Here is a 72,089-nt window from a genome sequence, read left to right on the forward strand (position 1 = left end):
TCTAACAAATGAAAAAGCCAATATTTCTGCTTTTTATATGATCTTAGAAGAAATGAGTGTATTCATTAGTAGGGGCACGTCTCTAGCCCAATGTGTTTGTGGGAGAAGGACCTTTAAATAAAAAGTGGCATTTGCCTACCATTTTCAATTTAATCTCCAAAGATGTTTAAAAACTAATTATAAAATATCATTATGGGTAATTGAGTCCATCCATTTCTAAAATTAGGAAAATAAATAATTTAGATTATCCAAATGAATATGAAATGCATTGGCATAAAAAATCACAATATAAAGAATTCATTATGAAACAAATCTAACACCATTCTGAATAATTTGCATCAAAATGCACTGTGAATCTATCACAATAATTGTTACTGTCAAGATATATTTTTTCTAACAATTAACTTATCTAAATGTAATGCCATAAAGTATGAAAATGTTGTAGGTTAAAATTACTCTCATTTGTACCTATGAGATGCACATACACATACCTAGGTTATTAAAGGGAAGTAATAATAAGAGTTAACAGAGGCAGTATTTATGTGTTTTGCACGCACTGCACTTTTTTTTTTTTACAAATAATTTCTTATCAATTCAAGGAAGTGGATGTTATTACTATCCAATTTTTAAAGATAGAGAAGCCAAGGCACAGAGAAGTAAAATGCTCAGTTCTACAGCCAGTACATAGGACTGATTCGAACCTAGATAATTTAAAGAACTTGTGCTTGGGGACAACTGGGTGGCTCAGTCAGTTAAGCGTCTGCCTTCGGCTCAGGTCATGATCCCAGGGTCCTGGGATAGAGTTCGCATCAGGCTCCTTGTTCACTGGGGAGCCTGCTTCTCCCTCTTCCTGCCCTTCTCTCTTTCTCTGACAAATAAATAAATTAAACGAAAAAAAAAAATAACTTGTGCTCTTAACTGCAAACAGGATTTGCAATCAGGCAGACCCTGTATTGCCATCTCAGTAGTACCATGCTCTTGGTCAAGGTGTTCAACTTCTTTATGTCTCAAAATGTGAAAAAGAAGGACAGTAATGTATATCTCACTGAGCTATTGTGAAAGTACCGCGAGATCATGAATACGCGCGAGCTCAGCCTGGTGCCTGCCATGCCTGCTGCACCTGGCCTAAACCCACGTGGTTTCAAATGGCAGGTTCTTTCCGTAAACGGGTGTAACCTCATGCCGTGGGAGCCAGGTTGGACGAAGGCTATTTTCCTCATCCCAATCTCAATATTTGATGCTGTGCCACTAGCGAAGCAAGTCTTAGACAAATTCTGCTAAATGTCTAAGCATTCATTAGCAAGCAGTTACAAAAACAGTTCTGCACTGTCCCGAGACACTGCAATCGTTCACTTGTATGAGAGGCTCGCCCAACACCCGTTCTCAAGTTGGGATCCTTCTTCAGGTGAGGGCAGGGGACTGCGGCCTCTGTAAGGGAATGTGCTTGGCTCTTTCTCTTCTGCCTGCTTCATGCAACGGCAGGAGGGCATGTTCAATCTTCCTACACACCATCCATTTAGAACAATGTTCATTTTGCCAATGGAAATTGTTAACATCCTTATCCTAATTAACGAACTCTCCGGTGTCAGTTTTCGTAACTGTACGTGAAGTGCTGCGAGCACCTTTGGAGTGTGGATTCCTGATCAGTGTCCTTCCGTGCTAACTAATGGTCCCTAGGATATGGATTAGAGTTAACTTGTACACACCCGCATCCATGCAACTGGCTTATACCAAGTTATTATTGTGTGAGGTATTATCACACAGACGATATAACCCGTCGTGTTTGTGTTAGGTTCATAAATATTATAGTCCTTCCCCCTTTCTGGACCCTTTCCCTTTGTCCATCCACACCCACCCCATCCTCAGTGTAGTAGGTGACTAGAGCCTCTTGAAACCGAAATAGTTACAGAATCTAATTAGGGACATATAGGGATATAGGGAATTCTACACTATTTCTCCCCAAGAAATAAGAAAGTTCATCATGGATCTAAAAAGAAAAAAAGTGTCAAGAACACCACAGCAAGGGTGAGATCTTTCCCATAATATATACAGTTATCTCCAGCTATCCAAACTGTTGTGTTTTTTTAGAAGGTACCTGAGTAAAGCATGCTGGGATAGAGAGCCCTACCTCATCATTCACTGACAAGCCTTTCGTCTTTTATCTATGCATGGGTTTATCAGCAGTGTGCACGTGGTAATTTGTGTATGATTATAAAGACCCCGTGGTTCTCCAAAGTAAAAATGTTTTAGTTTCTCTTTCTGATTAAAAAAGATATTATATGCTCACTGTAAAAACATTTCCACAATACAGAAAAGAATAAGGAAAAAAATCTAAACTGCCACCATTCAGAGATAAACACTGAAAAATCTCTTTTTAACATACATACATACTTTTCAAGGAGACCATGGAAAAGACCCAGTAAAGACAGGAAAGACAGCAAAGTTGTAAGCCTTCTTGAAAAGAAGTGGAGGCTTGTATTTGCTCCTAACTCAAGTTCCTGTTCTGAGTAAACCACTTCTGTGGGCTTTTGCTGTGGAAATGTTTTTGTTGTGAAAATTAGGAACTTTGAAAGGTTTAGCTCCGAGGAGCTAATCTACTCTGCATAATAATGTAAAAATAGTCTCAGTAATGGCAGACTTTCCCTTTTGCTTGTTATTTTCAAGAAATTAGAGAAAAAATTGATTGAATTAGTTCATTACAATACCAAGATAATATGGCTTACTCTTGGAAGTTGTACGTATACAATGGAGATTGTACGGCAATCATAAAATGTCTCTGAATTTCCTTGTTTGCAAAGTTTTATTTTTCTAGTTCTGGTGCTCAAAATTCAGACAATCCAGCTCACAGACTCACAAGAAGGTGGGAAGCAGCACCAGGCCTGCCTCCCACCTCAAGCTGCAGGAAGGTCTCACTGTTGACTATCAATCACTACCTTGATCAAAAGATTGCCTCTGAGCCCTAGACTGGGGGTCTTAGGTCAATAGAATGGAAAGGAATGCTAGTACAAATTAGGCAGCCTGGACACTACTGAGATTTTATAGTACTTTGTGGGGTTATGGGGTGGGGGTGGGGCAATAATTCCACGTTAGAGTTCTGTAATGTTTCCTTTTAAGAATTTCCTTTAAAGGGATGCCTGGGTGGCTCAGTCGGTTAAGCGTCAGCCTTTGGCTACCTCATAATCCCAGCCTCCTGGGATGGAGTCCCACATCGGGCTCGTTGCTCATTGAAGAGCCTGCCTCTCCCTCTGCCTGCTGCTCCCCCTGCTTGTGCTCTCTCTTTCTCACCCTGACAAATAAATAAATAAAATCTTAGAAAAGAAAAAAAAAAGGAAAAGAAAAAGAAAAAAATAATTTCCATTGAAAGTAATCCCCCCCAAGCCTAGTGCATTCACCGTATCTCTTGATTTTCTAAAACACTGGTGTGTTCTAAAACCAGATCACACCCCAACTACAGCTAAAAAACCCTTCTATAACTTTCCATTCAGTTTGTGATAAAACCCAAATCACTGCCAGAATCCAGAAGTTCTCCCCAATCTGACTCTTACCTCTCTCCCTGTCATGAAAATCCCACTTGGATTCTAAATTCCATGAGATGGGGTACCATGTTTCCTACCAGCCATTCTTGAAGACCATCTCTATAGAAAGAGACAACGTGCAGTGGCTCTTTCTCTATTCTAGACATGACTTCATGTTTTCAACTTCACAGCTGGATATGAAACAGGGAAACTGAAGGGATCCCATGGTGTGGCTGGGGGGGGGGCTGTTTTTTTCCAGCTTCTATTGTTGCTAGGACCAGACCCCCTCCCCACTCTACACATGCTTTGTAATGCAAATAACATATGTCCTCCTTAATTATTATTATTTTTTAAGTAGGTTCCATGCTCAATGTGGGGCTTGAACTCACAATCTCGAGATCAAGAGTTGGCATATGCTGAGCCAGCCCGTCCTCTACATATGTCCTTGTAAGGGACAAAGAGATGGGGCACTTATATATATATATATATATCTTCAATAAACTCTACTTTCACCTCCTGCTGGCTCATGTCTGATTTCCATCCTTCTTTAAGCCAAGGACCTCTTGGCTGGTCCTCTGAAACCCTCTCTAGGTACCTGGACCTGGCCTGCTTGCATTAGATATGTGATCCCTGTCCCCCCCAGTTCTCTTCACCTCCTTACCTTTTTTTCACTTGATCAACACCAGTCTGATTCCAGCTCAGCAAAGGCCCCACTGCTGTTGCTGGAAGCCATTTCGACCCTTCCAAGAATGGATTAAGCATCCTCTGTGCATCCTTAGCCCTGAGTGCCGCCTTCTACCTAAACCTTCAATTGTCCCTGTCCTTGTCACCACCATCTCACAGCTCCTACTTCTCTGAACTCCTGGAGGGCGGTGTTTATCTCATATTACGAAACTGAATACCCGCGGCAGAAATTTAATATGTGTTAATATAGCAGCTAGTTCATTGGATTCTCCCAAATCCTCTCTGATTAAGGGGCTAGAAAAAGGTTGATTTGCCTCATTCAGGAAACAGGCAGCTGAGGATGACAGCTTGGTAACTTGTCCAAGGTCTTACAGCCAGGGAGGACCAGAACTTAAACTAAAATGTGAAATGGAGGTGAGTGGTCTCTCTCCCATTTCTCTCTCTCTGCCCTCTGTTTCCCTTGGTCACACACACACACACACACACACACACACACCATCCTGAAAGAATTCTGTCAAGTTAAGATGTTAGCCAGATATTCCAACTGATACGACTCTTAAAAAGCTTTTGAAAAGCATTTTGCAAGACGCTTAGGGAAGTAAGAAATACGTTACTGAGAACCACTGCAAAGACGGGGTTAAAAGCCCCAAAGTGGCGGCAAACCATATATGGAGAAACCCATTTCTTTAAACTTGTGATGAACTCATGGTCTGCTTTTCTTTTTTTTTTTTTCTCTCGAGACTGAAGTCAGGAAAACAGAGCGGCACACACGTCAGGAGCAGCGGTGGCTCTGGCGTCCAGCCCCCCGGGGCTCCATGCCAGGCACACCCAGCATGCGAGTCACACTTGCTATGACAGCTTGGATCATTTCTGTAGTTCCCAGTCAGGAATATAGAGCAAACAGTTTGCCAGATGTCGAAAATGAAGATTTCATCAAAGACTGTGTTCGAATTCATAACAAGTTCCGGTCAGAGGTGACTCCAACGGCCAGTGCTATGCTGTACATGGTAAGGAAAAGGGCAGTATTCATGGCATAAGTAAGTAAAAAACAACGAATGTGTACTGACCTGGGCGGTAAGTCCTTGCTAATCCGGAACGCTCTTTTTTCATCGTGAGTAACGTGTGCAGTAAATTCGTGATCTGTGATGAAAGCAAATCCGGTGTATCTGTTGACTCATCTCTAGCAAGGAAGCTTGGCAAGTACCTTTTACTTTTCTTTTTAGATACTTCTTCTCCTCTGGTCATAGATAGATTTTACATTGTTTTTGTCACTTTCTTCCCTGCTAATTTTTGAAGGTTTTTTTTGTTTATTTTGTCTCTAAGTTGTTGGGTTTTGTTTTGGTTTTGGGGGGGGGTGGTCTTTTGTTTTGTTTTTTTGTTTTTGTTTTTGGTTTTCTTTTTTGGCTGCTGGCAAAGTATTGGCTTTCTCGAGGAAGGCAGCACGGCATCTCAGGAAAGGATACGATTTTGAATCAGTCAGGCTTGGGTTGGAGTCCCAGCTTGGCTGTGAGCTGGATTTTAACATTCCTGGGCTCCTTAGGGTGGGGCCTATTGTGTTTATTAAATTATATAAAGTACATGAAACAAAGCATACAATATTCTGCACGTAATCGGCCCACAGTGAAATGTTGATCTGTGTCCCTCATGTAGTTGCCGAATTCCACAAGTTTCCCACCGGCCCTCTGCTGTAGCGAAGACCCCACTTAGCTGAGGACCCCCGTGCAGTGGTTCCTTCTCTAGTTCCCTCATCACCCTCATCACGCCTCATGCCCCTTTCAAATTCTCACTCTGCTCACTCCAGTGACATTGTTTGGTAACAGTTTTCATTCCTCTTGAATGGGAAGGAATAGGAGCTTTATTCAGGAGGCTGGCCAACTGGGGAGGAGGCAGACTGTGGTCCAAAATCCAGCCCCACGCTCTCTGCCCCGCCAGGAGAGTTTTAAAGGGCCAGGGTGCGGTTCATCAGTGAGGGGGGTGCAGTGGCCTGCAACATTTCCTGATTCTCTGCAGATTTGGTGATGCCGACTTACAGCCTTCAGGGCTTGAGAGTTGTGCAAGAGGTATAATTCGTACTCTACGACGTGCGAGGGCTTTCTGTTCTCTCGTTAACTGTAGGAGGCTGAGGAACCCTCTGATCACCAGCTTTCTCATCTTCCAGTGTCTACGCGGATCCCTCTTCAACTCTCTTTCCTCGCTGTCGTTGGAAGATCTTTCCAAAATCCAATTTTCATTCCTGACCCTCTTATTGTATAATGTTTCTTTTGGCAGACTTGGGACCCCGCACTAGCCCGAATTGCAAAAGCATGGGCAAAAAACTGTCGGTTTGCCCACAATGGACAGCTGGGGTCGAACAAGCTGCACCCAAATTTCACTTCAGTGGGAGAAAACATCTGGACTGGATCTTTATCCATATTCTCTGTGTCTTCAGCCATCACAAACTGGCACAGTGAAATTCAGTACTACGACTTCGAGACTCAGAGATGCAGCAAGGTCTGTGGCCATTACACTCAGGTAAGTGTCTTCCCTATATTCTCGTGAAACCCTCTTTTCAAGGGTAAAAAAGAAAACTGGAATCTGGTGTTAAGAAAGTATATAGTAAGCCGGTGCACCTGTAAATATGAAAGAGTAGGGGTTGCAAGCTTCCTTTAAAAATAAATAAATGGAGCAAACTTCCATAGCAGGGGAGGTAGTGCCTGAAGAGGTCAGTTATGTGAGTCAACCTAAAAGTGAGGCTCAGCGATCTGGACAGACTTCGGATGTTCGACAACAGCAACCCCCCTGGGGGACTTTACTCCATGTGAGAGCCATCAGAGGATGTGATGAGTGAATGGATTTTCAGGGATGAGTCCTCTAGGGAATTGGAGGCCCTTGATTTGGGGCTCTAAAATTGGGAGAAATCAGCATCTCCAACAGAAGCTTCAATTCCATATCCTCCCATTCCTCCAAGCGCGGGTGGAGAGCCTACGATGTGTCCCACGAGGACGACAAGAGAAACAACAGAGGAGAGGCCAGCATGTAAGCTTGTATAAATTCCCCTCTCCCCCAAAGTACCATATTTAGTCCCAGTGGCCACATTCAGAGGGTCCCACTGAGATTTGTTTTTTTAAACATGTTTGCAACATGTGGAAACAAACCCCTCGGGAAGCATCATCTATGGTCTACTTATCTGCTGCCTCCCTGCCCCGGCCACATTTCATTTATTTACTTTTGTTTCCTGGCAGTTTTTGTCAAGCCAATAACTAAAGGTGCTGACCCCATGTCTGACTGGTTCTAATGTACAAAAATGTGTTGAAATGAGGGATGAGGGCAAAAACATTTCTAACAAGGTAGTTAATGTGGACTACTAGGTGTTTTTAAAGAGCAAAATGTTGGGAAAACTCTGTGCCGTTCAGCCTTATAGAGCCTCTGGTCTCACTGGTGTGGGTACAGGTAAAACAAGGCCGACATCGCTATGTATTATTATGATGTGACAGGAAGGGCAGATTTCAGTGACATTTTCACCTCAGGATTATTATCAACAAGGAGGAGTTATGAAACCACCAGTAGCATTGGTCTCTTTCTTGAAAATATAAATAAGGTTTCCCCTAGACTTATCCCATAAACCATTCATCTTGGCTTATGTTCACAAAAAATTGTAACCAGAAAATCGATTCCACCAGAATCCCACAAGTCCTCAAGGGCCAGAAAGCTAACTTCAGGTTGTCTACAAGTGGTAGCTGGAACCATTAAACGTTACACTGTTTAAATGTCCAAAAATAATGGTCAGTTTGAGGGGACGGACTCCCATTCAGTCTGTGCGTAAGCTTCTACGCTGCACGAAGCACTATTGTAAGGCACTCCCTGGTCCTATATCTTCGTACAGATTCCTGCCAAACAGAGCCTGGGCCAACAGCTTATGTCCTACCATATTATCTAGGAGTACAATCGCCAAGAAGTTAAAATGAGGGGCGCCTGGGTAGCACAGTCGTTAAGCGTCTGCCTTCGGCTCAGGCTGTGATCCTGGCGTTCTGGGATCGAGCCCCACATCGGGCTTCTCTGCTGGGAGCCTGCTTCTTCCTCTCCCACTCCCCTGCTATGTTCCCTCTCTCGCTGGCTGTCTCTCTGTCACATAAATAAATAAAATCTTAAAAAAAAAAGAAAGGTAAAAAGAGGAGAAATGCTGCATGGGGTAGGGAATGAGGGACACAGATGGCAATGGCCCCTGACCCTTAGGAGGTGACCTTTTTGGGGAGAGACATGTGTGTAAGCAGATGTAATACAGCGCATGGTTGGTGAAATGTGGAGAAACTGACGAGGTGCCACGTGGGTAAAGAAGACACAGCAACGTATCTGGCCAAGGGGAGGTACGGAGAAATAGGAGTTGTCCACGCAGCAGGAGGCTTATCAGTTGGTTCTTGGAAACTAAGTGAGAGTTTATCAAATGGAAAGGAAAAGGAAGAGAACTCCAGGCAAAATTAACGAGGTGTCCAGTGGATACAAATGAGCTTTGTACTTCGGAAGAATGGCTAGTAGCTCACCACTCGCCACACCAGGGATCTGAAGATCAAAGGACTGTTAAATTGACCACAGACTCCTAAATCATGGAAGTCAACACACTCCATGTCCGCCATTCCGGGGACTAAAAACACGAGGAGGAAAGTTGATTTTAAGTCTTCTAGACCTGAGATTTCAGAGATAGCCCTCCCCAAATTAGCTGAGCTTACTTGTACATTTTCCCCTTACAGCTAGGACAAAAAAAGCAGGGCTCACATTTTGGACAGGAGAAAACACATTGCTTTGCATCCAGGTGTCCCAGCTCACGCGGAGTGATCCTAGCCTGTTCTCTCTGAGACCACTACATGCTACCCCCAATTCTGAAGAGCAAGCCTTATCCTGGAGAGGAAGTCCAGGGACCCCCTGGGTGCGATATCGCGGCAGCAGCAACCACTTCTAAGTGAGCCTGGCACCTCTCTGTCGTTGAAGATCTCACTGGAATCTCACCACAAAGCCGTCAGAGCCGCAGTCATCCACAGATGAGTCAACGGGCCTCAGGGAGACGAAGAAGCGGTTTTCCTAGATTTGCGTCCTCGCCCGTGTGCACCCAGTCTCAGCGGGTGTGCGGGAGAGCCCCCGAGCGCCAGCCCCAGTCCCGCCGCAGGGTCCCGTTGCGGCTCCAGCGAGAGGAAAGAAAATAGCGCGAACCAGGAGAAGCGCACGCGCCCTGCTGGGGAGGGAGCTGCCCACCGAAAGAAGGGGGCGCAGGGAACGGCTGCCGCAGAGGATCATGAACTTCGGGTCTCCTTGAAGTTAGGGGCAAACAATATCTCCGGCTTGAAGAAGTGACTATGTTCACAAACCAAGGAGCCGTGATCCACTTTCACACCCCAAAGGTTCGGGCATCCCTGGCAGCGAACACTTTCGCCCTCACGCGCCGAGCGGAGACAGAGCCGGGGACAGCAATGCTCCCCAGCGGCTTCAACCCACCTGGTGCCCACAGGCCGCCTGTTCCGGAAGACTGGCTGACGCTCTGCCCGCACCGTCTAGGAGCAGGAGGAGGAAGTTCCAGATCTTGTGGATTTTTGTTTTAAGATTTGATTTATTCATCTGACAGAGAAAGAGAGAGCAGGAGCAGGGGGAGAGGGAGAGGGAGAAGCAGACTCCGCACTGAGCTGGAGCCCAGTGGGGGGCTCGATCCCAGCACCCTGCAGATCATGACCGGAGTGGAAGGCAGACGCTTAACCATGGGCCACCCAGGCGCCCCTGGGTCTTGTGGAATTTTGATGAAGTTTCCAAGAATGAAGCAAACTGACCTGAGTCATCTTCTGAAGAAGATAAAACTTAAAGTTACTGGGAGCTGCTGTTGTATGACTGTTTTTTAAAAATTTGTTCATGGACCTGATGAAATATTTTTTCATCATTTCATCCTTTTTTCATGGCTCTGTAATATTTTTTAAGCCCAAGCCTCTTGGACACTGCAGCTCTTTTCAGTTTTTGCTTAGATTCAATTCATTCTTTGCAGCTAATTAAGGGGAAGAAGCCTCAGAATTAAGTTTGAAAGAAGGTGAATAAAGTTCTTTGCCTACTAAAAAAAAAAAAAAAAAAAAAAAAAAAAGCTGTTTTCCCAGTGTCACATAGCTAGTAAGAAGAAGAGCTGGGATCCTGATTATCAGGTATGTGGTGAGGATTAAATAATAGGATTTATATAAATTATCTAGTAAAGTGCTGGTACTTAGTAGGCATTAAACAAAGGTTAGATCTCCTTCATGAGCTGGGATTTTTTTGTTTTTGTTTTTGTTTTTTTTACCAATTATATTGAAAGAAGATTTTGACAGCCTGGTTAAAGATGACTTTACTTTAAAATACAATGTTTTCATCTTGTAAGAAATCTCACCTGGAGATTCAAGACTACTCAGTTGCCATTTTAAGTTCTTGCTGGAAATTACCTCAAGTGGATATTATAACCTCCCACTTATCCTCATCTTCTATTAATAAAAAGCAAGTTATTTTCAGATTTTGGCTGGTGAAACAGTGGTTGTACAGAGTAAAGACAATAGATTTAGATCCAATTACTAACTCATAAAGATGTGGTATTTCTTGACACATTAGGTCAACACTTTAGCTCGGTCTTCACTAGAGAGAGATTTGCACTAAGAATTGTGGTATATTAATATGGGAGATTAGATATTTTGTTGCCGGCAGTTCGCCTTTATAAAACTTGGGAATAGTTTGACTTTAATATATACGCGGGGCAGCGGCTTAGGTTTGGTAGTGCTGAGAATGCCCACTAGATGGCACCATACATCTCAGTTTTGGTTTTAATCCCTGCCGGACTGCCACCCTCCCCAAATCGTTGTTTTTACACTTCTACTGAACCAATGAAAGTGGGACATGTTTCACAGTTTCTCTACGTGGTTTTATATATGTTGCTGTATTACCATACTCTTGATAATAGTGCCTGATAATGAGTCAGAAGGACTCATACTGAGACTGGAAAGAAGATGGTGGGAAGGGGGCAGAAGCTCCAAAGGAGAGACGTGCGTGCCCCCAGTAGGTTCCCCGGATGCAGTGTTTTTTTAGAAAGGTATAGAGAACGTTATCCTCACCAAATAGTGAAGGAAGCTAAGGCCATGGCCACAGAGTGAGTAGCTGAGCTGGAGTATGAACTCCGTCTTTGTAGTCCCAGAGCCCACATGTTGAACCCAGAACCTGAATGCCCATAAAGCTTTTAGAAGAGACCAGCTTGAATGGAGACTAAACTGTGGGACGTCCGTGCAGTAAAGAAGTGAGCCCAACAGTACAAATGGGTCTCAAATGCTTAGGCTTCGTGCAAGAAGCCAGAGTGGAAAAACTATATTTAAACTGATCCCATTTATATAACATTCTGGAAAAAGCAAAATGATAGGGACAAAAAACAGACTAGTGATTGTCAGGGGCCAGGGGATGGGGGGAAGAGCCAACCACAAAAGAGCACAAGGGAACTTTTGGGGGCAATGGAAATGTTCTAGGTCGTGAATATGGTGGTAACTACACAATTGTGTTTGTCAGAATTCATGGGACTGTCCACCTAAAAAGGATGGGTTTCACTGTGTGTTAATTACAACCTGACTTTAAAAAAGAGAGAGAGACCAATTAAAACAAAGTGAACGGTAATTAACATTGCACACCCTTGGAAACAAAGAGACCAGAAAAGTAAAAGACAGTAGAACAAAAGAAAGAGCATAAAGCATTAAAGATGTGTGGGAAGCCCAAAGATGAAGAATACCTGAGATGAAACAACACCTGAAGAAAGTGCTCAGAGACCAAAGAATAAAAAATATAAAACGATTTTACTAAGGTGATAGTAAAAGGAGAACACAGACAACGTCGCACCCAGTTAGCGTGCATAATAATCACCTGAGGAACTTGGTAACATATACGTTTGATTCTTTTTTCTTTTTTATGGCTGAATAATATTCCTATATCTGTAACACATTTTCCTGAAGAAGAAATTCTGCCATTTGCAACAACATGGATGGACCTGGAGGGTACTATGCTAAGTGAACGAAGTCAGGCCCTAAAAAGACAAATACCTTCTTAAATGTGGAATCTACACAAAAACAATCTCTTAGAAACAGAGAATAGACTGGTGGTTGCTAGGGTGGGGGTGGGGGCCAAAATGGGTGAATGTGGTCGAAGGCTCAAACTTACAGTTATAAAAATAACTAAGCCCAGGGATGGAATGGACAGCACGCTGACTGGCCACAGTTAACAATACTGCAGTATTTATTTGAAAGGTGCTGAGAGAGTAAATCTTAAAAGTTCTCATCACAAGAAAAAAAAATTGTAACTACATGGTGATGGATGTGTTAAATAACAAAAATTCATCTAAGTAATGTGTTAAAGATCTAATTGGCTTTATTAACTAATTCACGAATCAGGCAGCATCCCAGCCAGCAGGTAGAGGGGAGCTCCAAAGGGCTACAGAAAGGGAAAGGTTTTTAAAGGCAGAACAAAAAGTCAGAAACAGAAAAAAGGATTATTTCGAATGATGTCATCTTCCTTTGGGGAGAAGGGGGTCTTATTAGACAGTTTACCTCATCTTCCTTCGGGGCTTGGAGAGGTCCCTGTGACAGATTAGCTTATTGGTACTGACCAGAAAGTCCCTGACTGCATTTCGGGGACAGGTTGAAAGTGCAATTAGGTGAGGCCTTAGGCCCCAGTTCGGTGACAATGGCCTAGCATAAGTGATGCCATTTCAGGCCTGTGATTTTCTTTCTGACACATGTTAACTAGATTTATTATGGTGATCATTTCACAGTGTATAAAAATATTGAATCATTATGTCATATACCTGAAACTCGTGTAATGTTATGTATCAATGATAGCTCAATTTAAAAAATACAGATTTCAAGGACAATCCCAGTGACTCACATTCAGCAGGACTGAGAGGGGCCCAGAAACCTGCATTTTAATGTAAGCTTCCCAGGTGAAATCGCCTTGAGATACGGTGAAGAGAAATGTAAAACTTTGTAAATGCATGCAAAAATGATGGAAAATGCAAGTACAAGGGTCAAACCTGAGGATTCACGGCCATAAAGCCAGGCTCTCTCTCCCTGAGCTAAAGGTCTCAGTTCCCTGCAGGGGATTCCTGTGTGATGAGAAAGGGAAACCCCCCTACGTTGATCAGGGCGAGAACCCGGTCCCTTGCTGAAGGAGAGCGCTCCTCCCCTGGGGGAGCAGTAGCTGCCTTCCCACAGTTGCCAAACCGGAGGACAGAATGCAGAGAGCTGCAGCCCTCCCCCGCTTGTTTTGACCCCGTCCCTCCTGCCCCATCAGCCTCCCTAGCCACTCCCCCACACACAAGCCCACCTTTAAGCCTTGGAGAAGCACAGACTCTGATCCACATCTCCCCTCCCTCTATACTCTCTCCCCAAGGAGTGGTTTTCATTGATTTTGTTTTTTATTTATGTGACAGAGAGACAGCCAGCGAGAGAGGGAACACAGCAGGGGGAGTGGGAGAGGAAGAAGCAGGCTCCTAGCGGAGGAGCCTGATGTGGGACTCGATCCCAGAACGCCGGGATCACGCCCTGAGCCGAATGCAGACGCTTAACGACTGTGCCACCCAGGCGCCCCTGATTTTTTTTTTTAAAGCAAACTTGAACTTTTTCTGATGTTCATAATGATTCTGACCCAAGACACCAGCCGTGTCTCAGTTCTGTGAGCCTTTCCCATCTTGGGTTAGCTGCTCTCTCTGGAAGAATTCTGACGCTACGACAGCTCACTGGGCTTCGGCTAACCTCACTAGGTCAGAGCAGGCTCCCACCGGACACTCGGTAGCCCCCTCTGCTCCCCCCGCACCACAGTCACACCCCTGCGTAAAGGCCCCATGGCAGCTTTTCTCTACGTTTTGTAAAGGCGCCCACCGGCTCCCGCTCATTCCCTCTGTATCCTCCGTATTTGGCACAGGTCTTGTCACAAAATTGCTTTCGAAAAAAATGAGTAAGTAATTTAACATGCAGTTTGGTCTCACCGTAAAAACAGTGCATTTAACTGCTGGCTTATCTCCAGACACTAGCTCTTAAAAATATTTTTTTTCTTTAGGCTTCTGTGACATCAAACACTCTTGGTTAAGATGAGCTCTACAATTTGTGGAGCTTCATGAAAAATGAAACGTCCCTTGTTCAAAAATCGGGGAAAATGCCACTAAATGTGGGAAAATACGTGACAGTGTTGAACTAAACCAAGTACGGAACTCTTCCGACCGTGGGGTCCGGTGCCACAGCACAGGACCCTCTCCCTGACCTGCCTCTGTCCTTGGTTTCCCTCCTATGCCACTCAGCACTCCTTTTTAATCTGCTTTGCTGGTTGATTTTCTTTTCCTCTTTACCCCATGCTCTCATTTACTTGTTGATCTATCATCTTTGCCTATGATCTAGTCCCGTGTCTTCCAGATTTCTATCTCTAGATGGTCATTTTCAGCAGCAAAGTCACTCTGCACTTGGATGTCTCATAGGCATCTCAAAGGTTACTGGGCCTGAACAGAACCCCTGTCCATGCTCCCACCCACCCTCTTCCTTCCCTGGTTTTCCTCATCTTGGAAGTGTTGCTCAGGCCCCAAATTCCCACTTCCGCCACACTCAAAGCAAAAGCAAATCCTTTCGGCTTTAGCTGAAGCTGATGGATTCCCAGGAACATGCCACCACCACCCAAGTGTGGGCCACCATCTTGTCCATATTGTACCACTGAACCAGCCTCCCAGATGCCCTCCCTCTTTCTTCCTTTGCTCTTCTCAGTCCATTGACTTCATAGCAACCAAAGAGATCTTTCTGAGATGGGAAAAAGAGTCTATGCTCACTCGCCTACCAGATTCCCTGTGACCTGCCCCTCTGCCTCTTACCTCAGTGCGAACGATTCTCCCTGTTACCTGGATCCCAGCTCTGCTGGCCTGCTCTCTGCCACTCCAGCAGCCAAGCTGGTTCCACCGTGGGGCCTCTGGGCCTCTGCTCCCTGGGCACAGAAGGCTCTCCCTCCCACGTTTAAGTCTCCTGCGCACTCATCCCCAGTGCTGCCTCCGCCTCCACGGCCCCTTCTCTGGACACCCAGGCTCAGCCCCTCCTCCCCAGCACTATTTTATTTCAAGTGCCAAAAATTATCTTAATATCGTGTATATGTTTATTTCACAGGCTCCCACCCCGATAATAACAATTCCAAGTCTTGTTTGCAACTGAATTCTGAGCACCTGCGTGCTCCCTGGTAGCAATGGCTCTACCTACTAGGGTGAATACACCTCACTGTGTTTATGAATCACACTCGAATGTTCGCTTTATTGTCTCCCTCCCGCTACAAACCCTTATTTTCTTTCAGGTGGTCTGGGCAGACAGTTACAAAGTTGGCTGTGCAGTGCAGCATTGTTCCACAGTGGCTGGCCTGGAACATTTTACCGACGTAGCCCATTTCATATGCAACTATGGACCAGGGTAAGTACCAAATCAGCCTCTTTCTACATTTTTTTTTTTTAAAGATTTTATTTATTTATTTGACAGAGATAGAGACAGCCAGTGAGAGAGGGAACACAAGCAGGGGGAGTGGGAGAGGAAGAAGCAGGCTCACAGCGGAGGAGCCTGATGTGGGGCTCGATCCCAGAACTCCGGGATCACGCCCTGAGCCGAAGGCAGACGCTTAACCGCTGTGCCACCCAGGCGCCCCTCTTTCTACATTTTTTAAAACGCTCCTTAGAAGTATTTATCTTCATTATAGAAAATTGGGATAATAAAGAAAGCGTAAAAAAGAAAATTAATATTACCATTAATTCCTCTACCCAGAGATCTACTCCATTAACACGTGGTACTTTTTTTTTTTAAATATATGTGTGTGTCTGTGTGCAGACCTGTTTTGCACAATTTTTAAAACAGAAATAACTCGGAATTAAATTTCTCAATTTATGTAATTTATTTCATTTACTTTTGAACATTTTGGTTTTGAAATGGATACAATTTTTCTTCCTTTGGAAAACAAGGTAGACCCATGACATGCCCCCCACCTTTCTTTAAACATATATGTGTGTTTATGCATCATACACATTATTGAGAAAATGGAGATCATACCGGAAATGCAGGTTATTTTTCACGTAAAATTATACCATGAACATTTTCTGTGTCATTAAATTTTTAAATATGATACGAATAATTAGAAAAATAATGAAAGTACCCTTTCACAAAGATGGTGTTGAATTTCACCTAGGAAGCCTCTGCCCCTCTCAAAGCCAAAGCCAAGGCTTTGAAGGCCAAGAAGGCGGTGCTGAAAGGTGTCCACAGTCACCAAAAAAAAAAAAAAAAAAAAGATCCACACATCACTTACTTTCCAATGGTCCAAGACACTGTGTCTCCCAAGGCAGCGCAAATATCTTCAAAAGAGCACCCCCAGGGGAAACAAGCTTGACCACTATGACACATCAAGTTCCCCCTGACTTAGCAAGTCAGCCATGAAGAAAGCAGAAGACAACAACACACTTGTGTTCACTGTGGTTGTCAAGGCCAACAAACACCGGATCAAACAGGCTGTGAATAAGCTCTACGACATGGATGTGGCCAAGGTCAACATCCTGATCACACTCGATGGAGAGAAGAAGGCACGTGTTTCAGTGGCTCCTGACTATGATGCTTTGGATGTCGCCAACAAAATTGGGTACATCTAGGGTACCTGGGTGGCTCAGTCGGTTAAGCGTCTGCCTTCAGCACAGGTCATGATCCCGGGACCCTGAGATGGAGCCTTGCTTGGGGCTCCCTGCTCAGCAGGGAGTCTGCTTCTCCCTCTGTCACTCCTCTCTGTTTGTGCTCTCTGGCACGTGTGCTCTCTCTCAAATAAATAAAATCTTTAAAAAAAAAAAATTGGTATCATCTAACTGAGCCCAGCTGGTTAAATCAAAACATACCTTTTTTCACCATAAAAAAATAGAGTAATACTTATAAAATGCTTACTATATGCTAAGCACTTTTTTAAAGATTTTATTTATTTATTTGAGAGAGAGAGAGAGAGTTTGCTTGAGCTGGGTGGGCGGGGCAGAGGGAGAGAATCTCAAGCAGACTCCACGCTGAGCACAGAGCCCCACGTGGGGCTCCGTTCTGCGACCCATGAGATCAAGACCTGAGTTGAAACCAGACTCAGACACTTAACTTTCTGAGCCACCCAGGCGTCCCACTAAGCACTTTTTGAAGTGCTTCACACATATTAACTTATTTAATTTTCATGAAAGGTCTTGAGATGGGTCCTCTTACTATCCCTGTTTAGCAGATACGAAAACTGAGGTACTGATGGGGTGAGTAGCCTGCCCAGGGTTTCACCATTGGTGACACTATTTCTTACGTCACTGTGTCACAGCTGACTGTGACCTGAGCTGTCTGGCCTCTGAGTCTGTGCTCCACATGGACACAACAGCTCATCCTACTGAAGGACTTAGATTGTTCTCTGCATTTTAGCATCTGATGCACAACCTTATATGGAAGTCTTGGGTCCCATCGATTTCCCTACAATTCCTAGAAATAGTGAACATCTTAAGTTTTTAAAAATGCATATGGCCAAATAATCCCCTACTATTATTTACACCAATTTATACTCCTTCCTTAGGATTGGGTATTATCATTTTTTATATTTTCTAATTTGATATGAAGTGTTATCTCATATTTTCTTTTGCATCTCTTTGACTACTAGTGATTATAAAATTTCACCTGATTGCCTATTTACATTCCTCCTTTTGTGAAGCATATGGTCTGCTCATTTTTCTATTAGAGTGGTTTTCTTAATGATTTATGGTGGTTTGTATTTTAAAACTTTTAACTCTCTGTCATATATATAACTTTTTTTTAAGATTTTATTTATTTATTTGACAGAGAGAGAGAGCACGCACAAGCAGGGGGAGTAACAGGCAGCAGAGAGAAAGAAGCAGGCCCTCTGCCGAGCAGGGAGCCTGATGCGGGGCTCGATCCTAGGACCCTGGGATCATGACCTGAGCCAAAGGCAGACGCTAAGCCAACTTAGCCACTCAGGCACCCCAACATTTTTTTTAAAATTTGTTGCCCTTGAATTTTGTTTGGATTTTTCCAATCTTTGGGATTCCAAAAGATTTGTTAGAAGCCTCTCTCTCTTTCCCTGAAGTAATGTTCAGAAGAATGTTTGATAGTTTGAGTGTAGGTGGAAGTGAAAGAACTAAAATCAGGCGTCATTCATTCAGAAGAGAACAACTTTGACTTAAAATCCCAAAGTCAGAAAATAGGGAAAACCCAGGAAATACCAGCCAAAGCCATTAAGTCAATCAGTGGTGACTTTTCATGACATTTATATAGCTTAATGGTTAAGATATGGGGTCTTGAGACCTACCACCTTGGTTCACTTACTGTGTGACTTTGGACAAGTTACTTAATCTCTCTGAACCTTAGTTTCCTCTGCAAAAGATCAGGATAATAAAAGCACTGACTACTTATCAAGTAGCTATGAAAATTACATGAGAAAGCTAGGCAAAACACCAGGTATATGTAATACCCGGCAATGGTGATTATTTGAGAAGTACTCACAGTTATCATTATGATGAGGCCCAAATGCCGTCTCCTCACTTATAAACTCACTTTACTTGCCTTTTGAGTTCTAAATAATAAGTTGTAAAACTTATAACCAGTTATAATGCTTCTGTAGAGTAACATTCATTTATTCATACAAATAATTCATAAATTCAATTATTCAGTAAGTATTTGTTTACTGAGCTTCAAAGGAGAACCAGCCACAGTCCCCGCTCCCATGGAATTTGTATTTGTAGGGCAGAGAGACAATAAAAATACAAATAAAATAGCCACATGATGATAGGAGTAATGAAGGAAATACCAGTGATACCGTAATCAACTCTATCAATAGGCAGGACCGTATTTGGAAAAAATGATGTATGTACTCGAGCGTAGGCATGAAGAGGAACCAGACATGTGAAGAACTTCACAAACGGATCTGCCGCAGAAAACACCTGCAAAGCTTTTGTGGCGAGGATTCAAGAATGGACAGAAGAGCAGAGTGCGTGGACCACTGAATGAGAGGCAACTGGGGGAAGGAGGCAGCTCAGAGTTTGTAGGGCCATGTAGGCCATGGCAAATTTAACCTGCATTCACATCACGAAAAGAATCCTCCAAGGATAAGCAAGGGAGAGACAAGACCTGTTTAAATTGGGGGGATCATTCTGTATGAGATGTGGAAAATGGACTGGAGGGCATGGGGTAGGGGGAGCATAGAGACCGGTTAGGGATGTCCTCATTTTCTACTGCCTTCTGAGCTGGTTTTTCTCCTCATAGGCCCCCATTCCACATAATATCCTCCCCATATTTCTGAGATTTCCAAAGAGTGGGGTGAAGGGTGCTTAATTCTCCCGTCACCTGTAACTCAAGCTCTGGAGTCAGTCATTGCCCAGAACAGTTTTGACCCCTTCTCCTGGCTGCTTCAGGTCATTCTGATCCTCATTTTTCAAACATGAACACAAATCTCCCTTCATTCCCCTGGACCCCTCAGAGCCAGGCTATCTCGTGATTACTGGAAGAGAGGATTACAGCATGGAAGAGGAAATGACAACCCTGACCATCGATACTACAGGACCTAGTGTACCCTGCCTTAAGGACCCTTACTCATATTTATCTTTTTCTTTAAAGATCTCTCTTTACTCAGGGCACCTCGCTGGCTAGGTCAGTAAAGCCTGTGACTCTTGGTCTCGGGGTTGTTTGAGCCCCAGCTGGACACAGAAATTACTTTAAACAAACAAACAAACAAACAAACAAACCTGTTTTTTCTCTTCCTCAGTCCCAGGGTCCTGATTCTCTCAGGCTACCAGAGGAACACTAAAATTTCCTGCTTCTTTATGGACAGAATACTTTAGGGCCCTGGGTCTCAATTGTTCCTATCCAGACAAATGCAGGCCTTTCCAGTGGCATATTTCTCCCGGGATGAATTCTGCCATTTCCCTAGAATTCACAACTGTCTTGTCTTTAGCCTGGTTTTGAAGTAGTAATTTCTTCTTCTTTATAGTTTGGAATACACAATTCAACAAAGAATCAAACAGCACAAACCTTATTAAAAAATATTCTAGAACTTGACCACTCAATGAGTATTGTGCTAACAATGCATGATATCTCCATGACTAATGTGTATTTTGGAGGTCTTTTGTAATTGTTATCAGAATATTCCTTTGACTATTTTCCACAGTGTAAACGAAGCATGAGGATAAACTTAGTTTCTGAAACAACCTAGATTAATTTGGAGCCAAACAAGATTAGAACATATATTTGGTGTTGGAAACACTGTGTTAATAAAAAGTAATGTCTCCTTAACTTTGGAGGTAAAGGTATAGTGTTAGGGGAGGGAAGTCGAGTCCATGAACTTGGATTAGAAAAAGCTAAATCTTTATTTTCACTAACCTCTACTGAAAATAACATTTCATTATGTATAGAGACAACGATTCCGTCACGTCAGCAGTAATGTGCCTCTGTGTTGGTACTTCTTCGTAAATCACCACATTCCACTTGCTGCAGAGATCTCAAAATATGGTTGTAATCTATCATTAAAGGTACTATCATCATTAGACCTCTTGCTAGACCTTATTTAATATTTAACAGAGAAGCACATATTGCTCTATCAAAAATATTTTTAACATTTTGATAGCTATTTGAACTTACTTGGTTTCCTTTGAAATCTTACAAATTTTATTTTATGCACTTATTTTTTTATAAAGATTTATTTGACAGAGAGAGAGACAGCCAGCGAGAGAGGGAACACAAGCAGGGGGAGTGGGAGAGGAAGAAGCAGGCTCATAGCGGAGGAGCCTGATGTGGTGCTCGATCCCAGAACGCTGGGATCACGCCCTGAGCCGAAGGCAGATGCTTAACGACTGTGCTACCCAGGCGCCCCTGAACTCTGTAAATATTAACAGGCTTCCACTTCCCGCTCTTAGAATCTGTGGACTTCCATCCTACAGATTTAGTCAAAGATTCACAGTAAATTTTACCAGGAAAAAAAACCTCTCCCCTAACGGACAGCTTTTTTCTACTTTATAGACAAACCTACCAAAGGCCATACAGAAAAGGATCTACTTGCACGGCCTGCCCCAAAGATGACAAATGTTTGGATAATCTCTGCAGTGAGTAAAAGGAAAATATTCTTTTGAATAATACACTGTGTTCGAAATTAGAAAACCTTCTCTGCAGAGTTAAGAATGTAAATGTTTGCTCTATCCTAATAGCTATTTTCAGGGAAGTTGGCGTCAGGTAGCAATCAAACTGATGGCTTACTGTCCGAGGAATGAACATCCATTTAAGGTAAATTTAAGGAAGGAAATAATATCTTTCTTATTTAGCTCTAATTAGTACAACAAAAAATGACTATGAGGATAGAAACTAGAGACCCAAGATCTGCTAATCTCAGCAAGATCAAAAAAACTCCTGATTCGTAAACACTCATTTCTCATCTTCATTCCAGGTACAGCCATACCTTTTTGATCAGCTCTCTGAGCCAGCCATCTCTCCCCTGCTTCAAGCACTCACTTCACTCACAGCAGTTTTGTTAAAAGAACTCAGTAGCACGTACCCACTATGTAACAAATCTCTTCTTGTAGTATCAATTTATTAACGGAATTTTTCCTTTCATGTTGCTGCAACACTATAAACCTTACTTTTTTTTCTTTTTTTCCAAGTTAGGCAGTGTAACATAGGAGCTAAAGCCACACATTTTTCAAACAGTATGCCCGGGTTCAATTTCCAGTTCCACCACTGTGACCTTGGGCAACTGTCTGAACAGATTTGCTCAACAATAAAATGTAGATGGCAGTATCTCTTCACAGGTTTGATGAAAACAGATTAAGGAAAAAAGAAAAAGAAATATTTATATTTAGAACAAAAACCTGGCACACAGTAGCACTCAGTAAATATTACAAATATTACCTATTATCTACAAATTCATCCTTCCTGTACTCCCAAATGTTGAGTTTACTCTTGGTGTTTTCTTCGTGCCCAAAATTTCACATTTTTATGACCATGAACAAACCCCATGCTGCTTCTTTAAAATCTGTGGTGAAAACTGAGAGAATTATTTTTGAATTATTTAAGGAGTAATTTAATTAATGCCACTGGTTAAATATCTTTCCCACTGGATTCTAAATTCCAAACAGGTAGGAATTATGCCTAATTCACTTATACCCTAGTCTGGCTGGCAAATAAGCACTAACTTGAATGCATGTTTCCTTAAAAAATATTCCTTCTTTTTAAAAATCTAGACAATTAGTAACAACTTCACAATGACAACAATAAAGTTCCTGGAGTTTTAGCTTTTGATCTTGGCCTCTAAATCTTGTGGGATAAAAATTCAGAAAATGAAGCCTGTGATCCAATAACGAAAAGCCTCTGGGCCCTTAAGAAAAATAAAGGTCAAACATACTAATGTGCATGAGGATAGAGCTTTTAACAGATTCCATCTCCGACGAATTATGACAAATATTGGAGGAAAAAAATTCCTTTCTGGCACTTTAGGTACTGTTGGCAGGTTCAATAAATACCCACGGAGGCCAAATCAGATGGTTTTGCATAATGTGCTGGGTATGTTAATGATACATGGGATGATTTTAGCTGGTACATGAATGTACATTTTTTTCAATATTCAAGAGCTGAATATTTAACATTTAAAAAATGTGTATGTAAGAAAAAGTGTAACTAGCACAGGAACTATTTCCAGGAAAATATTTTAATAAATTGCTCACGCTGACTGTTACTAATTATTATTTTTAAATTCTAATAGTTTGTTATTTTAATTGTATTTATTATCTGCTAGTTATGGTATGTAAAATTATTTTCCACTTATAGTAATAGTATATAAAAAGTTTATATATAAGGTCAATTTAAAAATGTCAAGTTAGTATAGTTAGTACAAAAAATCTTTAAAAACCAACGTTTGAAAAACACTGTAAGAAAGTGAAAGTAACGCTTAATGGTCATAATTAGAGACTTGGCTTTTTAAAGTAAAATAAAGCCTCACCAGTACGTATTTTTTTCTTTCTTCTGACTTTACAGCTAACCCAAAGCGAGACAAAGTCACACGTATGTACATAAATCTTTCATTGTTCCATTAAGATCTATGTGAATTATATTATTGCATTCTGAGAAACCACATTTAAGAGGATATTTTATGTTTGTTTCACAGGTTACTACTCTATTGTGTATCCTGACTGGCCAGTGTCTTCACGCAACAGATACCTATCTCTCTTTCTCATTGTTAGTTCACCAGTCCTAATACTGAGCGCTATAATGGCCATTTGGGTCAAGCATAAATACCCTCATTTAGTTATTTTGAACTAATATAATCCACAAAAAACCACAATTCGTTCATATATGGGGTTTTTAAAAAATTAATAGTTGGGTATTATTTCTTATTTCTAATTTTAGAACATTTCAGAAAAAAATATGTTGTTGCAGTAAACCACCCTTAATAAAAAAACTGTTTAACTTCCTATCTCTAGAATAAACTCATTTTTACTTTCCACTTTTCTACAAATAAGCGTTGTTTTCAGGCTGCCACAGCTGACTTTCAGTAAGTAACCCAGCTTCTGTGTGTCTCAGCTTCTAAAACTACAAAATTAATGTGCTTGATTTAGGTGATTCTAAATCACTCCACTGGCCCTCATTAGTAAAAACATTTCTACATAACTTGTTGCATGCTGCTTCAATTCTAAACATCTGGTTCCCCCCCACCCCGCCCCGCCTTTGCAATCTGAGGTCTTTGGCTTACCATTTTCCCAGACTCAGAATAGTAATTAAGGGATTTAAGAGGCCTTGTGTTTTTTGCTTATGGGTTGTTTAATCTTAAACATGATGTAAAATGAGATTATAAAAAGAAATAAGCCTAACTGTTTACTCGCTAACATTAGAGAGAGCACTGCAAAATCTGCATTTATTTTGCTCAAAACCAAATGGTGGGACATGATTATATTTAAAGACTAAGCAGTGGCATCAAACACTGGATTTGATGGATAATTACAATGACCACATTCCAAAAATCTTTATATAATAAATAAACAACCTAAAAATTACACCTAAAATCATGCTTAGGCAAAACATGCCAAAACACATTAGGTGCAATATATACAAAGATATATCTACCACTTTCTAGCATGACGTTTTTCAAAAAACACAGAGAATACAATAATTTACATTTATAAAGAACAACTGTTTATATAAACACTGTTTTGAAGAATGACACAAACTCAGAAAAATGTGATCAGAGTATTCCTTCTCACACATAGGCTACTAAAAAGCCCTAGTATCTCAAAATCCTTTACAAAAGGAGATAGCTTAAACAGTTCTCATCCAGGGTTTTTTTTTAATGTTATTTTTTCTTCTTTTTTTTTTCATCTGCTTCCATTTTAAGCTTAACTTCTTCAGCTGAAAGAGCTCCCAGTTTCTTATTCTTTGCTTTTTTAACCTTCTCCTTGATGGCGGCCACATCAATTTTATTTTCAGTAGAAGCTAGACAAATTAAAAATGATGTATGTAATTTTTCACATTTTCCCATATAAAACATAAAGAATATGTATTTGGTATAATAATTTCAGAGTACTGTGAAAGGTCATGCTGTAAAATATAAAATACCTGCTAAAATATAAAAAAAGTGCCTAAAGGAAGTTAGACATTTAAGAGAAAACAAATCATAAAGTACTTTAAAAATACATTAGTGAAAATACACATGAAAATGGCTTTATAGTTTATTAGTTTTTTAAACTACTGAATTTTTTTTTTAAGGATTTTATTTATTTACTTGACAGAGATGGAGACAGCCAGCGAGAGAGGGAACACAAGCAGGGGAAGTGGGAGAGGAAGAAGCAGGCTCCCAGCAGAGGTGCATCATGATGCAGGGATCGATCCCAGAACCCTGGGATCACGCCCTGGGCCAAAGGCAGACGCTTAACGACTGAGCTACCCAGGCTAAATTACTGAATTTAACAATATTAAAACTTCATTTTTCCCCTTAAATTGTACTTGAGATTAGTTTTACTTATATACTTTCCCATATTTTAGAACTGCAGAGTACTCATTAATATGTCAATTTTCCATTCTGCACATTAAAATAACTTAAAATTACATTTCATGAAGAATATTAACAAGTAGCCCTTCTAGCTTCCATAATTTTAATTAAGTAATCATTAAGCTTTAGATCAAAATCTACTTCATCTAATACCACACATGAAAATTTAAAAACAGGGACACATGGGTAGCTCAGTTGATTAGATGTCTGCCTTCAGCTTGGGTCATGATCCCAGGGTCCTGGTACTGAGACCCGCATCAGGCTCTCCGCTCAGTAGGGAGTCTGCCTCTCCCTCTGCCCCTCCCCTGTTCATGCTCTCTCTCTCAAATGAATAAAATCTTTAAAAAAAAAAAAAAAAAAAAAGAAAATTTAAAAATAAAGTTTTCCAAATATTAGTTGAATGAATGACTAGTAGTACTTTATTTAGCAAGGTTTTGGTAATAAAGATAATGCTCTGAGTATATGGACATCTCCTAACAGAACCCAACCATGGAATCAATGCCAAAAGCTTGAACAACAAAGAGAAAGAAGGAGAAAAAAATGTAGGTTTTTCTCACCATTTAAAGAGCAGTATTCAGAGCATAGGAGAATCACAAGATAAAACATCATCAGACAAACTTCCCAGCAACTTGAATAGAAATGTAAAGCCTTCACTATCATGAAATAGCTACATTTTTAATCATTATAAACGGAGATTAAAGTGGCTACTAAGGGGCGCCTGGGTGGCACAGCGGTTAAGCGTCTGCCTTCGGCTCAGGGCGTGATCCCGGCGTTCTGGGATCGAGCCCCACATCAGGCTCCTCCGCTGGGAGCCTGCTTCTTCCTCTCCCACTCCCCCTGCTTGTGTTCCCTCTCTCACTGGCTGTCTCTATCTCTGTTGAATAAATAAATAAAATCTTTAAAAAAAAATAAAAAAATAAAAAATAAAATGGCTACTAAATGGCCTTGAAAGTAAAACTCACAGGCTGAGCAAACTGGAAATTATACTGCTTATGACATTTTTAATTTTTACATAACCAATGATCTACATAGAAAAATACAGTATTTTTAGAGCTGTTAACACTGAGTAATTAATATAGGATATTAAAATAGTAATGTTATGTCTGGTTTTGACCAACAAGTCAGGTACAATGATGCCAGTGATGACTTCCCTCCCTCACTGTGTCACTGGCTACTCTGGAAAATTACTTCGGGAAGAGTTCTGTTACTGGTGGGAAAGAAAATGCAGAAAAGGAAAGGGTGGATCAAATGAGGCTAGGAATAGGAAAGACAAGACACAAAACTTTTCTCTGTCTTTTTTTCATCTTAGAGCACGCAAGGAGGGAGGGGCAGAAGGAGAGAGAAAATACTCTAGTGGACTCCCCGCTGAGCACAAAGCCTGACGTGGGGGTTGTTCCCAGAACCCTGAGATCATGGCCTGAGCCAAAACTAAGAGCCGGCCGCTTAACCAGCTGAGCCAACTAGGTGCCCCACGTAGACTGTCTTTTTAATAGCTCCTAAGATCTTCTTGTTATTTTGATGGTGTCCTTTAGCCCAAGGTGATCAGAAATCCATCATAACAATATAGGAATTAAACTTTAAGCCACAGATCACATAAGTGAAGAGAAGAAAAGCATAACCTCTGATAAGCTCTGAGAGGCATGATAACACAACTCGGGGATCTCACCGCTTTAGTTACTTTTAAATCTACAGAAGATTCACTGCTCTAGTTTATAGCTTTCACAACAAAGAGTTCTTCTCCAGCACAATCAGAGGTCAGGAGAAGGCTGTCAATCTAGGACACTCTTAAATAGGCATTAGCTGCTAATAAATTACATAACACCTCCCGGGGTCTCATCCCTAGGATTAGTGAGTAATGAAATGTCAACAGAATTGATGAAAGATATAGTTATGTCTTTAGTTAACACTCAAAGAGATTCAGACAAATTCCCTTATGGGTTTACCTCTCAGCAAACAGACTTTAACATCAAACCAATAATTGGAAAACAAGCATTTACCTTCCTTTGGTTTCACAACTGGTTTTTCTTTAGGTGGAATAAAAGCTTTGTTTCTTTCCTCTTGTCTCTTACTAAGAGCTTCTGCTTGTTTAGCCTGCATTATTAATAAGAAATACGTTAATAATACAATTTATTGTTAGGTAGGAATTCAAGTTTCTATGAACTGTGCTATCGATGTTGTGAGCTAGGCAGTCTTACCTTTATGGCTTCCATTTTCTGTTGCTTCTTTTGACTTGCTTTCAGAAAATATTCACCACTAGCCAATTCTTTATCAATCTGTTGAAATCAGTATTTACAATTACATCAGAAATAAGGTAAATGAGAAGTCATTCCCTAAGAAAGGCACAATGTCCTTGAGGTAAAGACACTGAGGTCAAAACTCTATGATCGATTCATAAAGGCACTGACATTAAAAGGAGATGGGCTCTAAGCTGAAGGGAATACAAGCAAAAAGCACGGAGGTAGGAAAGAAGGTGATACGTTCATGAAATGCATAGCAGGCAGTTTTAGATGGGACAGGAGATCAATGATGCAGGAAGGTGTGAGGAAACTGGAAAGAGAATCTGGGGTAAGCCTGAAGAAACCTGAATGCCAGGTGAAGAGTGTGGGCTATGATTTAGAAATGACTGCAGGTTTCTGAGAGAAATAAAGAGACCAAAGCAGCATTTAAAAGGTACAGAAGAGGGGTGCCTGGGTGGCTCAATTAAGTGACTGCCTTCGGCTCGGGTCATGATCCCAGGGTCCTGGGATGGAGTCACACATCGGGCTCCCTGCTCCGCTGGGAGCCTGCTTCTCCCTCCCCCTTGCCCCTCCCCCTGCTCATGCTCTATCTCTGTCTGTCTCTCTCTCTCTCTTTCAAATAATAAATCTTTAAAGAAAATAAGATAAAAGGTACAGAAGAAAGAAGAGATAAACGCTTGCAATAAAGTAGTGGCATGCAAAATGAAAAGCAAGAATTGTTAGGATTTGGTGACTAATTCAATACTAATTAGAGAAAGCACTAGCTTATTCATTCAATATATAATTGACTTATCTCACACACAGCATTATTATATCTAAGGTAATGTTTTAAACTCTTAATATTAAGTTACTAAGCTCTCTACAATTACTGATCATTTAATCCTCATTAATAATCCTTTGAAAAAGATGTTTTATTATCTCCATTTTATGTACAGGGAAACTGAGGCATGGATGGGTTAAATAAATTGCCAGTCATGAAGCAAGTAAGTGGCCGAATAAGTCAACTGACACATCACTGTTTTAAGAAGCTTAATCATAGGGAAGAAAGATAAGACAATTACTAACTACAGGACAGGGCCAGAAGTATAGCAGGTGTTACGGAATGACGGTTGCGTAAATAAGATCACTCTACTTTCCCCCAACAAACAGTCCCTTTGTTTGCTTCCTTTTACAGAAGAGACCTCATTAACCAACACTTCCGTTGTTTTATCACCATGATCATTATTTCTTTTTCCTCTCTGACCTTTCGTCAAACCCCTGAAATTCAAACTCCAAAAAAGGGCTGTGGAGAAGACAAGACAGTGCATCTGTTTACATGCTTAGAACAAAGCACTATTAGAAAGGAAAGACTTTCAGACACAACCAAGGGAGGGAATCATGAAGTAAGATCCCTCAGGAGAAAGGCAAAGATAGAACTCAAAGAACAGGTTAAAGAAAGGACTGGTTCAGATGGAAAAAGAAAAAATTATAGGTGAGAGAAAAGGAAGTTGAAGGAATTCTCACTTTATGGTCTTAAATATTTCCGTAAAATAAAATGCAATGTCATCTGCCAGGAGTGAGAGGGTGCTTCAAGAATTAAGAGGACAGGGTGCCTGAGTGGCTGAGTGGGTTAAGCATCTGCCTTCCACTCAGGTCATGATCCCAGGACCCTAGGATCGAGCCCCACATTGGGATCCCGGCTGAGCAGGGAGTTTCTCCCTCTCCCTGCAGCTCCCCCTGCTTTTGTGCTCTCCGTCAAATAAATACAATCTTAAAAAAAAGAGAGAGAGAGGGGCGCCTGGGTGGCATAGCGGTTAAGCGTCTGCCTTCGGCTCAGGGCGTGATCCTGGCATTATGGGATCGAGCCCCACGTCAGGCTCCTCCGCTGGGAGCCTGCTTCTTCCTCTCCCACTCCCCCTGCTTCTGTTCCCTCTCTCGCTGGCTGTCTCTATCTCTGTCAAATAAATAAATAAAATCTTTAAAAAAAAAAAAAAAAAGAGAGAGAGAGAGAATTTAGAGGACACACAGAATTACCAAACAATAGTAGGAAACGTGAAATTATAGTGGATTTAGTCCAAAGATAAGACTTTCTCCAGCTATGCTGAGAAGCCACATTATGGGAAAGAAGTCAAATTTTAGGACTGATCAAGTTTTAGAGTTTTGCTGACAGGTATGAAAACAAGGAAAAGGCAGCATACAAGAAACAGAGATGGACAAGAGAGAAAAGGAAATTCGGGGGGAAAAAACGAAGCCAGAAAACAGGTAATAAAATGAGAAGCATTCATAACTTAGAAGAAGAATGGATGTGAGAATTTACGATTTCAAAACTGGAGCGGTCATATAGCACATGGTTACAGGAAAGATGCTAAAGCAGAGTGAGAGCATGAAGGGTTAAACTGTTATTATTATTTGTAATCCGTGGAACAGGTATTGTGGCTACAGGGGCACAAGTGACAGCAACCACCTAGACAGTTTACACTCCTACTGTGAAGCCCCCACTCTCCACGGGCAGGCACTTAGCTCAAAATAAGCCTATTTACATTTAACTTTAGTTTCTCATACCTGTACACACACACAGTCTACCTAAATTACTCTCCACACTTCTGATGAAATAGATTAAAATGGTTTCCCCCTCCAGTAAAGAAATTCAGCATTTAATACTGACCTGACTTTCTGGCTGTGGTGGTGGGAAAGGTGTATACTCTTTCTTGACAGTTTTTTTCTTTGGTTCCTTACGTTTATTCACATTCTTGTGCTTGAATTGCGGCAAAAATCTTTCCCAACTTTGTGATCTTAACTCAGAATCTTTTGCCAACTCTCGTTTAATCATTAAGGTCTTTAGTCATGGAGATACATGAACAAAGTAAGAATTTTTAATTTTATAATTCATACATTTGTCAAACTAAGATATTATAAATATTGTTCCTATAAATAATGCAATTAAAAAGAGTAGTTCCTGGGGCGCCTGGCTCAGTCAGTCAGTTAAGTGCCTGCCTTCAGTTCAGGTCATGATCCCAGGGTTCTGAGATCGAGCCCTGCATTGGGCTCCCTGCTCAGCGGGAAGCCTGCTTCTCCCTCTGCCTGAAGCTCCCCCTGCTTGTTCTCCCTCTCTGTCAAATAAATAAATAAAATCTTTAAAACAAAAACAAAAGCAAAAAAAAAACAAAAAAAAAACCAAGTAGTTCTTAATCTCCTCAGTAGGAGCAAAACAATTCCATAAAAAAAAGTAATCTCAAACCAAGCATCGGAAAACCATTAGAAATTTAGATTAAATGCAGAACTGTTAGGTGCCTGGGTGGCTCAGTCAGTTAAGTGTCTGCCTTCGGCTCAGATCATGATCCGAGGACCCTGGGATCGAGCCCCCAGTTGGGCTCCCTACTCAGCAGGGAGCCTGCTTCTCCCCCTGCTCACCCATGCGTGTGCGTGTGCAATATCTCTCTCTCAAAAAAAAAATTAAAAAAAAAAAGAAATGCAGAAATGTTCAAATAAATTGAGATGAGAACTGAGATGAGACATTCAGCTTTTCAACCATTAGTTCATTAAAACCTTTAAAATTCAATGTCATAGGAACAGGAGAGTTCTTAATTAGCAATGTTCCCTGAAAGCAGGAAGTTTTTGGCAGTACTTTAATTATCACAGGGAAAGAAAACAGTAAACTTTCTCTTGATCAGATAAACACACACTTCCCCCGCTCCATCTGAGGTCTGCACACATTGGAGCATCAAAGGACGCAGAGCAGCCATCAGATACAAGACGAGCTCTATCTTTAATGTCCCACGGCAAGTCAAAGTCATTCTTCTACCCCAGTCTAAGAGTGACTCCATAACTTCATCAAATTTAAGGGCACTGCTTAACAAATACCCCTCACAAAATAGCTCATTACAGCATGGTTACATTTCAAAGTGTAATCATGCATGCTGTGCACAAAGGGATGTAACAGATCTCTCTCAAAGAGTTTATAATTTGAGCATTAAATTAAAAAAAAAAAGTTTCAATACAATCTGAAATAGTCCAGACTCTGTTTAATAGAAAAAGGCAGAATTTTGAAAGATCACATCTTTAAATATAAGTAATAGGCCCATCATCCAAGAAAACTCAATTGTTATCATCTATGACCAACTCTATGAAGCTTATTTCCTTTGTATTAGAACTATGTCATACATTACAGGATCCCGCTTCAACAGTTATCAGACTGCACACCACAGAGACCTAAGTCTTCACGGATGTAACTACAGGACTCAGGCGGAGTTGAGTGGGCTGAATGCTACTTCTAATTGACCCTAAATACTTCTGCTTTATCTGTTTTGTGCATTAGGCTTCCGTAAAAGATTTAATTTCAAGAAAGGTTTCTGTAGCTAAAAGAAGTCTGACAACCACTGTTATAGTAATATATAATTAACTCACTTTAATGTTATAAATTGGATGAATATTCTTCATAGTATCTAGAACTACTTTTCGAACCTGAAATTTGCAAAGAAAAATGAATTAGTCACTTACAAAGACTTTAATGAACTAAGTGGAAGGGGATTAATATATGAACCAGGCAATGACTACCAAATTGACCTTCAACTGCTGAGCGACTTTTAGATCTTTCCTAATAGTCAACCTCTCTTGGGCACAATGAAGTTTCTCAACTTTACTGCTAAAACATAACATACAGAACCAATACAAAATTTTGGAACTGTGGAAATTAGAGAGAAGGCAGCTACATTTAGAGTGAGAAAATACGTGTTCAATAATGGGAATGCCACATCATAAGGGAAAGTCACTTAATTGTTCTGTTCTAGCTTTCTCATTTGTAGTATGGAAATAAAGCTACCTTAAGGCTCTGCTGTGAAAATTAAGTAAGATAATATATTTAGACTCTACAAAACTTTAGGGTATTCGATATATTTAAGTTATTATTGCCACATGAGAAAAGGGCACATAACTTACGAGAAAGCAGTCCAACAAAACTGCTATTATAGGTCCCGGAAAGGGAACAAGACCTCACAGCCAGATGCAGACAACCAAAGCAATTAACAGAAACTGTAACTGCTCCACAGATTTTCTCACAACATTAAATTTGACAGTTAAAAAAGTTCATCAGTACATTAAATAAACATTCCACTAAAATTCAGACCAAAAAAATATATTTTAAAGGAAAGAAGTTTTCAGAATCTGACCTCTACTGGTTTATATAGGTTACTGCAAACAATAATAATCACCATTTAATTCTCTAATCACTTGAGCATATGTAATCACACATTTTCCACATGTGTTACAGACTAAAATCTTTAACAGCCGTTTAAAATTTGTAGGGGAAACAAGGATGATGTGCAGACCTTCTAATTTGGAAATGGATACCTCTTTAGTTGCCAAAGGTTGGCCATAATATGTTAGGCCCTCAAATAACATGAAGCACAAAGTATTTACCAAGGAGAAATCAAACAAAGCACATTCTAAAAAAAATAGCAATTGTAAAACAGTATATTATTCAATGAACTATTATAACCAAATTACTTTGTTCTCTGCTGAAAATTAACGGAAGATAGTAAAGAGTTCTCACCTCTTTTAAGCCACTAAAAGGTCCAATGACTGAAACTGTGTTTCCCTGAACCATAATGTAACAGTTTGTTAAGAGTTCCAAAGCCTACATCAAAAGAACAATAAGTTGAAATTCAGTACACTGAAAAACTAATGACAGAAGAAGACACTTAAGTTTTCCGCTAATAAAAAGTACCTTCAATGTAGATCCTTTGGGACCAATGAGACGTTGTCTTCTTTTTACAAATCTTTCTTTATTTCTTACTAACGACCCTATTTTAATGATGTCACATGCAACATCATCCTGAAGAATTCGTACTGCCTTTTGGAAAAATGAAGAAAATATTCCATCAATATTCTTTACAAATTCATTTATTTTCAAGGCCCAGGCTAGTGAAATCGAAGCAGAAAAATGAAAACGGTAAGAGGGAGGGATGCAGTGTTATGTTATCTCTAACGTTGATGCAAATAAAGCAAGTTTTTGTAATTCTGAATTTACCTGCTCAAATGAAACACTCCTTGCTAAAAGTTTTATCAGGTCTCTGGCCCTAATGATGACATATGGATCAAAAGTCTTCTTTGTCGTACACACAGTCATACTGCCCTCGATCAGGTCCAGGGTTGCATTGATGTGCTGCAAAAAGGAAAGAGCAAATACACAACTGTCTAAAAATCAATGCAATTTTAGGTAATTGTAGAGCCTATCCTAATCAGACTACTAATTACTGTAAATTAAGCTCTAATTCTATCAACTCCCTCCCTGAAGAAGCTAAGTAGTTCATATAAATAATGAACACCTGATTACTTTCATATTTCAAAGACTGTAAGAAACACAGGCAACTGAAACCATTTATACTTACTTTAGAATACTTTGTTATTTATTGGAATAAAGATTACTTTTAGTGTAAAAAATATATATCAATGCAAATGAGGCCATACTTAAGACCTAGGGTAAAAATATAAAGCTACGTATAGCTCCCCTATCCTGGACCCAGCTCTGATTTGCCATGTGCTCCTTAGGGTGAGAATGGACTTAACCTTTCAAACTTTTTCTAATTGGTTTGTATTAGCTAAATACAAAATAAAAACAAATTCTCACAGGTTCAAAAAGAAGCAATAACTGAAAAATTATGCGTTAACTCTTAATAGGAAGAACCAGATTTCAACAAAGCAAAATGTCATTTTGACTGAGAGCATACTCTGAGAAATATTTCAATGTAATGAGTGATGAACAATTCAACATAAGGTTGGGTCTCTATGAGTTTATAAGAGTCCAATCTCAGATACAGACAGGTAAAACAGCTTGCAGTTTGCTGAACCACCCTAATACCTAGCGGGCACAAACAACTCCGGAGCAGTCACACAGCTGAGAAATACATTTTATATCACTACCTAGTGTGTGCACATGTGCCCACACACACACACACACACACACACACACACATAAATGAACCAGAAGTTTCATAAGATGAAACTTATCCTTACCATATGCGATACATTATTTTTTCTTTTTACTTATTACTTTTTGGGTACATTCTTTTTTTTAAAGGCTCATTATATTCACTAAATGGACTTCTTGCTCCACTAACAAGTTTCAATCCACAGTTTGAAAAACAAAAACAAATATACTGCTCTAGGGAAACAGCAGCAGCAACATATACAGGGGAAAGTTGGCCACATCCCAATCTTCCACTTAAAATGAAAATTAAGAAATCACCCAGGAACATGCCTCAACTCAAACTATACAGAAACATGGCAATATCACAGTATAGAATAGGCATCCTGAAACCCTGAGTTCACAGGTGAGTTTCAGAAGTCCATGAGATCCCTAAAATTTTAAAGGCATGTGAATTTTTCAAAGTAATCTATTACTCACAAAATTAAAAACAAGTGGAATATAAGAATAAAGCTTCAGGCGCCTGTGTGGCTCAGTGGGTTAAGTGTCTGCCTTTGGCTCAGGTCATGATCCCAGGGTCCTGTATCAAGCCCCATATCTGGCTGCCTGCTCAGTGGGGAGCCAGCTTCTCCCTCTCCCTCTTGCAGCTCCCCCTGCCTGTGCTCTCTTGATCTGTCAAATAAATAAACAAAATCTTTAAAAAAAGAACAAAGCTTATATCTAGGCTGTTTAAAATACCAAGGGAACCAGGGGCGTCTGACTCTTGATTTCAGCTCAGGTCATGACCTCAGGGTTGTGAGATCAAGTGCCATGTAGGGCTCCAAGTTCAGCACAGAGTCGGCTTGGGATTAACTCCCTCCCTCTTCCTCTGCACCTCCCCCCAATCACACATGTGCACAGGCACTCTCTCTAAAGATTTTTCTTTAAAAAGAAAAGGAAACAAACATAAAACAAAGGAACCAAATTAACCAGTTATGCTAGCACCTTTAAAAAAAAAAAATCCATCAGTGTACATACTTATTTAAAAGTAAAAGCGTAAGAGCAAAATCTCAAAGAAATATTTAAAATGTGCATACATGTTCATTCAAGGCTTTCTGTACCAATGGCCAGCACTCTTTCAAGTAAGCCTCCCTGTATTTTGGGAACAAAGTTGCAAAACTGCTCTCTTCCAAGAGTCCTCTGGGATTGTCCTCTTTGGAAAAAGCCGGTTCCTTCCAACCATCAGGAACAGTGAGGAGTTCTGATTCATCTAAAGAGGGGAAGAAACTTATACATAAGATTTTACCCTTCTTCTGGACACTTTTTTGAACACTTATATGCATACATTTACATGCTTCCCAATACTCTCTCCTTGTAGTTCCTGCTCCCATGCGCTTTAGATTACTGAACAAAGAACATGCCCCTGTCATTATTATCAACACACTAGTAAAATTGACTGTATATACTTCAGCCTCCTAAGACGAAGTTCCTTAAGGGCAGGGATCCTCCTTGGATCCATAGTAATTAGCATATGCCTGACAGACAGTGGGGTACTCCAGAAACTTCTACTGCACTACATTATTAGAGTTAAAGATCCAAATACCACTTTGTTTACATGACTATTTTCAATATAACCTTTTAGACTTTCCTGAATTGCAGCCTGTGTGTGTATATATATGCATATAGATATTTGTGTTTTTGAGTGTGCACACACACACAAAGCTTAAAAACTGATAATCTGGTGTATACTTTCAGTTACTAATCACTGGTATAGGGTTTTAGACTTTCCAAAGAGTTTTCATATGCCTTATTTCTGTATACACTTTCATGACAGCTGTGAAAGGTAGTAGGAAGAACCAGCATTATTTTCCCCATTTTATAAAAGACGTTCAGTCCAAAAAGATTAGTGACTTGTTGAAGGGGACACAAAGGTGATTCAGTCTAGGTCTCCCTTCAATAAAACGAAATGTCTCCTAAGGCCATAAATGATCTCCCACATCATTTATTAAAACTCCTGGTCCTGGATTTTAGGATTCTCTTAAATCTAACAGCTATGCTTTAATTCAGTACTCCTCAAAGGTATGACCCACAGGCCTGCAGGAGTTAGTCAGAAATGCAATTCTTGGGCTCCAACTCAGACCTACCAAATCTGAATCTTCGGGATGAGCCCCGAGAATCTGTGTTTTTATAATCTCATCAGGAGATCTTATGTACACTAAGTCTGAGAAAAAGGCCTTTGTAGTTCATGTTATCCACCACAGGTAAACTTGCTTATCTTTCTTAGACTCACGTCTACTCTGTTATTTCTGGTTCAAATCACAGAGAATTAGCTAGTCTTCATACATCACTTACTTCCCAATATTCTTTAAAAAAAACAAACCAAAAATCTCCAATTGTACAACTGTGATTACTTAAAATGTATATTTTACCAAGTCTATATCCAATTTAAACATTTCAATAGCTACAAAAATAAATAAATAAAAAGTAAAAACCTAGCAAAAGAAATACAGGAGTTTCACAATAGAGGAAGTCCAAATAGCCCCCAAAACATGTGAAAAGATGTGCAACCCCATTAGTAATAAGGAGTACAAATTAAAACCCCAACAAGACACCATTTCATACTTATAAAATGACAGAAATTCAAAATGCAGATAATATCACGTACTAGTGTGGATGCAGAGCAATGAGAATTCTCATCCACTGCTAGTGGGAGTGTTAACTGACACAACCCTTGTGGTAGAGATTTAGCATTACCTGCACATACCCCAACTTTCATGGATTCCAATTCCATGGACATAATCTGGAGAAAACTCTTGAACATGCAAGCCAGGAGATACACAAAGATGTTTATAGGAGCACTGCTTATAACAGCAAACAACAGGAACAATCCAAATGTCCACCAACAGTAGAATGAAAATATAAATGGATATTCATAGAAGGAAGTCTCATCAATATCAAATTAAAAGAATAAACTACAGCTACATGTATCTCCTTGGCTCAATAAGAAAAAGTTTAGCCTAAGAAGCCAGAAGAATGTCTACAGCCTTCTTGCATTCATATAAAAGTAAAAAACTGACAAAATCAAACCACTTTGTGCATAGGTGGTAAAATTATGCAGAGAACAGAAGATCAAAACGATTCAGGGTGGTTACCTCATGTCCTGTAAAGGAAAAGAATACGATCTGATGTACTCCGAGGGTGGTAATGCTTTTTCTGCCTACTGGTATTGAGTGCTTCCTTCTCACGTGTTGGGTTTATTCTTCAAGCTGTACATAGACTCTACTCTGCTAAGTTACATAATTAAAAATAACAGAACTCCTTTAATACCACCCTAATGCCTATAGAATGAGAGTTCAAGGTTTTTAACACTTCCAGTAAGACTGGTTGCTCGGGTCTTGGGCTACTTCTCTAGCCTCTCTTCCTGTCATTCATTCTGAAGAAAATGTATAAAACCAGACTACAAAGGAAGACAGCAATTTAAAAGTAGGGCAGTCTAAAATTAGAATATGAGTCGTGTCGTTCGTTTGACGAACAGGAATAATGATAAAATGCCCCAAAATTCACTAACGGACAAAGTAGCGTTAAGAACACGCCGGATACCTCCTTCTCCGTATCTATCTCACTCCTTTATTATAAGCGTTCACTCAATATACATAACGACCTCCTATTCCTACCCCATTCCATCCTTCATTTTGTCAACGACTTCCAGCCACCGCCCCAAGTGTAAAGTCCAGCGACGCCCTCTACAATCAAACTCTGCAACATCTTTACTTTGAAAGGCCTCTAGCAAAAGCAGGAACACGTGGCTGGCACCACACCTGCCAGTCGGTCCCGCAGGCCTGGCCATCATCCCCAATCCTCAACACTGATAGGTACTCAACTTCACACAACAGACTAAGGCAACGCTATACGCCCCCAGCCAGCGAAAGAAAACAATCGTAACTCAGTATCGAAATATCAGGTTTCAGTTCTTGCTCAACCTTACCTCGGTTCTCGGGCTTCGGCTTCTTGCTACGAAATTCACTTTTCCCGTCGGCAGTGCCGGGCCCGTTTGAGGAGGACGACGCCATCTTCAAATTGCTTCCGGTGTTACCGGAAGTGGAACTGTTCTTAAATCCTACCGGATTTTAGTCCTGAAAATGCCTACTTAAAATGAGTTCCGTAGAACTTAGACGCGATCTGCGCAATCTCCGTGCGTGCGTACGCTAAAGCCCGCGTTATTTGCACAAACTACAAGCGCTTCTCCTGCGTAGCCAATGGAGAGTCGGAGATTTCTTTCCCAGGATGCATGGCAACAACAGGGTTTAGCTGCATGCTGGGAATTGTAGTTCACGACTATGGGCAACGGCGGGCCTGTCTTACCCGTAGTTTTCTCTCGGTTCCCGTATCTAACTTACGACCCCGAACTCCTGGGTTTGGCCACAGAGTGCAATCGGTCTATCCTTGATGTCATTCACTCATTCTTTTGATAATATTTATATGGCTGTCAAATAAGTGCTAGGTCTAAATACAAGGTCTGAATACGAAAATACATGATCTTTGACGGCAGGGAGTGACAGTAATAGCTATCATTTTTTGTGAGACTACTTTGTGCTGGCCCTTTATTTGCATTTCTAACTCTTAAAACATTAAAACAAACAAAACTCTCTAAGATTGATAATTTTTTGTAAGGTAAGTTTTAAAAGTCTGTTTCTGATGGTAATTTCCTAGAGTCTTGCCATTCCTCTTTCTAAGCCAAAAGGATAGTAATTAAGTGACACTTCTGAAGTGTTTCCCCTAGCCTAAGATTTCCCAAATACCTCAAGATGTGAAGTTCATCTCTACTATAAATTTTTACACTTTTAAAAATCTAAAATTTTGTAGACACACTAAAGATGAGAATTCTTTTGATGACTCATCTTACTACTTAACAATTTCTAAAATTTTCTGCAGCACAATTAGGGAAAGTCTTTGATAGGTTCAATTTCTTGCATTAGTGAAACAAGGAATGTTTATTTGAAATCCACCCTTGTGTGTCTTCTATATAAACCTAGATTGTTGTACATAAGGCACATATATAAAACAGACTGTTAATTAGGGACAGAAGGTTCCAAGACACATGATTATGTTAAGATTTTTCTTCCCCCTGGGGTGCCTGCGTGGCTCAGCAGGTTAACTGTCTGACTCTTGGTTTCAGCTCAGGTTATGATCTCAGGGTCCTGAGATGCAGCGTCACGCCAGGCACTGCACTCAGCGCTGAGTCTGCTTGCCACTCTGCTCCTTCCCTGCTTGTACTTACCCACTCTCTCTTTAAAATAAATAAATAAAATCTTAAAAAAAAAAAAAAAAGAGGTATGTCTTGTAAGTGGAAGGCCATGATTGCATCCCTATATTCTTGCAATTTACTCAAAAAGCTATGACAAATCCTGGGGCACCTGGCTGGCTCTGTCAGTAGAGTGTGTACTCTTGATCTTGGCATGTACTCTTGGTCTTGGTGTTGTGAGTTCAAGCCCCAGGTTGAGTGTAGAGATTACTTTAAAATAAAATCTCAGAAAAAAAAAGCAATGGCAAATCCCTATAATAGAACCAATAACAACAGGGGAAAGTTATAAAGTAAGAAGCCATTCCTTCTGTGTTCCCAGGAATCCTATGAAACAGATTTTTATTACTGTTATTTTAAAGAACTCAGTCCCTAGTAAATGGTGAGTTAGACATCAAGCCCAGGCAGTCTGACCATAAGCAGCTGCAGAAAGGCTACTAAAAGGATTAGTTGTTACAAATGTGTTGAACAGAGGACCGGGTTTTCAGCCTCATAGCTTTTGAATTTGAGGGCATTAGCACTTCTGTGGTCTCCAGCCTGCCCGCGCGTCCTGCAGACTTTGGACTTGTAGTAGAGTTAATCCAAATAGCTGATAAGCATATGATGCTTAACCTCATTACTGTCCGAAAGCATGTAAACATAACAGTGAAATACCACTTCTCACCCACTAGACTGGCAAAAAAGAAATAATAAATACACATATTTTTAAATGATAATCTGATGGAAGAAACTGCACTCGCATACACTGCTGGTGAAAATGCAAACTATCGCAGCCTTTTTGCAAAGCAATTTATCAATATAAAATATTCACATATTCTTCCACAGTAATTCCTAGAAAACTGTCAACTAGAAGTAAAGCACCATTTCATTAGAATGTATGTATACCTGTGTCAATTACTGCCTGTGTAGAAGTAGTTCAGTGAAAGGGACTATGGGCCACACCCACCAGGCTGTTGCCTATCAGCTGTACAGCCTTGGTCAAGTTTCTTACCCATCCCTGTTCAGTTTCCTGTAACAGGAAAAAATAACCTTAACTCTGACTTTATACATGGAAAATGCTAAAAAAAAAAAAAAATGTTTCACATGTGGTACATATTAAGTGTTAGAGCTATTACTTATTTATGGTGGCAAAAAAGTAAAAGCATCTTGACTATTAATTAGAGATATAGTTAAATAAATTGATATTACTTTCATAGTGGTGAGATATTATGCAACCATTCATAAGAATTAATTAAATCTGATGAAGAGTTTACCTTCACTGAGTGATAAAAGCCAGATACAGCACATATATAAATTGTTACATGTTATTATTTATATAATTATCCCATTTAAAAAATTATCATCCCATTTTTAGGGCACCTGGGTGGCACAGCTGATTAGGCATCTGACTCTTAAGTTTTGGCTCAGGTCAGGAGATTTTTGCTTTCCAAGGGATGCCTGGGTGGCTTAGTCGGTTAACCCCCCGGCTCAGGTCATGATCCCAGTGTCTTGGGATCAAGTTCCCCATTGGGCTTCTTGCTCAGTGGACAGCCTGCTTTTCTCTGCCTGCCACTCCCCCTGCTTGTGCTCTCTAGCTCTCTGACAAATAAGTAAATAAAATCTTTAAAAAGAAAAAAGATTTTTGCTCTACCTCGCCTTCTGCCCCTCTCCCATCCAACTTTTGTGCTCTCTCTCAAAAAAAAAATTATCCCATTTTTATAAAGCAAACCATTCAATAAATATTTATTGAGCATCTACAATGTTTCAGGTTCTGTTCTAAATACTTGGTTCTCTGTGCTAGATGTAATAAGTATATGTTATGTGTGTGTATATATGTGAATATATGTTTGTATGGGATTATACAACAAAAAAAGATTTGGAAGGCTACACATCAAGGTTATAGCCTGGTTACCTTAGGAATGAAGGCAGAAAAGAAAAAGGAAGTAGACAAAAAGACTAAAAAATAGGTAAGAAAAAATAATAATCTTTAGAAAAATAATGTCAATAAAAGTAAAGGAGTCTGCACAAAAGCATGAGAGACCAAATTTGAAAAACATATTCAGCCAGTCTTGGAATGTTTGCTGTGCAACAAAATGGTTCACGTGTCATGGTGTTGGGATAAAATATGCTTGCAGAGGGGGCGCCTGGGTGGCTCAGTCATTAAGCGTCTGCCTTCGGCTCAGGGCGTGATCCTGGCATTGTGGGATTGAGCCCCACATCAGGCTCTTCCACTGGGAGCCTGCTTCTTCCTCTTCCACTCCCCCTGCTTGTGTTCACTCTCTCTGGCTGTCTCTATCTCTGTCAAATAAATAAATAAAATCTTTAAAAAAAAATATGCTTGCAGGATATCAACCTCTTCCTGCAAGGCCCCATTTAGCAAACTCTGTAGATACGGACAAATGATGGATGGCTTTGGCTGCTAACGACCTTGAGTAAATACTTAACCAATCTGTTTCTTCAGTTGTAAAATGAGAGAGTTGAGTTAGATTATTGCTTCCTAAACTTTAGCCAACCTCAGACTCACATGGAGGGGTAATCCCATTCCCAGTTTATAGTTCAATAGGTCTGGGGTAGGCCCCAACAATTTGTAGCCTGGAAAACAAGAATTACCCAACCCCAAAATGTCAATAGTGCCAAGGTTGAGAAACCTGGGTCCAAAGATATTCTTAATTTCCGTGATTCTACTTCAAAGGACTAGTAAGGGCTTAACTCCAAACCAGGCATGCAATGAAAGCAAAGTTTTTCCCCACTTTTTACCTACCTACGGCAGAACTTGCCTGGTATCAAAGCCAAAGTTTGCAGATGGCTGTTCATTATCATGCTGGGCTCCTTGGTGGGCACTCCTGCTCCATTTTCTTCAACTGTGCCCATCATGCTGGAATTCCGTTGTCCCATTACCCAAACAAACAATGATACTGGTACATACAGTGGATGCTTGAGGTCTAAAGACACTCATTACTGCTTGAATATTAGTCTCTCTGGGCCCCAGGCCCATAGAACATTAGTATTTCATTGGGCCTTTCCTACCGTTTCCAAGGCAATCTCCCCTCTTTCTCTTCTTGATTGATCTTATTGATAAGCAACAGCTTTGATTTAATTTTCGTTATAATGTTCTTCTCCCCGAAGGAAAGCTGGAACACATTTCATGATATTAGGTTCCACCAAAGCAACAGAAGGCTTTTCAGTGCATGCATGAATATTCAAGATTTAATCAGTGGCATGTGAAATGTATTGATACTGCTGAGAATTATTATTTTATGCAAATGGAACAAGCAAACTACAGTCTTTTATTTGTTTACATGACACCAGGGGAATATCTGAACTTCTCTAAGAAGCAGATTTCTCGTCATTTGTTAAATCTATATGCTTCTCCCATCCTTCAGACGAGGGTAACCACAGATGGCCCTTCATGAAATGAGCTTTTTTTTTTTTTTTATGAAATGAACTTTTTAGATTACGTATTTCAAACATTTAATGGGTTTATATTCAAACGACTCATTTCATAATGTTAATAAGATGGCAACATGGCTTCTCCATTGTTTCAAAATCTCAAAGTAAAAAGTGCAGCTATCTGATACACTTAGAGACTGGAAATTCAGAATTTAACACTACGTTTTTGCTTCTGATCATCTATCAGTGATTTTAATTTCTTTTGGTTTATGAGTCCCTTTACTAACGTGATGAAATCAATGGACTCTTTCCCCAGAAAAGCACATAAATTTGGGTACACATATCATTTTACCCACAATTTGATGAGATGTTCACTTTTCTGTCCCACTCTTTCGTAAAACCCCTAGAGGATGAAGCCATCAGGTTAGGTTAGGGACCCTTGCCTTAAAGCAACATGGGAGGAATGTCTCAGAAGCCTAGATCTGATCTTATGAGCACTCAAGTCTCCTGCTCTTAGAGTTCTCCAGAAGAGGCAGAATTAGAGTTTTAGTATGCTCCAGTACTTGTATATAAGTATACTTCTCAAGATTCCTTTGACTGCAAAACATAAAAATTTAAATTAACAAGTAAAAAAGAGGATTTATTGTCCTACATACCTGGGAATTGGACCTAGGACCTCAACAATGTCATAGACACATTCATGCTCCTTCTCTATCATAATCTCTCTCTCTGTCCCTCCATCTGTTGGCTCTGATTTTTCTGTGCTGTGGCAAAAACACACAATGTGTACTACAGTAAGTCTAGCAAGTTATACAGGAGATTAATAGCTTTTCAGGTTTTACCCAACACCATCTCTCGTTCCCATGCCACCATTTCATGAAAATAAGCCAAATACTTAAAGAATTACTTAGCCCCAGTCACAAGATAGATGGAGGAATTATATACTAAAATTTTATTGGGGGGGGGGGTGAGTGTGTGTAATAACTCTCTGTATTTGCTGTGAGCTTTTTAAAATGTATTGATTGGTCTACTAGGTTGATTTATATTTCTCTAGGCCCATGTGATGATACTGAAAAGGTGATCTGCTGTAATTGTGATGGCTTGGTGTAACCCCTTTTTATAATTATTCTCTCGTGTAACACATTTTCCTACAAGAAATAGCTACATATTTTTTCTTTTAATTTTGAAGGAAGATGCAACCATCATCCAAGAATCCCTCTACCTAAATTTAATAAATGTAAATTACCATTTATCATTTTGGCCCCAGATTTACATTAATATTTGTATCATAAAATCTCACATATATGTAAAATGAAGTCACTCCACAGCCTTGTTTCTCTCTTTTCTAGAAGCAATAACTAGATGTTTTGTTTTTTAAGAACTATTTCCAACTTACCGGAAAGCAGATAGACTAATCTAACAAATGCTTTTGTAGTCATAATTAAATTTAAGGCATAAAATATTTCCAGTTCAAGTTCCCGTCTACACCTCCCTAATCTTATTGCTTCCCCCTTCCACCAGAGGTGATCACCACGCCAAAACAGATGTTTATCATTTCCATGTATATTTTTGTTTATATGGTGACTATACACACACGTAATCTCTAAACAAGATAAACTGAGCTTTAGATATTTTACATATGACATATTTGCACATTACACATTAATAAACTTGTATATAATTATATAAGTATTTTATATCATTTATGTACATACAACTTGCTATTTATTTAATGAGAGAGAATGTGTGTGCAAGCAGAGGCAGAAGGAGAGAGAGACTCTTAAGCAGGCTCCATGCCCAGTGGAGTCTGACCCGGGGCTTCATCTCATGACCCTGAGATCATGACCTGAGGGGAAATCAAGATTCAGATGCTTAACCGACTGAGCCACCCAAGTGCCCCTACAACAACTTGCTTTCTAATGGAATAGTTTGTTTTGAGGTTTCAACTCATGTTGAATCTATGTGATTCTAGTTCATTCATCCATGGTATATAACCTTTGAATTAGTATGTAGAAGACATGGTAGCTTCAGTCTTGGTTTCTTCCTTTCTCACTCACCCCCCACCGCCCACTGTCAGCTCGCTCTGGGAGGACCCAGCTGCCATGTCTTGAGCGGCTCTATGGGGAGATCCAAAAGGCAAGGAACTGAAGCCTGCCACCAGCCTTGTGAGAGAGCTAGGAGGCACGCCCTCCTGCCTGGTCAAGATCTCAGAGCGTGGCTGACTCCTTGACTGCAGCCTCCTAAGACTAAGCTGCTCACAAGTTCCTGACCCTTGGAAACCTCTTAATGTTTGTTGTTGAAAGCTGCTAATTTCGGGGGTGATTTCTACACAGACATAACTGGAACCATATTGAAGCAAGCCTAAGCATTCCTCAAAATATTTATCAGATTCTGATTAGGAATATGGCCTTGCAACTTTCTCAGGAGGAATATTTTTTCTTTGATTCTAGCCACTAGAGGGCAAAATGTTCATAACCGATGGCTTGAATAAAGAATTGAAAGGCTTCTATTTCCATGGAACCGCAGATTTCCGGGTGAAAAAAAAACTTAGAGATTACCTGGTCCAGCTCGGTTAGCTTACAGATGAGGATTCTAACACCCAGAGACTTTAACTAGTGCAATGTCACACTGACTTAGGTCTAAATGTACCAACTCAGCTGCATTTAATAACATGCTGTTGTTTTTCAAAATCACTAGGTGTAGAATAAAGAGAGAAGGCTTTTTAAAAATCTTCTATTTCAACTAACATATTAGTATTCCCAAGATCAAAAAACTTGTGATAATAACCATTTCTATTTATTGGGTGCCTATTATAGGTCACTTATCATACATTCCGCGCTATGTCTTCTCATCTAATCTGTACAAGAAAACTTTGAAACATATACTCATCAATGCAGAGGGGGCCAATATCTTGTCCAAGGACACAGAGCTAAAAAGAAACAAAACAGATTTGTATCTGATACAGGTTAAATCTCATTACAATAATTTTGGGGGGCACAAGTCATAGCGTCTGATTATAACAGAAGTTCATTGTTTCTGGAAATCACTGACTATGTTAAGACACGTGAGTGGCTGCCATATAGCAATGGAAAAGAAAAAATGATTTTGATGACTCACTTCTTTTCTTCCCAGAGAGGGTTTTTTTCTCTCCCTCTCATTCTGTCTGCTTCTGTCTGTGTCCCTGTCTCTGTCTCTGCCTAATACACACACGCTGCCCCGCCCCTTCATTCTAGCCAACCAGCTGTGCGATGTTGGATAACCGTCCTAGACCTTCCCTTTGTTGCACTTTCTTCCTTTCTAAAATGAGAATACACCTACATCCTTCAAGCTCTCAAAGGGATGCTATGATGATTAATGAGGAAGTCTTTATGAATTGCATTTGATTTTGCAGAAGACAGGTGTTTAATAAAGCTGAGGAATCATTATAATGGTAATTAGTCATATTTTAGGACAGATGGGCAGGTGTTTGGCAGTGGTGACTTGGCTGGAGCTGTTGCCACACCAAAGCAGAGACGTAATGTCAACGTGTCTGCAGCATCGCGTTAGGTGCAAGGAGGGCATAGTATCTTCTTACTCCACACACTGCTTTGTTCATCATACCTGCCTGGTGCATACTGGTACGTAGTCACAGCCTTTCCAATGCAGTTAGGCAGGCAACCTTAGGGGAACCAGCTCATTACTGTGATTTATAGTCTCCAAAGAGACCACCCTTGATGCCTTCTGTCTTCATACACGCATGCCACTCACACCGAGAGACTGGGCCTGTAGCTCCTCCCCTTGAATCTGGTCTGGGCCTATGACTTACTTAGACCAATAGGATGCTGTGGGTAGGACTTTGCTAATTACAAGTCAAGCCTTCAGGAAGAGTGGCAGCTTCTGCTTTCTCTTACTTGGAAGAGAGCTGCAGGGTAAGAAGTTCAAGTTCCCTGAGACCACCTCACTGCGAGGAAGCCCAAGCTAGCTATTTGAAGAGAGACAGAGATGTGCCTAGCCACCTCTCACGTGTGTCAGTCATCATTGCTCGAGTTCTGGACATTTCAGCTTTAGTAGACACCATGTGGAGCAAAAGAACTGTCCAGCCCGATTACAGAAACAGGAAAGTTAATAAAAATATTTGGTGGTGTTAAGTCACTATGTTTTCAGGATGTCTGTTACACAGGAATAGATATTTCAAACAATTATCAACACTCAAAATAGGGTCAGATTTCTCTTGATACCCTGTTTTTGCTAAATGAAATAGAACATTCCTTCAGAGAAATGAAAGGAGGAAAAAAGGAGTTTGGTAAAATGGAGGGGCTAATTCCTTTTTAGAGGAGACAGTTTTTAGCTTCATAAAAGTGCTATTAAAATAGAGCATTCATTCCTTCCTTCACTCACTCACTCATGTTCAATTAATATTTGTGGAACAAACACATTGTTTATTATACATCTGGTGCGGTTCTAGGCATGGAGTACATAGTGCGAAATGAGAAAGATAAGGTCCCTGATCTCATGGTGCTTCCATCGAAATTGGAGAAGACAAATAACAACAACCTTAACAAGAAGATTATTGCAGCTAATGATAATGGAACTGGGAGGTGGGTAGTGTGGACGGCATTAGCATTGTCTTTCTAAGGTTGCCTTTCGGATGCGTCAGCAATAACCTAATAGGCAAAAAGGAAAAGGAAAAGAAAGAGAGAGAGAGAAAAAATGTTGCCCCTGAGCTGCTTGAAATTCAGTTTAATTATCTGCAACCTAATTAGCAGCTTCTTGATATGAGTATATACTCACAATTCAGGATTTGGGGAGCACCTTACCATTTGGGACTTAACGTCTGTAGCTCTGCTAACCCTGAAACAAATCAAATATGAGGGGTGTACCTCCTACTTTATCAGCTTCGGGGGAGATAAAGATGGAAGGTACTAGCATTGGAAGACTAGGCATGCTGGCCTGACCCCTGTCTTTTGACACAGTCCCTGAGACATGGCCATTGCTGCACTCAAAGAAAATGTCTGAATTACGAAAGAAACAAGGAAGTGTATATTTTATAGTCCAAAGCATCTGTTAGTTTCAGTTACTGATTTTCATTTGAAGAAAGGGCATTTTTTCATAAGAATATTCCAAATGGAAAAGCACTCTTCTTTCATACAAAGCATGGCTGTCTGCTCTCCTGTGAGTCTACTCTGAAGCACTTTCATATGCTTTTAAAATTAGGGGTGACTTCTTCAAAGGCAGGGACTCTAACTTCCTTTTTTTGCTTTTTCATCCTCTCACATAATATTCTGCCCCTAGTACATGCTTCATAAATATTTGTTAAATGAGCAGATATTGGATTAAAAGACCAGTGTCTGGATTTGAATCCCAGCTCTGCAACCTCCTGGCAGTGTGTCTTTGGTCAAGTTACTTCGTTTTTCTGCATTTCCATTTTCTTAACTGTACAGTAGGGAAAACGACATTTTATATGGTTGTAATAAAAATTAAATGACACACATACATATATTCTTACTATATATATATACACACACACACACATATATATATACACATACACACACACGAATACATAGTGCAGTTAACACAGAGCCTACCTGTGATTGAAGCTAATTAAATGTAGTTCCCTCCCAAAGCGGTTATTTGCCTTTAGACAGAATTGTGAAGATCACTATAATCTGAATGTCTCTATCTCTCCCTCCCCGCCACCGCCCACCAGAAATCTTATGTTGAATCCTAACACACAAGGTGATGATATTAGAAGCTTTTGGGAGGTAATTAGATCTACCCAGGTGAATGGAATTAGTGCCCTTCCAGAAAAAGCCAGAGAAAGCTCCCTTGCCCCCTTCCATCTTGTGAGGACACAGCGAAAAGATAGCTGCCTAGGACTCAGAAAAGTGACCCTCCCCAGACACTGAATCTCCAGGCACCTTGGTCTTGGACTTTCTAGCCTCCAGAACTGAGAAATCGATTTTTGTTGTTTATAAACCACCCAGTCTACGGTATTATTATAGAAGCCTGAACAGACTACAACAATCACGATTGCTAAAATTCCATTCAAATACATTTTTATTTAAATGGTGATTTTCCAAATCTGCTTTCATCTAAGATAAATTTCTCATTCGGCCAGTGTTAACTGGCAACAGCTGAGCATCTATTATAATTTTTCAAGAGTCACTATTCTGGAAACTTATTATTTTTGAATTGATGACGTAGTGATGAAAATTTCCTGGGGCAAAAGAATCTGAGGGACAGAAAAGGTGCAGCAAACTGGGCTCATTCTACAAACTATACGTCTGATGCCAGAAGAGCTAATCTCAAAATGTCTGTTTGAAAGAGGACTTCAACTACCTACTTCCATTTTGACCTCAGTCTGTACTTTCTATCTGATTAAGTTCTTTCCAGCTTATCTTTTAACCTTAAAATCCTGGGGGGGCAAAGCATCCCGATGATGGGAACTGAAACTATCCCCTCAAGCAATAAGGAATGCCTTGATGCCAGCAAGACCCAATGCGATTGACCCCAAGACAATGATCAGCCTGACTTTTACGGCCCACCTGCCCGTACCCACCCACCTTTGTCCACTTTCCTTACATAACCTGGAAGTATTTTCAGCGCTCTGGAGGCAGTCTTTGGGATGCTAGTCTGCTCTCTTCCTGGTGCTGGTCTCACTGAAATAAATCCCTTTCTTGTTTCACCACCACTGTGTCTTTCTGCCTCTGGATTTTGTCAGTGGCAAGTGGCAGAAGCTGGTCTGTTTGGGACTTCCAGGGCCAGGTGCTCTTGAACCCTTGGGCCGGGCCCCAGTTTCATGTTGTGGAACACTCATTATAAAGTCCTACAAGGTAGGGGTGCCTACGATGAGGTTGTGGAATATAGGTGAGGTTCAGTGGGGTAGAGTCTGGAGTCGATGACCAAGAAAGAATTCTTGAGATGTCTTTGGTGCAAAATGGTGGTTTATTAAAGCACGGGGACAGGACCCGTGGGCAGAAAGAGCTGCTGCCCCGGGTTGTGAGGGGTGGCTGATTATATACTATGCATTTCAGGGAGGTAAGGAAAAAGGGAGGTTTCAAGAGAGTACTTTCATATGTTAAAGAAGACTCACAGGATACCGAAGGCCTTGCCATTGTCAAGTTAAGGTTGTTGACCCCCTCTAGCAAGGTATTAACATGAAGATAGTCGGGAACTTCTGGAAAAATGTCAAGTACATCCCTTGGTGGGGGGTGGAGGTGGTTTGCAGGGTGTCAGTTTCTGCTTTGTCCTCAGCTTGCCTTCCGTCCCCTCATCACCTGGGTGGCTCAGTCAATTAAGTCTGCCTTCAGCTCAGGTCAAGCCTCGCGTTGGACTCCCTGCTTCTCCCTCTCCTCCCAGTTTCTGCTCTCTCTCGGTATCTCTGTCTCTCTCGATTATCTCTGTCTCTCTCTAAAATACATAAAATAAAATAAGTCCTATGAGGTTAATGGGTTAAGTGATACGTCCTTACGCTGAAGCATAGTTGGAAGGCAGGCAGGCAGGGACAAGGGACCCCCACCCTAACAGGAAACCATCCTTAAAAGGATTTTACATCACCCAGGAAGGAGCCCCCCACCGTTTCCCATTGGATAGATAGGTGACAAAAATCTGATTAGATGACAGGCACATGGAGAGTTAATCAGATTAAAACAGCCCATCAACAAGCCCATAAAAGCCCCTAGACATAGAAGCTCTGCTGGCAACCCTTTCAGGTCTCCTCCCTCCTCAGCAAGTTTGTACTATTGTTTATTAAACTTCGCTTTGCTGCCCACCCCTCTTCATCTGGTCTACCTCTTCAATCTTTGAAGCGACATGACCAAGAACTGAGGGCCGCGAAGGAGAAGAAATCCAGCAACAATTTCAGTTCAGATCATGATCCTGGGATAGAGCCCTTCAAGGGGCTCCGCTCAGTGGGGAATCTGCTCTCTCCCTCTGCCCCTCCCCCTGCTCGTGTTCTCTCTCAAAGAAGTAAATCTTTCTTAAATATTTAAAAAACTAAAGAAATAAACAGTTCACAAAAAAATAGAAATGCAGGACAACACCCTCGGGTCCCCTCCCTCCTTGGGAGCTTTGTGCTATCACTTCGCTATCGCTCAGTAAATCTTGCTTTGCGGCCCACCACTGTCGGGTCTACCTCTTCACTCTTCCAAGTGGCGTGACCAGCCCTGAACCGCAGGCACCGACGGAGCAAAAATCTTGCAACACTTTTGTAAAAGGGACCCAGGTAGAAACTTTGAAAAAAATGTGTCTTCAATGAAAGGTAATAGTAGAGAGGAAAATATGACAATGGTTTTTGTCCTTTTTTATGTTTACTATGTGTTTGTGGAATAAGTGGGTGAGGAATTCCTGACAGACTGAAAACCTCAAATGAGAGAACTGTAATTTTTAGAGCGTGAGCTTTATTTCTCAAGATGAGAACACATAATGGCTGATTTAGTAGTATTTTAAACAATTGATAATGAGATAAAATTATGGTTAGAACAGTCAGTTTAACACTAAGAACCACTTGTTCTGGACTATAACTTAACAGGAAGTAAAATGATAATATTGAATTTATAGGATAATCTCTTTAAGTGGTTAGAAAACATAGCCTTTAAGAAGATTCAAACATTTTCTTTTCTAACCACTAGGGAGAGCTTTATCTGTGCCAGAAGTTGCTGAAATAACCTTTCTAATCTTTGAAAATCCGCAGCATTTCTAATTCCATGGTGCCCCATCCTGCAGTGAACATAAGGGTTGATAAACAGATTTAGAAATAGCAACAAGTGATTCCTCTTTCTAGAGTGTGTTCTTACCTTGAATAACAAATAACAGATTCCCAACTGCTCACATGCTTGGCCGACCAGGCAGTCTGCAGTCTGAGACGTTCTCTAACCCCCAGCAATCTAGACAGTGATGTGGAAATGTTGGGGTTCAGAGCCAACAGCCAAGAATTCTTGAGATGTCTACAGTGCAAAAGTGATTTTTTTTTCTTTAATAGCACAGAGACAGGACGTGTGGACAGAAAGAGCTGCACTGGGATTGTGGGGAGCAACTGATTTTATACTTTGGAATGGGGGGAGGTGAAGACAAAGGACTTTTCCAGAAGGACTTTCAGATGCTAAAACAGATTTACAGCATCCCGGAGGCCTGGCTATTGTCAAGCTAATACTGTTTTTTCCCCTCTAGAGAGGTATTAACATTATCTACGTTTTCTTTTGCCGATCTCCACGTTGGACAGCATCTGTTTGGAACAAAATTGAACAGAACAATTTTTCTCTGTAACCTTAAAAACACTGAGACCATCTCGCAAGAGTTAAGCCACTGAAAACCAGGTAAACAGCAGACCCCAAGCCTATGGCAAAAGTTAAAAAGGTGTTTTTATCACTGGGCTCCAGCTGGATATAGGCTATGAGGTAGGAGACTATGTAAACAGGTTATATATTCCATATGTTGTGGAGAACAAAGAGGAAGTGTAGATAAAATTAAATTTCCTTATAGCTGGCATCCCATTGACAAATACTGGAGACTGGCAAAGTGTAACATTGCTCCGGGGACTCCCGATTGTTTCAATGTTAATGCCTCCCTAGAGGAAAAAACAACCTTAGCTTGACAATAGTCTGGCCTCCAGGATCGGGTAAGTCTTCTTTAACATATCAAAGTCTTTCTGGAAATCTCCTTTCTCTCTACCCTCCCAACTTTAAAGTATATAGTCAATCACTTCTCACAATCCCAGTGCAGCTCTTTCTGCCCACCGGTCCTGTCCCCTTGCCTTAATAAAACCACCAGTTATGCACCAAGAAAAAGTCTCAAGAATTCTTTGACTGTTCGCCCACAGACCCCACTTCAAATCATATCACATTCCACCCCAGATGGCTCAAAGAGCCCCCAGGATTTACCATGACAGATACCAGTATCCTCTCTTCAGCTCCGCATTTAAGCTTCCACTCAGAGTTTCTGGGCCTAGGGGCGCCTGGGTGACTCAGTTGGTTAAACATCTGCCTTCGGCTCAGGTCATGATCCTGGATCCTGGGATTGAGCCCCGTGCTGGGTCCCTGCTTAGCCAGGAGCCTGCTTCCCACTCTCCCTCTGCCTGCCACTCACTCTGCTTGTGCTCTCTCGCCCACTTTCTCTCAAATAAGTAGATACATCTTGAAAATTTCTGAGTCTATATTGTCAGGTAAACAATATCTTCTCAGATTGGAGCATTTTACTGAAAATGCATCTCTATTTCCTTTCATTCACAGATTCACAAATAGGAGGGACTTAAATTCTCCTTTGTTTTGGAAAGTGGGTTATAAGGGAATCAGAAATGGAATAGGTAGTTAAAATCTTCCTTAGGCTAATATTATATTGGCTCTTTACCCAATATCTGCTGATGACCAGAATAGCAATGGCCTTGAAAATGCTGGTGATGGGGGAAAAGATCAGTCTCTATCAAGTGTTGCTTAGCATCTTTTGGACCAACTCATCTTTTATTCATTCTGTTAAAAAACAAAAGTCAGGGACACCTGGGTGGTTCAGTTGGTTGGACGTCTGCCTTCGGCTCAGGTCACGATCCCAGCCTCCTGGGATCAAGTCCTGCATCAGGTTCTTTGCTCAGCGGGGAGCCTGCTTCTCCCTCTGCTCTGCCTGCTGCTACCCCTGCTTGTGCTCTCTCTGACAAATAAACAAATAAAATTTTTTTAAAAATCCAGCCGAGTAAATTTGAAGATCTAGTTGACTTTATTAAGTGATTCATGGATTGGGTAGACTGGCATCCAGCAAGGACAGAGATACTCCAAGGAGTTGTACAAAATGGAAGGTTTTTATAGGAAGTAGGGTGGGGCAAGGAAGTATTAGCAAAAGAAAAGAAAGGATTGTTTCAGGCCTAGACATCTTCTTTCAGTTGGGAAGGGAACAGCAGGGTTTTTATCATGCAGATTACCTCACTAGTACTGATCGGAAAATTCCAAATTGACTGTTTAAAGGTCACATTCCTGGGATAGGTTGAAACTATAATTATGTCTCGGTTTGCTGGGGGGGGGGCACAATGACTCCATTTGGAGTTTGTCATTTCTTCTTCTTTTTTTAAAAATAATTCCCTAAAAATACATGGAGTGCCTATTCTATTCTCAAAATTGTACTGGGCCCTAGAAATACTGCATTTAAGGAGACAGACATAGCCCTTACCTGCATGAGAGTTTACAGCATAGGGGTGAAGGACACTAAACAAATATTTACAGTAAAGTCTGGGAAACACACGGTGCTATGAGAATACACTATAGGAGTGTTCCTAATTCTTCCAACTGGTAAAATAGAAAAGGGTACCAAAGCGGTCCTCATCTGGGTGGTGCCTGTGCAGAAGGACTTGATTTCCGGGTCTTTAGTTTCCTCAGATGAGATAAGAAGGCTTAGGCTAAAAGAATTCTAAAGGTCCCTTCTGAAGGCCACTTTTAGGCAAACAGGCTTGAGCAATGGAATGTAGAAAGGACCCATAGTGCCCCCCTGACTGAATAACGTTGGGCCCATCAGTTGACCCACCTCAAAATATCCATAGGCCCTCACTAATTAATAGGCTACTTACAAGCAGGCACAGTTACCAGAAAAGGGAGAATTCCATATGTCGTCATACCTCCTCACCTTCCCGCTTTCAATATGGCTCCCACCCACTGCCTCATTGTAGGTAGTCTCTCTTTTGCTGTCCTGCCCCCAGCTCCCTTGCTGTGTATTCAATAAACTTCTATCTTCTTTGTTCTGCCTCAAGTGTATCCTTTCACACACACACACACACACACACACACACACACACACCTCCCATCCAGGTATTGCCCCACATTTGGGGGCCCTCCATCTGATTGGAGAGACACCACAACTTCCACTGGTAAAATGCTAAAATTTTATTCAAAACTCCCCAATCACTAATGGCACTTTCAAGGGTTTTCTTTGAAAGAATAATTTGAGGATTCCTTGGGGACTAAGTGAAAACAATAATTAGCCTTTGAACATTCCTAAAGTGGAAGCTGTGGAGCTCCGATTCAGAATCCTGAGGTGCTCACTCACCTCTACTGGAAATACCCTGTGAATTAGGTCCCTGTGGTACACCACGTGGTCTTCCTTTGTGTTTCCCGAAGGGCCCCTTTCTTGTGTGTGCACCAAGCTGGGTGAATACTACTATCTTCTGGTTCGTAGTGAGCTGTCACATGCCCCAAAAGTGCCACCTCAAAAGGTTGCACCCTATCATTTTTTCCCAGAAGTAACCAAGTGAATTAGCATGAACCCCAAATTATTCTTCCTAGAACCTTCAGAACCAAAATGAGGGATGAGTTATATATACAATCAGACATATGGAAACATCCTCATGTTTTCCATAGTTTCCAAGATAAATATGCAAAAGACTTCCATAGTTGATGCTATAGTATGGCTCTTTCAGTAATGTTTCCAACACTTCTCTCTTCTCCTATTGAGGCTAGACAATGAATATGTTCAACTCCCAGCCTTTCTCTCAGCTCAGAGTAGCTGTATAACTCAATTCTGGCCTATGACACGTAGATGGAAGGCCCCTGAGACTCAGAGGGCTTCTTGCTACAGAATAAATATAATAGTCACCTAGTACCCATTACCTAAAATAACAGTTTGCCATGTTGGTTTTCAGAATTCCTCACCCTTCACACCCAATGAGTATCAGTGTCCTAAGGTTGGTGCTTGTCATTCTCATGCATATCTATATTTTTATAACATATGCATACACACGTAGTACCACACAATACAGTTTTGTGTGAGTTTAATTTATGTAAGTATTATATGGGACATATTTTACAACACATTTTTTTTACTCAGTATTTTTGTTTCTGCAATTTATACATGTTTGTATGTACAACCGTCATTCATTTCTTTTAACTTCTTTTTTTTAAGGATTTTATCTATTTGATAGAGAGAGAGCACAAGCAGGGGGAGCAGCAGGCAGAGGGAGAGGGAGAAGCGGCTTTTCTGCTGAACAAGGAGCCCAATGCAGGGCTCAATCCCAGGACCCTGGGATCATGACCTGAGTCAAAGGCAGATGCTTGACCAACTGAGCCGCCCAGGCCCCCCATTTCTTTTAACTTCTAACATTATATGAACATACTCTGATTTATTTTTTTCACTCAATTGATAGACACTTCTAATTGTTACTATTGCCACTATAGTTGAAACAATGGACATTCCTGTATAATGTCATCTTTTGGAATGTACAAGAATTTCTCTGGACAAAATACTTAGAAATGAAGCATAGAGAGATAGATGAAAGTTCAATTTCAACTTTCATAAATACTACTAAATTGCTATGCGTAATTATTCCCTTTTCTTCAGATCCTCACCAAGCTTAATATTCAGCCTTTAAATTTTATCAATAGAATAGTCACAAAATGGTATTATGTTGTGTTACAAACAACTTCTCACTGTATGTAGTTTTTCTTTTCACTTTTTAAATGGTGTCCTTTAATGAATAGACTTTTTAAATTTTAATATAATCTAATTTGTAAAACTCTTCATGATTATAATTTTTGTGTCTTGTTTAAAATTTTTTCATTCTTCATAAAATATGATTATAGAATATTCTCATTTTTTCCCCTAAGGCTTTCAGGCTTTTATTTTTACATTTTTATACTTAATTGATTTTTATGTGTGACATAAAGTGAGAATCAAATTGTATTATTTCTAGGTAGAAAACCAGTTGTCCCAGAACTATTGATTAAACTGTCCTTTCTGGTGGTTCTATAATGCTTCCTCTGTCATTATTAGTTAGTGGGTATTAGGTGACTATTATATTTATTCTGTATCTTTTTGTATGTCTAAAATGTTTCACAATTTAAACAAAATCTAAACAGAAATTGACTTTAAAAGCTTTCATACAAACAAAACTTTGAAATTCTTAGGCAGATAGTTCCAGAAAAGAATGAGAATTTCATCATGGATCTCAATTTCCTATCGGCCAGCAGGATGCCACCATTATTGTTAATAGTTACTGTTAATAGAAGAGTTAAAAAGCTCTCTTCAGGAGAAAGACATCACTTTACCGGTAAAGTAAGTAACTAAAAATCCCTACTATTACACAAACTGGAAACCAGGAGGCAAATTTTAATTAAAAATATTTATAGCAATGGAATACCAGCTGCCAGTTTCTCTCACCACTCATGAATGTGTTTCGCAGCTGGCCATAATTCTCTCTTATTTCAATCAGCTTAACCAATAATAACAGCTGTTCATTAGACTAGGTCCATTTTATTAGCACCCATGTGATACGCAGTAACTGGTAAGGAGTCTTTAATATGAACAATTTTTAGGAGAACCACACTTTGATTTGATGGACCATTGTTTAAAGACGTTTTGTTTCTTTAAGTAAGAAAAAAAATTCCTATGACCTTAAAAGTGTCTCCATCTTCTGTAAGGCTAAAACATTTCCACGCATTTCCTAATCTATTCATTTAAAACTATGAGAACATCTTAGACCATGTTAAATATAACCATAAGAGGGGTTGTGAGACGCTAATGAGTGTATACGAGGATGAATTTGATGCAATATTTATGTTGTTTCTAAGATACCTTGTCCTTAGAAATATTAGCAATCTCCTTCATCAGTGCTAAGTACCTCTGAATCCAGGGACTAATCACAGCTGTTTGTTCACTTATTTTGTTTTGTTTACTAAGTTGGTCAGCATTTCTGTGTCTAGTAAGACATTCTGTTCTAGTTAGTGGAAAGCAGAAGTCAGACAACTTAATGAAATGCACTGAAGTTGTTTAAACCATCGATGCACATTACGATAAGGACTTTAGCAAATTTTTGACCCACGTTAACAGAAGAAAGTGATTACTCCTTTGAAGAGGACCCATAGTAGAGCCGGCTGCTCGGAGCTCGCTGGGTGAAGGAGACCTTGCTCCGCTATATACTCACGGAGAGTAAAACAGATCTGATTAGTATGACTTAATAACAGAAGGAAAAAATGCTTTCTCAAGAAAAATATATCAAATAAGTAAAAAAATACATAAAACATGAGCAGATTCTAACAGAGTTTATATTCCTACTGTCAGGAGACAGCGATAGCAGAATTGAAACTTCGTTTCCTTAAGCAGATCAAAGGCACCCATAAATGGGACAACTCATGTTTTTCTGTGTTCAGGATGCCTTTGGTATACTCCTTTCTAAAAATATCCCCAGCTTCCACTTATTAGAATCTATTACTTATGGAATTCAACTACACACCAGAGGTCAACTTAATCCCTTGTTGCATTCCCCAAATGTCTTATAAATTAAGCTTATTTTTTTACTTGAAACATGTATTGAATTATAAAAAAGAATGACACAAAAACAAATCTTCTTTTCTGACATGTTCCATTTATTTATTTATTTATAAAGATTTTATTTATTTATTTGACAGAGACAGTGAGCACAAGCAGGGGGAGTGGCAGGCAGAGGGAGAGGGAGAAGCAGGCTCCCCAAGGAGCAGGGAGCCCGATGCAGGACTCAGTCCCAGGATTCTGAGATCATGACCTGAGCCAAAGGCAGAAGCTTAACCGACTGAGCCCCCCAGGTGTCCCTGACATGTTCCTTTTGGTCAAAAAAGAAAACAAAGAAGAATATTTTAAGGTAGTTTTCTTTTCCTTCATACTTAAGTATGATGCTTCTTACGTATGAGTAATCCTTTTTGAACAAAATGAAACAGATTCTGAAATTTGGAGGGCTAAAGAGAGCAAGCCAGAAGCAGGAGACTGGAAACTGAGAAACTTGAATCTAACCACAGTTTTCTTATGGCCACTCTAACACCTGCACAGAGACCCAGCTCAAGCTTTGAGGGGATCAGTTGTAAAAGTCTGATTAAATTTGCAGCCAAGGATCTTTCTCCCTATGGGTCTTTATTTGATGGGAGACGAAAGAGATTTGATCTGTTTTCTATTTACAAGTAAAATGAAGGGGCTCTAAAGGGCTTTTCCTGTTCTAATTTTCTTGGAAAACATTGAGCGCCTCCATCTGAGTTGCTGTACTAAATTTACATAGGCAGGCATAGAAATAGTCAGTAAGCCAAATTTACTTCTAAATGGGCCAGAAACTTCATTTTAAAATAGAGGCGAATTGGCAGGAAATAGGAATGAAGCCAGAGCAATTTAAAAAGGAGAAGAACATTTGATTTTTTTTTTTAACAGGAAAGCGAAAAAACAAAATTAAGAATAAGACGGAGAACTTTTAATAATGGGATGCTTTTGTTATATCATTCATTTTTTAAAAATATTTATTTATTTGAGAGAGAGATAGGGAGAGCATGAGTGGGGTGGGGGCAGAGGGAGAGGAAGAAGCAAACTCCCTGCTAAGCAGGGAGCCCAATGCGGGGCTCGATCCCAGTACACTGAGATCATGACCTGAGCTGAAGGCAGATGCTTAACTGACTAAGCCACCCAGGCACCCCTGTTATTTCATTTATATGCTTAGAATAACTGACTGGTTTGAAGCAATTTGACTTTGCTTGCTTTTAGTGCAAAGCAAAAAATACAAATACGGGACTTTGAGATAACAACTTAACAAGCAGAAATGATAATAACAGAACTCTTCATTCTATTAAGTTTCACTGGACATCTCCATTGAGACTACTTACTGGCTTCTGTGTAATCCTCAAGTTTATAAAAGGACAAGCTCACGATTTTCTGATCGGATCAGACGGAATAATTAAAGTGTGCAAAGTGCAAGTGGTTATCCCTGCTCTAATTCTGTAAACACCAGGGGGATTATCAATTAAAGATGCCCTCTCCATCTGCTATGAAAAAATTTACATGTTGGAAGCCTGCTGAATTTTTATTATTCCAAATTCCCTGTTTCCTAACACTCTCTTCTACAAACTGTTTCTCAGTCTTATATAAACTTTTATGAACGTGATATGAACTTTTATGAACATCTTGATTCATAACGTTGTAAGCAAAGCACAGTCCTTGGAGCAAAAAGGGATGTAGTTGAACCACAGGATACCCATCTCCTGTTATCACATCAGAGATGTATGACACTAAAGGTCAGTTTTTTCCCACCTTTCTGTATATTTTTAAGCCCCCTCATATCTGCATGACTTTGTGTTTACTTTAGTTCTGTTGCCTTTATCCTTTAACTGCATTTGCTTTTGAATATGCAAGCTATACTCCAAAAAGAGTAGTCATAGCACTTCTGTAAGAATTATTTTAGGCTTAGTAGAGACAAAGAGAGGGAAGAAAGAAATAAGAAGTCAGTTAGAAAGGAAATTGCTAATTATTTCTTTGTTCTAAATTTTTTTTTAAAGATTTTATTTTAGAGAGACAGAGAATGAGTATGAGGGGCAGAGGGAGAGGGGGAGAGAGAGAGAATCTCAAGCAGACTCCATGCTGAGTGTGGAGCCTGACCCTGGGCTTGATCCCAGGACCCTGGGATCATGACCTGAGCTGAAACCAAGAGTCAGATGCTTAACTGCCTATGCCACCCAGGTGCCCCGCTAATTATTTCTTTGTTTTCCTTTATTCTAACTCTTACTCCTGGCTCTCTTTGGATTGGGAGGAGGGGATGGAATGAAAGGGGAAAGAATTCCAAGCAGCCTAAATTGAACAGAACTTGTGGGGCCTGAACAGCAACTCAACTAGAAAGGAAGAGAATAGAAATAAGGAAATAAATATAAGTCAATGAACATTAATTTGCTCTCCCAATTCTATCCTAGAACTCTATAATTTATTATGAGGAATTGAGTAGAAAAAAACCCTGGAATTTAAAGTTTCCTCTGCTTACTAAAGATCTATTCCTTTGTTCATTTAAATGAAAACGGAGGCAAGCCACAATTTCAAAAAGTTTCTGAGAGGGCCCTGAGTTGGGGCCCTGTGTTAGGCTCCATTCTGTGCATGGATCCGACTTAAAAACAAAACAAAATGAAAACAAAAAAACCCAAAGAGTTTCTGAGTAAATTAAAGACATGTCCAATTATTTATAAAGAGAGTCATTTGTTCAGATATAAAATTACAGTTGACTTTATCAATGCTTAGATTTGTTTATCAATGTCTTAGATTTGTTTTCATGTAACTCATTCTGTCTGAAACTTTGCATAAGCAAAGTAGGAAAAATATCTTGCTTCATGTACTTTCATCAAGTATTTAGGGACCTTATATTATTTTTATCTAGTAAACAGCTAGAGGTTTGTTGTTTTATATTAAATAAAAGCCAATATTTCTGGAATATTTGACTCTCAGCCTGTAATTTTCTTCCAAACTCATAAAAAGGTAAGGGAGGAAAAAAAATAGATGGGAGAAAAAAAAAAAAACCAAATAAACACTACTTTGGACACCGGTAAAAGTTTAGTATACATTGTTTGCCTGGCATGGTGCTAGATACTGTGTGATAAGGAGGGAGTTACTAAAAATTGAGACTATCAAGTTCACTCTCTAGGAGACAAGATAAATATACCCATATCAACTGGGTGAAAAATCAATGCACCAATGAGAGGTGTTGTTTATAAGAACTTTGGGAATTCAAAGGTTGAGGAAATCAAGAGTGAACCCTGATGGTATAAGAAGACTACCAAGAAATCTTGAAAAAAAGGAAGAATGATTGTTACTGAAATAGGTGATTATCATTAGTTTCCTATGTGGAAGAGTAGACAGGATGACATATTGGGTAAGGGAAAGGGAAAATCAAAAGCATAGCTGAAGCGAAGAGTAATAAGGACCAGGCTTGGCCAGAGCGGGGCATTTGGACTGGATCACCAGGGTAGACAAAAGCAGAGTGAGGAGGGATGTTGGAGGACTGTGGAGGTCACATAAAGGAGTCCAGGCAGAATGGAATCTGAAATTTGTTTTTGTAGGTAGTGAGCAGTTGCTGAGAAGAGAAAATACGCAGCATGGAGATAACGGATTACTGAATTAAGGGACAAATGTTCTTATTCAGACAAAATTAAGGAAGTGAATTATTCCAAAGAAATTTGGTCTGCTGAATTTCTTCACTTGCATATACTGAGGCTCTTTAATCATCAGCTGATCTGGATTTACTTAATTAATAAATGTAAATGAGGTATCACGGTAAATTAGTATGTGTTGAAAAAAATCTACTGTATGTCAGACCCCCTTAAATCATCCTCACAACACCTCATGGTGTGTTAACATACCCGTTATGTTAACTTTACAGGTGGTTATAACTGACCGCTGGCCCAAGGTCACAGCACTCAAGTGATGAGCAGGACTTGAACTCGAGTCTTCCAAATCTATCTCATTCTCTTTCCCCTATTTTATCTCATTCTCAATCTGTGCCAGGCACTGAGTTGAATATTTATCTTAAAAACAAAGTAGCAACGATGCACTGTATATGCTAATATCTTTATTTAAAAACTTATCTCTGCATAATTGGAGACAAACACAGAATAATTTTAGGAGTTTTAGTAATTCTCCCAAATCAAGAATAGGCAAACTTTCAGATACTTAAAAAATAGCCAGTAAGAAATCAAATGTTTGACAAATGAATACCTATTTAAAAGTTTATTAACTGGCACATTTATAGAAATTACATTTTCCCTAAAAATGGAAGTTTTATTGTTTGACACATTTTTTTACTTCACGAAAGAATTAGATTCGAATATGTAGTACATTTGACTCGTTCTTAAGAGGTGGATCCTGCAAAGCATAATGTTTATCACAATCAGGTTTTATATGTCCTCACATTACAGTAATCCAAGTTTTCAATGTGTAGAATTAATACAGATAAAGTTATGCCTGGGGTATATTTGATTCTTCCAACAAATATTTATGAAATGCCGAATATGTGAAAGACAGATGTGGTACTGGGCTCTGAGGAAAAACAGATTTTAGGAATTTGAAGATAGTTTCACAGACAGCAACCAAAAATGTCAAAACCTCAAGTTCATCTAGGACTCAGACAAGTCAGATAAATAAATGAAACAGATTTTATGTAAGGAAGTGGTTTAATTTAGATCATATGTACATAAACACCTCCTCCTTTGAAAACAACTAAATTTCAAAGTAACCTTTGAAGGCAGTGGTTAACTCTTCTTTTTTAAACTCGTTTGCCTATTTGGACGATCAGAGATAGTTATGTGCTGGTGTTTTATGATTGGTTCTTTGGAAACAAAGTCTTCAATTAACAGTACTTGCCTATTTCTGTAGACCATGGCCTACAGAGGCCACAAGAGGAATGTTGATTTTCTAGCCACTTGGTCCTTTTCAAGCCACGAGAAGGATGTCATTGAACGTAAGTAAGGAAGAGATGCACAGTAGCTCCCCATGACACCATATTTTCGCCACTCAGATAAAATAGACATAAATACCCTCCAGAATACAGACAACAGTAAAATACAGTAAAATAATGAGTGATGAGTTTTGAATATTTATCGACTTTGTTTTAAATATAAATTTAAATATGTTTTATTTTCATCCATTTTTTAATATTGGCAGCATTTAACAACCAGATCTCAAAATTTCTTTTTTTTTTTTAAAGATTTTATTTATTTATTTGACACAGAGAGACAGCCAGCGAGAGAGGGAGCCAAGCAGGGGGAGTGGGAGAGTAAGAAGCAGGCTCCTAGCGGAGAAGCCTGATGTGGGGCTCGATCCCAGAACGCTGGGATCACGCCCTGAGCCGAAGGCAGACGCTTAACAACTATGCCACCCAGGCGCCCCCAGATCTCAAAATTTCTAAAAATTTAACAATTGGCTCTTGTGAGCCAGTGCAAATCGGCTTCAGCACACCACTGGGAGACCAGGAAAAAGCAAGCAGGCATGAAAAGCCAAGGGAATATTTATCTAGGCAAAGACAACAACTCCTAACCTATGAGAGCCACGTGTAGAGTGGATCAATTAGATATTCATTAGTATTTACTGAGAATTTACTAACCGCCAGGCAGCTCTTTATGTCTAATTTTTATTTATTCTTCACAACAATCTTATGAAGTTGTATTACTAGTATCACTTTTTAACAGATGAGGAAACAGGCACAGAGAGGGAAAACTTGTCCATTAGGAAAGCAGGGATTAACTCCAGTTTTGTTTAACTCAAATGCCCCTGTGTTAAAAAAATTATATACCACTCCCCTCCCTCCCCCACCTCATGAGCAACCTTCCAACCTTATTACAACCTCCTAAGACTCTCCAAGCTCCAACTTAAAGGAGCAGTGAATTTGCTCCTCCATCAGGAAGGCCTAAATTAGGAAACATCATGTGGAGTAAATAAATTACAAATATTGAAACAAATTTCACTCTCACCCTCTTCCATCTACATTCTAAGAATGTGCACACTCCTCCAATTACTATGTTGTTTCCTTTCCATGCACTTACTTTCACTGGGGCTTTCCAATTTCCGAAGAAATAAAGGCAATTTCGTAAGGCTAAATGCTTTCCCCCCCATTTCCTAGATTTCCAACCGCTGTTCTGGAAAGAGTAGGCTCAGTTCTTGTCTGCCTGTCAGAGTGATTAATTAGATTTAATTTCATGCTGTCTTCTCTGCTGTCCTGTCCCTTCCCCCGATGACTAATAATTCTTCCACAAAGTCCAAACAAATGGCCACAGTATCTAGTTTTTATTTTTGGAAGTTCTCCCCAGCCAAAATGCATCGAACCTCTTCACAGACAGCAGTTGAGAAATTCCTGGCTAGGATTCCTGCCCCTAACAGCCGCACTTGATACGGCTAGATGGCCCGTTGACTGATATCCTGCGTGGCATCATGCCAGATCGAAAGTTGTGAGGCTATTTGAATCAAGAATCAGCACTGGGCAGTGATAAATATAGATGGGCAGCCTACAAAACAGCTCTGCGAGGGGCCATATCTTCTTCAGGAAGTACCTTTGTGCCAGCACTAAAGCATTAACACCACGTGTCTTTTTCTACACTTGACATCTGTGGACACTTAGAGTGTGTGACAAAAGGAGGAAGTGAATGAGAGTGGAATGGAAGACAAGGATTTATAGGTGAAGCTAGCAAACCAGAGAAGGATGAATTGCAGCTGGGGCCCGGAAGTCCATTAGGAACCCCACCTCATTGACTTTTTTAGTATGTGGTGTGAGCATTAACTGCAGGCACCTGGTTTCAAGGCCGAGCTTAGCACAACTGAAGAAAGAGGTTGGGAACTGGCAAATCGAACCTCTGTTTCTAGCCGTGCCATAGACCCCCCAAAAGGGCCCATTAGTCAATATGACACATGGTCACCAGGTGTACTTTAGGATAGGAAACAGACCCTTCCCAATGAATTAAGACATGTCATGAACCCAGATCATTGGCATCTTGAGGGGGCGAGAAAACACGGCTGTTCAGAAAGTTTCAGACATCCAGACAAGCTTGACATAGCTATAATAAATTCATCAGTGCAATGAAGATGTCTAGTAGTCTAAATATGTGTGTGAACATGGGAGGACTTGAGATTTGGGATTTGTGGGACTGAAACTCTGCCCTGTGACTAATTTAAGGCTCATGAAGGTTAACAACTGGCCCAGTATCATTTTACAGATAATCCTCAATTTCCTTATCTGTAAACTGAGAATAATATTAAAATATCCCTTGCAGTGTTGTTAGGCTCAAATGAGATGATTTATGCAAAGTGCTTTTTAAATGGCTAAGTCCATTACAATGATCATTGTGCTTGCTCCTTTGTAAAAATGAGTTACAGCACTAATCTTCCTCATCGGTCCTCTTTAGAAATCATATATAAAACACACTCTATAAGTCATGACTCTAGTATTGGTAATACAGTTTTTATTTATACAAATTTTTTATTAATTTTTTAGTTAAAGATTTATTTATTTTACAGAGAGAGAGAGGGGGAGAGAGAGAGAGAGCACAGAAGTCCAAGGGGCAGAGGGAAGGAGAGAGAGATTCTCAAGCTGATGCCACGTTGAGCACAGAGCCCTTCTCAGGGCTCGATCTCACGACCCTGAGATCATGACCTGAGCCGAAACCAAGAGTCAGACCTTTAACTAATTGCACCACCCAGGGGCCCCTACAGTTAGTTGCTCTTAAATTGGTAATGTTTAAAAGAGGCCATCTTGGGGTACTACACCTTCAGACTAACAAGGAAGTGTTTGTCCTTTCTAAAAGGTCATCTCCCTGAGTTACCTTCAGAGCCTATATACAAATTGAAGAAAAATCAGTCTCAAAAATCACTGCTCATTTATGACCCAAAATAGTCTCTGTTGTTTTTTGTTTTGTTTTGATGTGTGTATTGTTTTTGTTTTTTTTTTACCTGACATTAACTCTGAATGACTTTTGACTCAGATATGAAATTATGCTCATCCTCCAAGGAAGATATCTGTATTGTGTCTTCTGGTAACAAATTCACATAACCTTAGCATTTGAACCTCCCTATGGTTCCTTAGGCTAGGCAGCGTACCTGCTTATATGGACCTGGTTATAAAGAAACGGAGGGCCAGAGAGAGAGAGCTCTGATGCAAACTCTCATTTCCTATCTCCAAAACAACTTTTTTCCTAGGGAGAAATTTCCCCCTCTTCCTTGGTTGTTTCCACGGAAGTTTTCAAATCATTAAGTATAGTTGCAAAAAATATTTTGAATGATGCTAACATCACTGGAATACAGATACAGTCCCCTGGTGAAGCTGTATTGAAATTTCTAATATTTCACGAGTGTAAGTTCTGATATATTCATTTAAAAATCAGTCTGTTTATCCAAATAGAAAAAAAATCAGTCTGTTGAAATTTTAAAATCTTATGTTTTATCTGTTTCTAAATCTTTCACTCTTAGAAGAAATTGAGGCTCAGAGGTAGAAGAAATTCAAAATATTCACTGATATTTGGGTGAACTGCCAAGGTCACACAGCAACTTGGTATCAAATCATGAAGAAATACACAGTGAACCCAGAATGGCTTTTTATTAATTGTTTCTCTTTTTAAAAAAAATTACTATTAAAATTCATTAACATATACTGTATTATTAGTTTCAGAGGTAGACAGTGATTCATCAGTCTTATGTAACACCTAGTGCTCATTATATCACATGCCCTCCTTAATGGCCATCACCCAGTTACCGCAGCACCTATCGCCTCTCCCCTCCAGCAAACCTCAGTTTGTTTCCTATGCATAATGGTTTGTCTCCTTCTCTGACTTTGTTTTATCTTTTCCTCTCCTCCACTATGCTCCTCTGTTTTGTTTCTTATATTCCACATATGAGTGAAAGCATATGATAATTGTCTTTCTCTGATTGACTTATTCCGCTTAGCATGATACCCTCTAATTCCAACCATGTTGTTGCAAATGGCAAGATTTAATTCTTTTTGATGGCTGAGTAGTATTCCAGTGTGTGTGTGTGTGTGTGTGTGTGTGTGTGTGTGTGTGTGTGTGTATGCACCACATCTTCTTTATCTATTCATCTGTTGATGGACATCTGGGCTCTTTCCATAGTTTTGGCTATTGTGGACATTGTTGCTATAAACCTTGGGGTGCAGGTACCCCTTTGGATCACTACATTTGTATCTCTGTGGTTAATACACAGTAGTGCAATTGCTGGGTCATAGGGTAGCTCTATTTTCAACTTTTCGAGGCACCTCCATACTGTTTTCCAGAGTGCCTGCACCAGTTTGCATTTCCACCAACAGCGTGAAAGGGTTCCCCTTTCTCCTCATCCTTGCCAACATCTGTCATTTGGCCATTTGGACGTCTTCTTTGGAGAAATGTCTGTTCATGTCTTCTGCCCATTTCTTGATTGGATTAGTTGTTCTTTGGTTGTTGAGTTTTATAAGTTCTTTATAGATTTTGGATACTAGCCCTTTATCTGGTATGTCATTTGCAAATATCTTCTTCCATTCTGTTGGTTGTCTTTTGGTTTTGTTGACTGTTTCCTTTGCTGTGCAAGAACTTTTTATTTTGATGAAGTCCCAATAGTTCATCTTGCCTTTGTTTCCTTGCCTCTAGAGACATGTCTACCAAGAAATTGCTGCGGCTGAGCTCACAGAGGTTGCTGCCTGTGTTGTCCTCTACGATTTTGATGGATTTCTGCCTCACATTTAGGTCTTTCATCCATTTTGAGTCTATTATTTTGTGCATATGTTGTAAGGAAATGGTCCAGTTTCATTCTTCTGCATGTGGCTGTCCAATTTTTCCAACTCCATTTGTTGAAGAGATTGTCTTTTTTCTATTGGATATTCTTTCCTGCTTTGTTAAACATCAGTTGACCATAGAGTTGAGGGTCCATTTCTGGGTTCTCTATTCTGTTCCATTGATCTATGTGTCTGTGTTTGTGCCAGTGCCATACTTGATGATTACAGCTTTGCAATAGAGCTTGAAGTCTGGGATTTTGATGCCACCAGCTTTGGTTTTCTTTTTTCAACATTCCTTTGGCTACAGAATGGCTTTTTAGAAAACAAAAATAATATGGTGGTAAAAAATGATGCCTGTAGGTGTATGGCATCACCAGAGTGACATTATTTTCAAATTTTGGATTTCTTTTCCAATCTTGAAAATTCATTCTATATTGATTCTATTTTTTCTCAACACACCAAAATTAATTCCTGGCTACTTAATGTTACTTCCTCAGAGAAGCCTCATTCTCTCCTCAATCCACTATCAACAGTCTCTTTCTGGGTGTTCCACTAGCACTTGGTTTATGATATTGTTCTAACATTGGCACATTATCCTCTAGTTTTGTTTTGTTTTTGGTGATTGATTGATGATTGATTGATTTTATTTTTTTATTTATATTGATCTCTAGTTTACATATTGTGAACTTCTTAAGGGCAAGGACTCTTACTGGTTTCTCTTTCCTAGCACCTAGCACGGTACCTGGTACATAATAAAGTATGTTCAATAAATGTTTAATGAATGAATGGATGGATGCAAAAAAATCAAATTATGAGACAATATAAATAAACAAAAAGGAGTTTATACCACCTTACACATTTCAAGCCTGACCAAGTTCTTATCTATTTACTGTCTTCTCTTTATCTCAGAAAAATATCAGGCATTTTGATTCTGAGTATTCGAAGAGTACAAAGTCATGCCACCTCAGAAGGACCTGGGTTGAGGACACTGCATGAGGATTACTGTTGTTACTAGAATTATTTTTAGTACTTCTATTTAGTTGAATGCATTCCTTTGTGGGGAATTTAAAGTGCTTCATTCACATGTCTGTTTAATTGCCACAATCCTGTGAGCTGTGTAGGGACAGGATTATTACCTTATTTCATGAATGAGGAAGCTGAAGCTTGACTCATTTCAGGCCACTGAGGTAGCTTTTAGGAGGAGAAAATAGAACTGCTTTTCCTATTCCTGGTGTTTCTATCATGTGGAACTGCCGCCAATGTTAGCATGGGAGTAATCAAAGCCTGACAGCTAGCGAGAGACTGGCACTTACTTGGGTACTGACCCTCGGCCCTTGCACAAGTCAAAGCTGCCACAATCAGGAACATACTGTGTCAGATCTGTTTTACCCTAATATGTAGGGCCTGGAGCTGTTACTGCTGGTTCCTTCCCTAGGACTGGCTACATAATTCGCAGCACTCAGGGCAAAGTAAAAATGCAGGCTCTTCGTTCAAAAATCAAGAATTTCAAGAAGGATTCTGCAAAGTATTAAATCCTTCCGAGGTTGCACACTAATGAAAGTCCCTTTATCTTTGCTGTTCTCCTGTTATTTTGTAACTCCTCCTACAGCGTTACCTAACCGTTGCTCCTAACAGCGCCTGTCTTCACCACTTGCTTTCGGTAACATCCTATTCAGTGTATCCTCTATATTGGCATTGGGGTGAGATTTCCAAACTAAAAATCTGTTTAGATTCTTACTTTGTTTAAAGTCTTCCAACGATGCCTCATCATCTCCCGGATAAAGTAAAGACTTCTTAGGCATCTCTTTCAGCTATCTATTGCCATATAACAAACCACCCCAAAACTCAGCGGCCTAAAACCACCACCATGTATCTGCTCAGAATTCTGGGTTTGACAGCTTGTCCCTGTTCCCTGTGGTATCTGTGGGGCAAAGTCACGTGTTTTGTGTCAGTTGACAGATCAATCAGGGACTGGCAGGCCCCAGATGACAGCTGCCCAGGGATTTCAGCCGGGGTGCCTTAGTTTTATTCCATGTGGACTTAGTTCTCCTTCAGGTGGACACTCCAGCAGGCTGGCTGGACTCCTCCGAGAGAAGATCGGCATCTCTGGATTCCAAGAGAGTAAAGGCAAAAGCTGGAAATGCTGTCCCAGGCCTCAGCTCATCATACAATGTTACCTGTTCCCCATTCTGTTGGCCCAAATAGTAGCACACTTCATCTTCCAAATTCTCTGTCATGGGCTATTTTTATTCCTATTTAGGAGATGAGAAAACTGGGATGTTTAGGAAGAACCTGAATTGGGATTCAAACTCAGGTATGCTTGACTCCAACACTTGTTAACTTTTTCCGATGCCATGAGGCCATATCAAAATGTATGCCTTACTTAATGTGTGTTCAACATGACTTTGTGACATCCCCACGCTGCTCCCTTTGCTGAAAGCCTCCACCTGCACCTTCTCTCTTCCTTGTTCTTTTTATCCCGCCTCTCCACGTACCATGGGAAAACCACATACACAAGTCTTCTTGAAAACTCTGGGTCCCCCAGGCAGAGTTAGGTGACCCACTTCGGTAACCCTATACAACCCTTTGCTTCTCTTTTTCTCTTTCCTGATCATTTTTTCCTTCAGCAGAGGAATCTTCTCCTGCCTTGCGTCTGCCAGGCTGAGTACTGTGCTCCGTTTAGAGCCATTCTGGATAAATGACTACGGAATGGAATTTTGAAAAGCATGGTAACTTTGATAATTAAGATTACATTCACGCATATTATTAATTTTCACTGAAATAAGCAATAGAAAGAGTCAAATAGTCAAAATGGTTGTCCATGTAGTTTCTGAAAATCTTTTGCACGTGCCAGTTGCATCAGGCCATTCATTCATTCATTCAGTTGGAGTCTAAGAGGCAGGGATGTTTGTTTGATTTTGCTTTATTCACTGTGGTAGCTCCAGAACTTTGAAGTGACTGGCACGTAGTAGGCATTCAATCCGTGTTTGCTGACTGGGATGAATAATGTAACTGTCCGAGGAGCTGCCTCCGGAATTGCGTGTCCTTGAGTCACTTGTGCAAGATTCATTTTCAGCTGTATACCTCAATGGCTCTCCGAAACCTGACTCAGCCACTAAGTTGGAAGTGTCTTGAAGCAAAGTTTCATGCAGCCTCAGAAGAAGTCAAAGAAATAAATCACAGGAGTCCTCTGCATTTGGTGACATTCTATGCTCACTTTATTATACTACCACAAAGGCCAGAGTAAGAGGATATGGGAGAGGGACCTGAACTCTCAGCTCTAAATAAAGAACCATGTCACATATTTTATCTGGGCTCACCAGCTGCCTGACTCTGTGTGCCCGCATCCCTCACACTCTCTCTCAGGCAGGATGTGATCTAATGAGAAGGCTGGCCCCAAGCACCAAAATGCGGTCATAAAATCTGCAGTTTATTGCCTCCTCTCCACATTTTATCATCAGGGTGATGATGGAAGTTCATGAGGCAGAGAAGTGCTAGTTGTCTAACTTTGGGCTTTACAAATGCACTCACAGGTGTTTTGCTCTCTTTCATATCTAATGTCTCCGAATAGACCAGAACCATTGAGTGACACTCGGGTGAATCCTTCCTCCTATCGACTGACACTAACAAAAACATCTTGCTTTGTTTTCAGCATTCCACATACCTGTGCGAAAATACCTGTCTCACGTGTAATTAATTCTAAGCTGTCAGTGTGAGCACAACGATGCTGGTACAGAAATAACTAGGGATGGGGTTCACTGTGCACAATGAATTTGTCACCCTCTGAAAACATTTTATCTACTACTATGATTATTCTTCCTTTTTAAGGGTTTCTAATGAAGGATTCATTTTGATTCTTTAAAACTAGTTCTTTGCTAATCTTCATAACTACTTTTACTCTACAGAAAACAATACCAAATACATGACTTAAAGCGGATTTTTGTGCTATAATTTTTTGTGCCATAATGTCCAAGGAGGGAAATTACTACTCTGTGGAGAACCGTCGTAACTAGTCCAACAATTTGCTTGAGGAAAGCCTGAAGTAATAAGACTATTTTCATTTTGTTTTTAAAAATAGAAACACATGCAGCAGCATGATATG

General features: G+C 40.2%; 2 protein-coding genes and 1 pseudogene across 4 annotated transcripts; 2 read left to right on the plus strand and 1 right to left on the minus strand.

Annotated features, from left to right (window-relative positions):
• Nucleotides 1-4,939: 4,939 nt before the first annotated feature.
• GLIPR1 (GLI pathogenesis related 1) lies at nucleotides 4,940-23,673 on the plus strand. 2 transcript variants are annotated; one of them, XR_566732.2, is made up of 7 exons: nucleotides 4,940-5,206; nucleotides 6,468-6,710; nucleotides 15,522-15,634; nucleotides 21,233-21,315; nucleotides 21,418-21,493; nucleotides 23,237-23,263; nucleotides 23,367-23,489. XR_566732.2 is itself a non-coding variant. In XM_008684314.2 (6 exons), the coding sequence occupies exons 1-6, from the start codon at nucleotides 5,015-5,017 to the stop codon at nucleotides 23,519-23,521; spliced, it is 813 nt and encodes a 270-aa protein (XP_008682536.2). In that variant the 5' UTR covers nucleotides 4,940-5,014; the 3' UTR covers nucleotides 23,522-23,673. The 2 variants fall into 2 exon arrangements, 1 of the variants encoding a protein (XP_008682536.2); XM_008684314.2 differs by lacking the exon at nucleotides 21,418-21,493 and having other exon boundaries at nucleotides 23,367-23,673.
• Nucleotides 16,249-18,043, plus strand: LOC121104463 (annotated as a pseudogene).
• Nucleotides 23,674-24,368: 695 nt separating the features above from the next.
• Nucleotides 24,369-38,705, minus strand: KRR1 (KRR1 small subunit processome component homolog). Of its 2 annotated transcripts, XM_008684317.2 has the most exons (10): nucleotides 38,347-38,700; nucleotides 35,459-35,631; nucleotides 33,486-33,620; nucleotides 33,183-33,308; nucleotides 33,009-33,092; nucleotides 31,865-31,921; nucleotides 30,126-30,296; nucleotides 27,440-27,517; nucleotides 27,242-27,335; nucleotides 24,369-24,688 (listed from the first exon to the last, which is right to left on the minus strand). In XM_008684317.2, the coding sequence occupies exons 1-10, from the start codon at nucleotides 38,429-38,431 to the stop codon at nucleotides 24,549-24,551; spliced, it is 1,143 nt and encodes a 380-aa protein (XP_008682539.1). In that variant the 5' UTR covers nucleotides 38,432-38,700; the 3' UTR covers nucleotides 24,369-24,548. The 2 variants fall into 2 exon arrangements, with proteins under 2 accessions (XP_008682539.1, XP_040493207.1); XM_040637273.1 differs by lacking the exon at nucleotides 31,865-31,921 and having other exon boundaries at nucleotides 38,347-38,705.
• Nucleotides 38,706-72,089: the final 33,384 nt, after the last annotated feature.

Source organism: Ursus maritimus, unplaced genomic scaffold, assembly GCF_017311325.1.
Source record: "Ursus maritimus isolate PB19 unplaced genomic scaffold, ASM1731132v1 scaffold_21, whole genome shotgun sequence".
Lineage (NCBI taxonomy): Eukaryota > Metazoa > Chordata > Mammalia > Carnivora > Ursidae > Ursus > Ursus maritimus.

Bases quoted from the DNA above. Each gene is read 5' to 3' on its own strand.
- GLIPR1 (XM_008684314.2), top strand. From the start codon at position 5,015: ATGCCAGGCACACCCAGCATGCGAGTCACACTTGCTATGACAGCTTGG. The intron at 5,207-6,467 runs GTAAGGAAAAGG...TTCTTTTGGCAG, and splicing joins CCAGTGCTATGCTGTACATG to ACTTGGGACCCCGCACTAGC. The intron at 15,635-21,232 runs GTAAGTACCAAA...TCTACTTTATAG, and splicing joins ATATGCAACTATGGACCAGG to ACAAACCTACCAAAGGCCAT.
- KRR1 (XM_008684317.2), bottom strand. From the start codon at position 38,431: ATGGCGTCGTCCTCCTCAAACGGGCCCGGCACTGCCGACGGGAAAAGT. The intron at 33,621-35,458 runs GTATGCACATTT...TCCTTTTTGCAG, and splicing joins AGAAAGCCTTGAATGAACAT to CACATCAATGCAACCCTGGA. The intron at 24,689-27,241 runs GTAAATGCTTGT...TAATTTGTCTAG, and splicing joins AGTTGTGAAACCAAAGGAAG to CTTCTACTGAAAATAAAATT.